Here is a 71,034-nt window from a genome sequence, read left to right as displayed (position 1 = left end):
GACACATTTTGGGAGACTTTCACATGAATGTTGCCTAGGTGGGGGCCTCTCTTCCCTCAGTGTCCCAAAGCTCTCCTTGGGCCTGGAAAAATGTGGCTATTTCTAGGGATGCTGGGTTTCAGCAAGCCCTGTTTCATGCCCACGGACTGAAATTGCCTTGGGATGGACTAGTTCCTGGTTTGGCCTGAAACAATCCCAGACTCTTAGGAAAAAACAAAGTGGGCAGATTCAAAGATCCCAGGGGCAAGCAAGTGAGCGGCAAGAAGTCTGTTCCCCAGGGGAGACAGGCCACGCCCCTCATCCCACCCCCCACTCTTCAGCTGAACTCAGTGCAGGAAGAAGTTTCTGGTCCCAAGGGCAGCAGGAAAGGTTTTCCTGGGGTTTCCCATGGCCTGATTAGCATAAGGGTGACTGACTCTGCTTTGTGTTCTAAAGGCCCTTCCCATGAGACACAGGGCAGAGGCTCTGTAATTACCAAATCTGTAGCAATACTGAATTCTCTGGGTAACCTGGAACCTTGAAAAAGGGCAAAGCCCAGCCTCCTCTCCAGTGTCAACTGCTGTAAAGCTCCCCAGATGCCAGCATGAGGCTCCATTACCTCCTTCGTGTTCCTGTTGCCTGTGTCAGGTAAGCTGGGCCCCGGAAGCCGGAGGGATGAGCAGGTGGAAAGGATAGGATAGTCACTCTCTTCTGTCTCTCCCTCTCTCTGTCCCTCATCCCTGTCTCCACACGATCAGACTAAATAAACTGTATGGATTGCTCACGAGAACCCAGCACCGTGTCCTTTGGTGTGGAAGGAGTCTGAGAACCTTCCTGCACAATTCCCAGATGCTTCTGAGCCATTATGTGTGAGTCACCAGCTCCTAAGTCCACCTCCTCACTGTTTTTCATGTGGAGGAAACAGAGGAAGCCTCTGTTAGGCGACTCTTCTTTTTCAATAAAGGCAAAAAATTTGATTTCGTCCAAGGACAGAAGTGCAGAATGTTGCTTTATAAATCTTTATAATTGGGACTTCCCTGGCAGTCCAGTGGTAAAGACTTCGCCTTCCAATGCTGGGGGTACGGGTTCAATCCCTGGTCAGGGAGCTAAGATCCCACATGACTCGGGGGCAAAAAGCCAAAACATAAAACGGGAGCAACGTTGTAACAAATTCAATAAAGACTTTGAAAATGGTCCACATCAAAAAAAAAAGAAAAAATATTTCTGTTAAAAAAAATAATAAATAAATCTTTATATTTAAAGGGTAGAGTCTCTGGGTAACCAGAGAATCCCAGAGGGTAGTAAGGCTCAGCCTGGACTTGGAGAACTGCCGTTTGGAGCACTCCATGCTTTGTCTTCTCAGCGGGAAGGTCCTCCAGGACATGCCCCTGAAAGCGCTACCCTCGGTTCACGGGTTTTTTGTTTTTGTTTTTGTTTTTTTTTGCGGTACGCGGGCCTCTCACCGTTGTGGCCTCTCCCGTTGCGGAGCACAGGCTCCGGATGCGCATTCGCTCTTGGCGAGATGGCTCCATGCAGCCTCAGAATCTTTCTCAACACAGCACTCCCGAAACATTCAGTCATCACGGCCAAACTAGACTAGACTTCCTGAACTGGAAGGGCTGTAGTGTATCTTCCAGCTCTGACATTCTAGTAAATTGGTATCTCCCAAGCAGAAAGGAATTCACAAACCATGAGGAAAAAGAAACCAATAGTGTTAACAATGACAAATAGAAACACATTCATTTCAGATACTAAGTGTCTACAATGGGCCAGGCACTCAGATAGGCAGCAAGAATGGAAAAGAGATGGCTGTGGACCAGGAAAGGTCTAACCTTGAGCTGAGTACTATATTGCTCTGATGCCTAAGCCTGTGCTGTCTTATATACAGTAGACACTAGCCATGAGTGGTTATTTAACTTTTCATTTTAATTAATTAAAAGTAAATAGAATTTAAAATTCAGCTCCTCAGTCACACCCGCCACATCTTGAGTGCTTGATAACCACATGTGGCCAATGGCTGCCATACTGGTCATCACAGATGTAGAACATGTCCATCATCACAGAAAGTCCTATGGGACAGCATTGCCCATGGGTCTCAGCAGTTCTCTCCCAATGAGACAAAACAGTGAGGCTGAGTTACACAAGGTAAAGAAAATGGAAACTAAGTGCTAGTTTAGTGCCTGCATAGCTGCCTTCAAGGTTTATGCTTACGCAGCATTTTATAAATTATCTTACTTTCGCCAATTGGAGAGGAGCTTCCTAGAATAAACGTGTTTTTGTTTTTTTTTTTGGCGGTACGCGGGCCTCTCACTGCTGTGGCCTCTCCCGTTCTGGAGCACAGGCTCCGGGTGCGGAGGCTCAGCGGCCACGGCTCACGGGCCCAGCCACTCCGCGGCATGTGGGATCTTCCCGGACCGGGGCACGAACCCGTGTCCCCTGCATCGGCAGGCGGACTCTCAACCACTGCGCCACCAGGGAAGCCCCAGAATAAATGTTTTGATTCTTGGTGCTAAATCACTCTGATGTTTCCTCATGGCTTTTTGGTGTTGTTTTGGTTAAGATATTTATTTCTTAAACTCGTCAGCCTTATGTTACTACTTAAAAATTATATGCTGAGAGCATAAAGGGTATAGCACCAAAGATCCCAGATTGGTTCAGTGAGGCCAGACTTTTAATGGGCAATAGCCAGTACTGTTGAATATTGGACACATTTTTATATTTATTTCTTAACACAAAAGCCCAGGGTGTACCTGCCAACTTCCCCTCCCTCAGAGGGTCCCTGGGCTCAGTGTCATGTGAAAGGCTCTCCTTTCAAGGCTGCACTTTGGGATTTATTGGGTGGAGATCAAATCTCAGGCTGAGGGGCAGAGCATGCCGTCTGTGCCCTGTGGTTTCACGGGTTCCACAAAGATTCCTGCCCCAAAATGCAGGAAGGAGTAAAATCATTCCATTGGAATTTTATTCCTATCACCCAAGTCTTCATTGTCTGTAGGGTTACATTAAGTTTTCTTAATCTCTTCCTTAGCCACACACACAAAATTTATGTGATAGCTTGAAAGAGATCCTATAAATCATATTTTCAAACATTAACGTTCTTAAAACCCTTCGACAGTTTTCCTTTGCCCAGGAATTCAACCAAAACTTTATTTTATCTGTTTCCCAACATTCAAGCTTTTCCTTGACTTTCCAAGTTCTTATTCTACTTCTTCTAGTTTGAACGTTTCATTTTTGTTCCCAGTTCTGAGTTCTTGTTCATTTTCCTCCTTTTAATCCCATGGCTGTAGTTGTAACTCAGTTTCATGCCTCCTGTATCTGACATCCCTTTTATTCTTAACATTTATTCTTTAGCTTAATTTATTATCATACAACCTTTATCTGGTTTTAAGAGTGATTTGGTTGTACTGTTTATTAGACTTTTATCATATTCTTTAGTGGAATCTCAATTTTTAATTTTTTCTTAACTTTTAAGTGTTATCCTAAAATGTCTGTCAGTGTTTTATTGCCATAACATTTCTAAGTGTCTTATTATGACTCTTGCAAGGGAGGAACACTCTTCTGATTTCAGTAGCAGGAAGAGGGTGGCTTTTCCATGTGAATCATGAATTAATGGGCTTACGCTCTGGTCCAAGGCAAACCTTTCCACCTGGGTCCTGCATCTCGTTTCCCTTGCTTACTCGTGGGTGAGACCCAAACCAGCTCTACCCCTTGTCCCCTTCTACTGAATCTATAAAATCTAAAAGCAACCGAACAGCGGGTTTCCCTGGTGGCGCAGCGGTTGAGAGTCCGCCTGCCGATGCAGGGGACCCGGGTTCGTGCCCCGGTCCGGGAGGATCCCACATGCCGCGGAGCGGCTGGGCCCGTGAGCCATGGCCGCTGAGCCTGCGCGTCCGGAGGCTGTGCTCCGCAACGGGAGAGGCCGCAACAGTGAGAGGCCCGCGTACCGAAAGAAAAAAAAAAAGCAACCAAACACCTCTTCCTTGACACTACAACATTCAGCCGCTCGATCTTGCTTGTGCTTAGTTTTTCAGCAAACCCTTTGGGAGGCGTGTCTGCAGACCCCACTTCCTCTCAGACCCTCTCAGGGGGTTTCAGAACACTCCACCACTCCACCAAGATGACTCCAGTCAACAGGGGATCATAATACATCCTTTATGACCTCACTCAGCCCTTCCTCTGCCCACTGTTGATCTGACCCCTAATTATGTGGCCACGGACAGGTGCTCACAGGTGTCCCTGCCTGAATGGGCAGGCAGTAGACAGCCTGAAGAGGGTGAAGAAGCCAATTGCAAGGTAGGTTTTCAGGAGAGAAACATCCGTGGTTGAAGAAGGGGTGGGAATACATGCATATTTAGGGAGTCAATAAAAAGGATAGCTTTCGGTATAAAAGTATAGGAGATGGAAATGTGGACACAAGCTTTTAGTCTATACTTTCTTTTCTATTATTTATTTATTATTATTATTATTATTATTATAAAAGTAGTACTGATGCTGGGGCTAAGGAAGTAAAACCCTCACAGCTAGTCTGTAGAATTAAGTGTGACTTACTTAAGCAGATTACTACAAACACTTATTCTATTTTTAAGTCAACATCACGAAATTAAAATAGATCTCCACTTAGTGAAAGATTCAAATGCTGATCAAAAGATAACAAGCGAAAACCTTTTATTGCTAAGTTGCTTCTGGACAGAGAGAAAATGTCAGAACATAGTCAGTTCATTTAAGATAGAAGAGAGGGAGATGAGTGAAGACCAGATACTATGACATTTTATGACGTACTTTGACATATTATATTGGGAATGGGTGAGTGGGTGGGTGTCTGTGCTCAGAAACACTTTTGGATAAAGCAAGTTAATGGGCTCTCACCAGACCCTCAAAACCCAAAGATTATGTCTGAGCCTTTCTTTCTTTTCTCCCTCCCTCCTTCCCTCCCTTATTTCCTCCCTCCATCCATTTATTCATTCACCCATAAATTGATTCTTCCATACTAGGACCTATTCATATAAACAAATATTTGACCACCTGCTCTATGCCAGGCACTGTTCAAGGTGCTGAGAATATGAGATAATAAAACAGGACTTGTTACTTTAGAAATTTACATACAGTGAAAAAGAGAGCTATAAACACTATAAAGCAAAACTGAGATGACGAGAAGGAAGAGATGGAGAGAAATTTCAATGGTTTACCTTGTCTACTTCTGTGCTTTTAACTCAAGAATACATTGACGTAATGCCTCCAGCCCTTAAAGCCTCACCTGGTGGTGGTCTGTACAAGACCTTGGCATGGCAAGCTTGCTCATGATGGATCAATTCTCCCCTTAAAATGGTAGCAGAACATTTTTGAGAGTAAAAATGGAGAGATCATTTCAATTTCCAAAATTCCTTTCCTTTTTAAATTCTAAAACGTGTGAGGGGGAGGTGTTTATTCTGAAAGGAGAAACGGACAGGCGCAGAGACATGCAGTAAAGGTGAATGAATGAATGATTTGCTAAAAGAGTTCAGTTTTTATTGATTTTTCTCAAAAAACCCCACCAAACTTCAGAGCCATAAGCAGAAGTGAGAATCAATGCAGAAACACTGAACGTCCTCAAGTTACGCTCAGGCCCTAACCAAACATCTTTATTAGGAATATAAGCCTTTTCTCTCTAGCTGAATTTTTCAAATTCTTTCCCAGATCACCTGCCCCCATTGATGTGTGCCATCAGACACTGCCAGTTCTACCTGGAATCCTGAAAATTCCTTTCCCATCATGAGGCTACTATACCTTCTCTTTCTCTTACTTGTATGTCTTATCCAGACAACATCAGGTAAGCTGTGGATCCAACTGGTGGGATGATATATGGTGGATGACCTCGGAGCCTGGAGTAGGGAAGGTCAAGTTGATTCATCATCCAGGGATGCGCTGATCTATGTAACAACTGAACAATATCGTATCTGAAAGAAGCATAGCATATACAACATGCTCCACTTTACAAATAAGGAAAGAGAAGCTTAAAGAAATGCAAAATATTCTCCCGTGATTGCCCTTAATTAGTTGGTAGCAAACCTATAAGTAGTCGTGGTGATAGACAACAGTCTCAGGGGACTTTACAGCTTACAAATCATTTCCACGTGAATAACTAATAGCAAATACTATTGACCACTTCCTCTTTACCAACAGAAAACTTTTCATGTGTTGTCCCAAATGTATTCCTCATAACAATATTTATGGGGTAGGTATTTTTAGCCCCATTCTACCGATGAGATTAAATGAAGTAACTTGTTCAAAGTCGTGCAGGTTGTATGTAAGGAAGACTTTAACTCAAGCCCAAGTGGGTTTGATTCCAAAGCCCATGTTTTTATTAAATATTCAACAATCCCAGAAAACAGATTTACTTACTGGATTATATATAAACAACAACTGTTTTTAGCTTGAGTATGATCCATGCAGCACTTGGGTCATACTCAGACTAAAAGATTAATTGTTGTTCATCTGAAATTCAAATTAAACTGAGTGTCCTGCGTTTTACCTGGCAAACCTACGCATGTGTCAGCACGTGCCAGGCTATGCTGTGGTGACAGCAGCCTCTAAATCTTAGCATCTTAAAAGAGCAGAAGTTTAATTCTCGCTCAGGTGATACCAACCCATGACGGCCACGGGGTGCTCTACTCACCGTAGCCGCTCCGAGCCTCCTGACGGAGCAGCTACCATCATGAAGGCTGCTGGTCTCTGTGTCAAAGGAAAGAGCTCTGAGGACTCTCATGATGGCAATTAAGGGCTCCAGCCCTGTAGGGAAACATCAGTTCTGTTCAAAATTCATTAACCAAGCAAGTCCTAGACCCCCTTAATCACATAAAAGGTAAATCCCACTTTGTGCCAAGAAAATAGAGACTCAGACCTATTTGGTGAATAGCGTAACGAAGTTAAACAACAGACAGACAGATATAGATGTGGATGTGCGTGTGCATATGGATATAAATATAGATATAGATGAAGATGGAGATGTCGGTATTGACATACATGATATATTCATATTTATATAATATGAATAATAAGGTTAAATATATGGATATAACATATTCATATACATTCATTCATATTTACCATATGAATATAAATCTATATGAATTACATTTATAATAGCATTTATATCATTATTTTTACCTTGCCTTCTTATGAAAAATTAGGAGAATCTGCAGCTCCTGAAAGAAAGCTCTCGTTATTTGTGGTGAAGCAGGACTCAGAGGCCAGGTCTCCCAGTTCCTGGTTGCGTATGCTTTTCCCATCACAACATAGTTCCCCTAAAAGCTATAACCTCGGACGGAAACTCCTCTTATTCATTGTTTCCTCATGACTCTCTGTCGTTCGCTCTCTTGACTTAAGACATTATTTAGGTTCTCTCTCCTCTCGCCCTGCTTTCTGCTCACTACATGCCACGGCTGCGACATTTACAACATCCATGCAGCCCTCATTGCAGCGACATAGGAGGCACAGTATTTAGGAGTGAGAATTCTCACCACAACACTTATTGTCTAATTTGTGCTGTGCGCTTGTAAGATTTTGCCCTTTGGGGAAAGAGGAAGGCCCTTGAGGAAACTTTTATGAAGGACATGTGAAATGAAGTGTGTCCCTAATTTGTGGCCCAATTAAGTTACTTGCTTTCTCTGACCTAAAGTTTCTTCATCTAAAGAGGAAAGACACTATACCACAGAGGTCAATACGTTTTTTCTGTAAAGGGCAGGGCAGGTAATACATATCTTAGGCTCGGTGGACTATGAGATCTCTGTCATGAGGATTCATCTCTGTTGCAGAGTGAAAGTGACCACAGACACATAAGACCTCAGAACGGTCTTATGGCCCCTTCTGAGTTTTTTCCCACAATTAAAGAAAAAGTAAAAAACATTGTAAGCTTCTAAGTCACACCAAAACAAGGAGAGGGCCAGCTGTGTCCCTGTGGACTGCAGTTTGGAGTTCCTTGCTATATAAGATGAATTTTGGTAGCTTTGGTTAAACATGCCTTGATTTCTTTGTTGTGTTTTGTTTTGTTTTTTCACCTCCACTTCCTTTTCAGGGAATGAAAAAAAGATGAAAAATCCTGAATGTGAAAAAATGGGTGGTGCCTGCAAACATCAGACAACCCATGGGTGCACCATCCTGCCTGCAGGATGCAAAAGTCGGAAGAAACACTGCTGCAGGGCCTAGTTTCAGCACCCAAGCATCCCCAGAGCAGCACGAGACACTCACCGCCACTGATTTCTGCTTAATAAAAGCATCACCACTCACATGGACCCTGCGTGGGTGTTTCTGTGGGCACGGGAGGTCATGAATTGGATGGGAGAGATTTAAGTTCTAAGTCTGGTCACAGCACTCATTAGCTGGTTAACATTAGACAGGCCTTTCCTTTTCTAGGTCTCCGTCTCTGCACCTGTAACTACTGAAATGGATGTTCTCCAAGCCACCTATAACCTGTTAATATATGTCTATAAATGTATGGATTGGGGATAGGAGCTTTGAGTGTGTGTGTGTGTGTGTGTGTGTGTGTATTATAGTATGAAAAGTCACTGAGGCTTTGTTCTCACTTTGTTCTCATTTTCATACCCTTAATGACTCTTGGGTATCAAGCAATGGCTCCCAGTTGATTATTGAAGAGCCAGGACATAAGTTGATCTGAAGGGCTTGAAGGTGCAGAAAGATTTAAGCTGGTACTTAGGCATCAACCCGTAGAACTGCAACTCAGACAACAGAGACCAACCCACTGTTTTTTCAGAAAACCAAGATTTAGTGAGGTAACGGCTATTTTCTTCTCTCCAAAGGTGCCTTTCCAAATAGTGCGATTCCTTTAGAACCATTTTCTTAGAACACAAGGGACTGTCTTCAGAGCGGATAAGACTTGAGTTGTACAGCAGAAGCCCGCTGATCAGGCTGGGAAATTCGATCTTCAGCAATCATTTAGTACCTCCTGTTCCGAAACAGTCAGGATACAACTTCTTGGTCATCTTTTTTCTTATCAACCTTTTTTTTTTTTTGGAGACAAATCCAACTCTCATACACTGCCGCTGGGGATGCAAAATGCTAAGGCTACTTTGGAAAATCGTTTGGCTGTCTCTTGTAAAGTTAAGCGTATGCTTACCATATGACTTGAGAGAAGAAAAATGTATGTTCATGTCAAAAACCTGTATGCACACGTTTATAGCAGCTTAATTTATAATTGCCCAAAATGGTAAACACAGATGTCCTTCAACTAGTGAATTAATTTTGATACATCAGACCATAGAATATTATGTAGCCATAAAGAAATGATTGATTCATTAATATCACAGAGGGATCTTAAAGGCCTTCTGCTGAGCTAAAGAAGCCAGATGGAAAGGCTACAGATTGTTTGATTCCTTTTACATGACCCCCTTGAAGAGCAAATCTGTAGAGTTAGAAGCCAGACCAGTGGCTGCTCAGGGTTAGGGGGTCCCAGGAGGGGTGGTCTGTGAAGAGTAACCTGTATAGAAGTATGGTAGCGCATACACAGCTCTCTGCATTTGCAAATACCTTAGAACTCTACACCACAAAATTTGAATTTGACTATATGTAAATAAAAAAAAAAAAAAAGAATCAACTCGATGTGGACAGAAAAACAGAATGCAGGCCGTGACGAACATAAACTTATAACCCTGGTCTAATCGTGAGAAAAATATCAAACACAAATTGAGGGGTATTCTACAAAGTATCCCAATGGTACTCCTCAAAACTGTCAAAGTCATCCAAAAAATTGTCTGAGAAATTGTCAAAGCCCAGAAACTATGGAAAGATGGTAACTAAATGTGGTATCCTGGATGGGATGTTGGAACAGAAATAAAGATTCAAGTTACACATGACTGTTGAAATAGGCAATTAGGGTCGGAGCTGTAATCAGAATGGTTTTTACCCCAGAGATCGTTGGCAATTTTGAATTGCTCACCGTGATGCCAGATGGGAAACAGAAGGGCCATTTACCGGAATGGCTGCAGTTGAAGCTGCCACAGGTCACATCTCAACCTGCCTGCTCCTTCGGTACCTCCAGCTTCTGCTTCTCAGCTCTATTACTCTCAGTCTCTGCTGGACGCCTGGCCTGTGAGGCTTCATTTATCACCCGTAAGAAACCTCATGTCTCAGAAATCATTATCTCTGTTCTTCTTCTTATTTAGTTAGTTAGTTAGTTAGTTATTGCGGCATGCGGGCTTCTCTCTAGTTGTGGCTCCAGAGTGCATGGGCTCAGTAGTTATGGCGCGCAGGCTTATTAAGTTGCCCTGTGGCGTGTGGGATCTTAGTTCCCCAACCAGGGATTGAACCCGACTCCCCTGGATTGGAAGGCAGATTCTTAACCACTGGACCACCAGGGAAGTCCCCATTATCTCCATTCTTGATCCCTCCTTTAAACGCTAGGCTAGGGACTCAACTCCTGGAAACTCCATCCCCCAGTGAGCCAGACTTAACAGAAATCGTCTTTCTCACTTCCCACCCTCAATGACCAAATCCTCATGCTTCTACTCCCCAGGTATCTTTTAAATAACCAACCTTCAATTCCAGTCTTTGTGGAAATGTCTTAATTCACACCCTTTAACCTCAAACATTTACACTTCAGTCACTGCATCATACCCTAAATGGCCTCTGGGTTTCCATCTCTCCAGCTTCCAATCCCTCCTCACCTCCATGTAAAATTCTTCAGTGTTTCCCTGTAGCTTAAAGGGATGAAGCAAAATTTCTCTAGTGTCTCAAGTCCTCCGTCCTTTGGCCATACTTCCTCTAGTTTCATCTCTTATCACATCCTGATTCTCAAACTAACCCCTAATATAATGGCAGTCATGTTTCTGGCATATTTTGTTCTCCTCATATTGGAACACACTTAGGCCACTTTCCTTCAACTTTCTCTGCCTAATTCTTACTCATTTTTTAAGGACTCAACTCATATATGGCCTTCACTGGGAAGACATCCTTGATTCACCCAACTTGGATAAGAGAAGAAGTATTGAATCCATATCCTTAGCTACCAGTACAGTTCCTAGCACACAGTAGGTGTTCAATAGGTGTTGACAAAATAAATGAGTGAGTGAATAAAGAAAATGATATGAGGTCTCAGCTTTCCAATTTAATTCAGGGCTGACCCCTTAAACGTGAATTCTTCAATTTACTTAATTCAGGGGAGTGCCATCAAACATGAATTCTTCAGTTCACTTCATCCTTACAACAGAAGCTCCTACCAGGGCACATCCCTGGCATGGGAAGAATACGATTTCTTTTCCTCTTCAGGCATACACTTGTACGTGAGTCACATAAATTAAGCATTTTACTGTGTCCCCAACCTGTAGAAAGAACAAAAATATCTGGTTTTGGAAGAAAGTCTTGAGATCGCTCTACAGGGGAAGGAATAATTCAGTCCAACCAGGAACCTCCAAAAGGTACTGCTCGGGAAAGTATTCTGTCTTACGCACCTCCTTTTCCTCACGTCGTCCCTCCTACTTGCTTGTTAACAGGACAAGGCCAGTCTTCAAGAGCTTGTCATGAACAGAAATTTTATGCTGTAATTTGGAAGCTGGGATCAGAGACTTTAAACACTTCTCTTGGGTTGACACACACAGCCTGCAGTTGTGCCCTCCAAGATGTGCCATTGTGGAGTTGTCAGATAATGTCTTTTGGAAAAACACATTAAAATTTTGTAATTTTGTGTTTTTATCTTCCTGGGACAGGATCCCACTGAAAATAAGATGTTACTGCAGCCCTTACGTATTTACTAAAATATGTAAACATACTCACACAGTATGTCCCAAACACTTGAGAGTGTCAGCAATATTCTGAAGTTCACTCACCATTCCCAGGCTTAGAACCTAAACCTGCCTTCAGGGTTTATCAGATAGGTCTTAAAATTAAGATTAAAGACCTAAAATTCAAGTCCCTAAAGCCAAGGACCTAGAAAAATCAGGGCACCAGCTGAGGGGAGAGAGGTTTCTAAAAGAGAAAAAGAAATGTCCCACCTGGCTCCAAACCAGGCCTGAAGAAGGTTGCTTTTCCTGACTCTTAGGAGGTGGGAGGGGGAAGGAAGGGCCTCCACGGACCCCCTCGTCCTGCCTGTCCACTCCAGGTCATTAGTAGAGGTCACCAACTTTGGAACCCAGACCGCAGTGGTCAGGGGCCTGGCTCTCATCGGCCTCAGCATGGCCATGGGGCCATGGCCACCCCTTGTGGTGTCAACGCCAGGGCTGGGGGTGGGCTCACACTCCCCCCGTCCCTCCCACTCGTGGACCTCAACCTTGTTTCCACTTTCTTGAACCTGCCCATTTTACCCACAGGCTGGGAGGGAAGGGGCTTGAACTTGGCTTCTAGCAGAGAGCTTGCTTATCATGGGTCCCTGTATCCCCAGCTTCATGCCACATTGTTGAGGCTGTCATGACGGCCACCCATGTCACCCTGTGCTTCATCACAGCAGCTGTGACCTCGGAGCGCTGACCCCTAGGCCGCCCATCCCTGGGAACCACAAACATCTCTATCCTAGGGCTGCACCAAGAATCTCATGTGAGGAGCCCTGCAGTTCTCCCTTCATTCTTCCCCAAGACATTCGCTCATAGCCCAGTGAGGGAAGGGAGTCTACTCTTCCCTTGTCTTTGATCAAAAATTATCCCAGAGAGGAAATTGATTTGGGGTCACTCATCTGAGTGATGCAGCAAAATCACTCATTATGCCCAGTGGGTCCACAGCAAACAGGCTCTTATTAACCCGAAGCAGAAAGAAGGGCAGCGTCTGGGGGGTAGGTACCACGCTCCATCCACCCGCTGTTGTCTTAGCTCATTATCTGTCGGTTTCGCGAGCTGACACCCTGGAAGGCACAAGGAGCTCTGAGCCGTGAGACACAGGAACGGAATATTTGATTAGATGAGTGTATTTATATTAAGATAGAACACTGGAGGAAGGAAAGAGTGAGGGAGAGACAGAGGACTAAGGTGGGTGAGTACAAAGCACAACACGGCAGCAAAAGAGAAGCGCCCTTTAAGCTGTCCCGTGACATTCAGCACATCTGTGAGCAAGGAGTGATCAGGCCGGGGGTCAGACCCCAGCCTCCCCCTCTTTTCTCATCCAGGCCCCACCTTGCTCAAGATTGTGGCAGAATATACCTCTATATTTTTTCTAAAATGTCACGATTCTACATATATGAAGCACAGGCTCCGGACGCGCAGGCCCAGCGGCCATGGCTCACGGGCCCAGCTGCTCCGCGGCATGTGGGATCTTCCCAGACCGGGGCACGAACCCGTGTCCCCTGCATCGGCAGGCAGACTCTCAACCACTGCGCCACCAGGGAAGCCCAGCTGCCTCTTTTCTTGATCTATGGCCAGTAACACGATGCCTCTAGAATAGATACACATCAGTAGCTGGAAGGTTTAAGAAAGGAGAACACACGTATAGGGGTGTCATCATATTAGACAAGAAAGCGGGTCATAGTTTGTTCCCATTCTTCCCCATTGATTTTGGGGTTTCTTCTCGGTGCCTCAAGTGCAGACAGCCTTCTGCAAAGCCAGTGAAGCAATTGAGAAATTTCCCTTTTGTCACTGTTTCCAGATTAGTATCCCTAAGCTGGTTTGGGGTCATCAGGGGTATCCTTCTGCAAGTGGAGCAGGTTGGAGAAAGGAAATAAGACTCAGATATGACAGGGAGATGTCAAAGAGCGTTTACCTGGTATTACTTGAGAGCTGAAGCAGACAGCAAAGCTGAGAAGGTGAAACGACTTCATGGCTGATTTGGAAGAGACCTCGCCTCCTCTGCACTTCCTAGAAAGGAGAAAACAAATAGCACTAGAGTGGGCTGAATAAAAAAATAGCTCAAAGCTGCTTCCTTTATAGGTCTGAACAGGGTGACTACACGTGGAAGAGAGTATCCAAGAGTCCTCTATGGAAACCTGTGAATAGTTTAGATAACTTTTTTTCCCGTTTACTCTCATAGAATTAGTATAATAGCTACTTCAACTCCGGGTACAAGTACAGTCACAGGACAATTCTTTTTATTTTTCCAATAATCAGTCTAGCACTCAGTAGAATGGAACTTAGTAGAAGGAAAAGCATCACCTACACTTTAGGAATCACCTCCCAAGGCTCTGTCGTCCCTTCAGATCTCGAGAGACATCTGAGATCTATTCTGGTCGCAGCCACTGCTGTGTCTGTCCCTAGGCCGGGTTTGTAGTGGGCATGGGTCCCGCTGAGTCTGACCAGTGAACTTTATCTATGTTCTAGGGAGGACCCTGCTGATTCAGGTCCTTGCCCAGGCCACAGTGATATCTCATGACTGATAAAACCGCATGTTCTTGACGCTTGTACTATCGAACATAGCATCGTTCCAAGGTAAGTGAAAACCGAGAGGCTTTTCTCCTTAGCCAAAGCCTGAATAAAAAACAAGTTCTCGGGGATGCCCTGGTGGCGCAGTGGTTGAGAGTCCGCCTGCCGATATAGGGGACACGGGTTCGTGCCCTGGTCCGGGAGGTTCCGACATGCCGCGGAGCAGCTGGGCCCGTGAGCCATGGCCGCTGAGCCTGCGCGTCCGGAGCCTGTGCTCCGCAACGGGAGAGGCCACGGCAGTGAGAGGCCCGCGTACCGGAAAAAACAAAAAAACAAAAAAAAAACCAGAATGGCGGTGGGTTAGTTATAACCTTCCTAGGGAATCCACGTTAAAGGCAGAAAGAGTTCATATTGGCTAAAAATTAGTGGAAAAATACACCAAATTGTCCCTAGGATTTGAATGTTAACATTTACCTTCATTTAAATCTATTATAATTTTTCTGATATAAAAATAATACACATCAGAAAATTTCAAGTAATAAAGAAGTGTAAATGATGGAAGATTTAAAAAAACCCTATAGCCCCTTCTGTTATAAACTCCACTTACAGTTCAGAGTATTTCAGTTCTTTTCCTTGGCAAATAAAATTGTGTAAATATTTATTTTTAATTTAAAATATAGAATCATACTTCACCACCAGTGCCACTGTATGTTTTTTCCACTTAAATATGATCTTGCAAATTCTTTAATATCCGTTCAAATGAATGTCCCTCATATATTTGTATGACTATACATATATCTTTAGAAATTTACGTAATGCTTACTTTTGTATAAATTCCTACAAGTGGAATCTTAGCTTATGTGCACATTTCAAGTTTTAATGGGTTTTGCCCAATTGCCCACTCTAGAAACTGTTGAACCACTTTATCCCCTTACTTACAATGCATAAAAATATATTTGATGGTCGATATTCTCATTAGTATTGGTTATTATCGATTGCTTCAATTTTTCTAAATTGTATGAGTGAATAATAATATTTCCTGTTTGTTTTAATACATCCTTTTAAAATTGTTTCTGAGGTTGAACATCTTTTTAATGTTCATTGGTCATTTTTGTCTCTTGCACTTTATCCATTTTTCTAATTTTTCTATTCATGTTTTCTTGCTGACTTCTAAAAATCCTGTGCATATTTAAAGTCCTTAATCCTTTATCGTATGTGTTGCAAAAATTGTTTCTGGCTTGCTTCTTGCTTTGTGCTTGCTTATCTAATAGCCAAAATTTATGGCTACTCTCAATGATTACTTTTTACTTGGTCGTGTTTGCTTTTCCTTAAAGATATTTGCTTTGTTAGTGTGTTTACCTAATTCTGTCTGTAACCCTGGTCAGTTTTGCACTTAATTCTTTCAGTCCTGGAATGGAGGCTGTTCTGAAAAGCTGTGACAGACTTGAATCCCCAGCAGTGACATGAAAACTGTTTCTTGCCCCACCCAGAAATATGAACTTCCTGAGCCTACAGACATGCTCTCACTCCTATGCTGTCTCATATAGAAGGCACATGTCTGAGTTCACGTCTCATCCTCTTAGGAAACTGAGTCTTGCACAGAAGAGAAACAAAATCATACGTGACTGGAAGGAACTGAAGATGATCAGGGCCAGCCCGATGTTCCGAGTACAGCAGGCCATCCTGGGGAGGCCGGATGGGACATTTTGCACATTCATCAGAGCACCTAAATCCCAGCCCGTCTGGTATCAAGTGCCTACTTAGTCCTGGTCAGAGACAGTTCTATTCCCATCCACTCTTCTCTTTGTCCCCTCCTGTGGCAGCACTATGTGATCTAAACTAACACAGCTCCTAGAGTTCAAGTTAACTAAATCTCCCTCATCAGTCTTTTTCAGAACACATGGCTACTCTCAATGATTCTCTCTTACAAAATAACTTTTAAGTTAAACATAATGTTATTGTTTTGTTGACTGATGCTGCATTGAAATTACTGGTCTTATTAAAGAAAAAATAATGACGTGGGTGATCGAGTCTTTCTAAGAACAAGATTTTTCCTTTACACGTTTTTGTCTTCTCTCAATACAGCCTTTCTGTGTCCTTCAATAAGTTTCTTTGTATAGATGCAGAATGTTTTTTGTAACTTGATTCCTAGATATTTTATGGCTTTTCTTTCTATCTGAGCCAATTCTTCTTTCGTTATATTTAACAATTGACTACTGTTTGCATAGGGAAAGCTGTGGATTTTGTGTAATAATTTTGTCACTAGCCCACAAGTTGAACTCTTACCCATTTTGATTTTTTTGTGGTTACTTCTCAATGGTTTCTCAATCTTAAAATCATAAATCTGTACCAATGATCGTTACCCTCCTCGATTCTGATGTACAGACTTGCTATTTTCTTCTCTCAATGAATGGCATTGACTCACAACCACTAGAACCTTCAGACATCATCTAAGCCAACTTCCTCACTTCACAGAGGAAGAAGCTGTGGCCAGACAAGGTCACAATAATGTCATGGGGGGCCTCCCTGGTGGCGCAGTGGTTGAGAGTCCGTCTGCCGATGCAGGGGACGCGGGTTCGTGCCCCGGTCCGGGAAGATCCCCCATGCCGCGGAGCGGCTGGGCCCGTGAGCCATGGCCGCTGAGCCCGCGCGTCCGGAGCCTGTGCTCCGCAACGGGAGAGGCCACAGCAGTGAGAGGCCCGCGTACCGCAAAAAACAAAACAAAACAAAATAATGTCATGGGGTAATCCTGTGGTGGATGACTTTTATTTTGCAAACTCTTTCTCAGTTACCACAATGCAAAAATTAGCTTATTTCTACTCATTTCCCCTGTTTTCTCCATTCTCATTTCTCTTATTCCTCCTTTCTCATGTCACAGATCAACTTCCTCAATATCCAAAAATGAAACAAGGTTTTTCAAAAATAGTTTTTATAGAAAGTTTTTTCTGTTTTGTTTGTTTTTTTAAATAGATGCTTCCATCTTTTTTCTTTCCATGTGATTTCTTCCGTAAAAACCTTTGCTTTTTCTCCCAGGACTTGATTAGGAATTTCATCTCATGCATCAGGCACAAGTTGTAGTTTCAGCCCAGATGTCCTTGGGGGTCAGAAACGAGTCTGTGTTCAGTGAAGGAACTGAGGGAATTTTAATGACAACACCAACACCCAGTGCTTCTGTGATGCTGGGATTGAGTCCTCCACTCTTGTGGGATGCAAAACTGAGATGATTTAGTTCATGTCAAGATTTCTCTTTGACAAGTTAGAGCAAGAGAAAACCCACTTCGGGTCTAGGAATGTGGGCTACCACCACTGTTTATGAGTCCTGAGAGAAATCTCTGGAGGATGTAGGGGAAGTGAGGAAAATCGTCCAAGGCAAGGATAGTTAATATTTTTAAGGAGAGAAAATAGAAATGAAAGGAGGGAGGGAAGCAGGGGAAGAAAAGGAGACAAAGAGGCAGATGGAGAGGTCCCAAGAATCTCTTGTAAAATCCTCCTCCAGCTTTGGAGCCATAAAAGCCCCCAGTCTGCTCCCCTGCAGGGCACCCTAACGTAGGGCAGGCCACGAAGCCGATGGCCCTTGGATGGCACATCTATTCTCTTTGATGAGAAAACCAGATGCTGGCAGCTCCGTTCTCACTGGCTCTGATCTGATGAGTTTACTAACTCCATTCTGACAGGACAGGTCTGCCCAACTGAACTCTCGTTCTCTCAGTAGAAAAACAGAATTATGTCCTTGCCGTTCCGGACCAGCTGGATGTCTGCTTACCTGTTGACCCAGATTTCACCCACGAGGTCTTGAAAACCCAAGACTGGGTCTGTTTACTCTCTGTCTCCTCAGGCCCTTAGAAGCCCTGAGATACAAACCAGATAGAGAATAACTCAAGCCTAGAAACAGGAAGCGCTTTGACAGAACCAGAGGAAGGTGGAATTCCTCTCCCTTGTCTCTGCTGCCCCTTCTCGCCTCTGAAGACCTCGATGGTGCTCCCCGGGCCTTCCCCGCTCTGCTCCGAGCAGCCTCAGGACATTGATCCTGACGCGGGGCCTCGGCATCCCCTCCGGCCTGGTTGCCGGCCTGGCGGGGAAGAGAAGGTGGTACCCTGTCTCCACCCGACGGGCAGACGTAGCCAGAGGTGATGACAGCCCGGATGGAGCAGGAAGCAGGTGCAGGAGCCCCAGCAGGAAGGTTTCCCAGTCTTCTCCTGAGCCAGACGCACCTGATAAACAGAGCCCTGCACTCTCCCCAGGGTGCCTTCTCGCCAGAGACTCAGCCTCTTGTCGGCCGATGCTTTCGTGTGACCGGACCGGGCAGTGAGCAAAAGAGGAGACCATCTCCAAGAAAGGGTGAGGTGATTGCAATATTATAGGTCGCAATCTAAAATATGGCCACTGTGCTTCACCATTTAAAAGCGCTCACCTACGTACTCCCTCATTTCCTTCTCTACACAAACCCGCGAGAGGAACATAACGATTCCTGTTCCACAGATGAGGCTCGTGAAACTGAAATGCTTTCCTGATGTGACAAAGCCTCCGAGTATGAAATAGGTGTCCAGACTCAAGACCAGAGCCTCCAGGACTGCCCCAGGGTATGGCCAACATTTCTAAGGGGCCTCAAATGCCGTCCAACTCAAAGCTTCTGACGGCTGGAAACCCACACTGTAAGGAAGAGGGAGACCGATGACAGAGAACGGCACACCTGAGAAACTCCCTGCAAAGGTTCGTTTTATGTGTTGACTTGGCTGGGCCTTGCTGGCCCAGGCGTTTGGCCAAACGTTATTCTGGATGTACCTATGAGGGTATTTGGGGATGAGATTTACATTTAAATGGGTGGACTTTGATAAAGCAGGTTATTATTACCCCTTCATGACGTGGGTGGGCCTCATCCAATCAGTTGAAGTCCCGGACAGAACAGAGACGGACCTCCCCCCAGAAAGAAGGAATTCTGCCAGCGGCCGGCCTTTAGCCTTGAACTCCAGCGTCAGCTCTTCCCTGGGTCCTGCTGGTCTACCCCACTGGATGTCTTTTGTGATGGCGAGGGACTTGCCAAGCCTCCATGATGGCGCGAGCCAATTCTTTAAACTAAAGAAATGGGCTGTTTCTCTGGAGAACCTGACTGAGGCACATCCAAGTCCAAACGAGTGATGGGGAAGAAGCTGGGAGGCACCCCCAGAGAGCCCCACAGGGAGGGGCTGTGGTTGTCAAGGCCCTGGAGTAACTTTACCTGGGTTCCAGAACCTTCTGGAACCTTCCCGCCCCCCACACACATGAGACCGTCCTGGAAAATTTCTAAGCCTCCTCCCCGAAATGTGGCCCCAGGCTGCAGCTGAGGTTGGGTGAGCGTGAAGTGGACCACAGGGGCCTGCAACCCCACACGAAACTGACTAAACCACAGAGACAAGCCGCTCAGAGAAACGTACAGAAGCTAGGAAAGCACACAGCGAGAAGGGTGACCCAAAAGTCGAGGCCGGGAAAGCTGGGGTGCCTAGGGAGTGAGCAGAGGAGCTGGGGAAGCTCGGGGAGCAGCCACTCCTGGGAACGGCTGGGACTCGGGAAGAGCTTCTGCGGAGCCCGTGGGTGATGGGTGTCAGGGTCCCTCTGAAGCCACACCACGGGACGCGTGGTCTCCATTACTTCCCTCCCTCTCAGGGTCCATGGGAAGAAACCCCACCTCCTGAGCCCACCTGAGCAGAGTGGACACACCGCCCATCGCTAAGTTCTTACCGCAGACCCGAGGCTGTACGGGTGAAATAAACGACTTAACACAGCTAACTCGCCGGGAAGCAGCGTCCACGCATACTGCGGGCCGGGTTTCCACTCCTATTAGCGGTTTTCCCTCCGCAAGACAAGACAGGCTAAGGATATAGGAAGAGAGGTGAGAAGGGGGAGGGAGGGAAGCCAAAGGAGCCAGAGCGATGGAAACCTGTTTCACAGAACCTCCATCGCTGTCCCTAAAACATGCAATTTAAAATAATAGGAAAACTTGAAGGAATGGGGACCTTCAGCACGACCTGAAGCATGGCTCGTCATCCAGGAATGTGTGGCCCTGTAAGAGATGAGAATCTTGCCAAGGTGAGGCTGTTTACGTAAGTATATTCAAGGTTACAGTATTACCTTTAATTGATATATGGGGGGGAACCTTTAGTTTTTTTTACAAGCTTCAAGAAAGATGGGATCAAATCTTAGCTGATGAAAACATGCAGCAAGTTGAGTAAATTCCAGGCAGGCATCCCTAAGAATCTCTGGGACAAGAAGGGAGGATGTAAGTGTAGGGTTTTCATGTTAATCAAAAGAGACGGGAGTTTATCCTCTTTGATTTCTTCAGTGATCTCTTGGTTATTCAGTAGTGTGTTGTTTAGCTTCCATGTGTTTGGTTTTTTTTACCGATTTTTTTTCCTGTAATTGATATCTAGTCTCATAGCGTTGTGGTCAGAAAAGATACTTGATACGATTTCAATTTTCTTAAATTTACCAAGGCTTGATTTGTGACTCAAGATATGATCTATCCTGGAGAATGTTCCATGAGCACTTGAGAAGAATGTGTATTCTGTTGTTTTTGGATGGAATGTCCTATAAATATCAATTAAGTCCATCTTGTTTAATGTATCATTTAAAGCTTGTGTTTCCTTATTTATTTTCATTTTGGATGATCTGTCCATACAATGGAATATTACTCAGCCATAAAAAGAAATGAAATTGAGTTATTTGTAGTGAGGTGGATGGACCTAGAGTGTGTCATACAGAGTGAAGTAAGTCAGAAAGAGAAAAACAAATACCATATGCTAACACATATATATGGAATCTAAAAAAAAAAAAGAAAAGAAGAATTGGTTCTGAAGAACCTAGGGGCAGGACAGGAATAAAGACGCAGACATAGAGAATGGACTTGAGGACACGGGGAGGGGAAAGGGTAAGCTGGGACGAAGTGAGAGAGTGGCATGGACATACATACACTACCAAATGTAAAATAGATAGCTAGTGGGAAGCAGCCGCATAGCACAGGGAGATCAGCTCGGTGCTTTGTGACCACCTAGAGGGGTGGGAGGGAGACGCAAAAGGGAGGGGATATGGGGATATATGTATATGTATAGGTGATTCACTTTGTTATACAGCAGAAACTAATACACCATTGTAAAGCAATTATACTCCAATAAAGATGTTAAAAAAAAAAAAAAAAAAGGGACGGGAGTTTTTTTAAGGCTCCAGAGTAACAAGAGAGAGGAAGGCGATCCCCAGGAGGTGGAGTGTGTGCAGGTCTCCGTCCGACCACTAGAGGGCGACAGCATGCCCCATCCTGCGCCAGGACCGTCAGCCAGCGCAGCTTGTTTGCTCCTGGAAATGGTCCTTCTAGGCACCCCGCCAGGGATTCCAGGTTTCTACCACCACAACCTTTTTAAAGAGAAGGCAATATCAGAGAAAACAAAGAAATCCAAATCCCAGAAAGAAAGCTAAGTTGGCCAAAATGTGCCCACGGAGCTGGCAGCCCCGCTCCATCTGCCTAGCCATCAGAACCCGGGTTCTGCCCATCACCTCCCCTCCGGATGAGCACATCCTTGAGAGCAGTGCTTCCCAAACGCTCCCTGGAGAAAACTTTTATTGTTTGTGTATGCCGACTGTCATTTTTTAAAAGACGTACAAATAATTAGTCTTATTTTTATTGTTCGATTCAACAAACATAAAATTGCGTTCCAATAAGTATAAACAGAACAAACATCACCCAGAAAAAAAAGAAAAGGATCTCCGCACGCATCGTCCATTGGAAGTGTGCCTACAGGCACTGAACACAGACAGTCACTGTTCTGTTTGTGTGTTCTGTCCTTCCTTAATTGAGATTCAACAAAAATTATGTGTGAAATGCTGATTACCCATAGTGAAGGCCTATGAACATTCTGAAAGAACACCGTCTCGCTCCAGGGTTAAAGTCTGCTTTGTGCTTGTTAGTATATCCAAGTCAGGGTGAGGACTGTGCTACCTGCAGGGAATACTAGGTATTTAAACTATGTCTGTGCTTTGCTTCGAGAACACTTATAAGGCAAAACAGTCTCACCAGGATATCCACAGAAATGAAAGAAGAAAGGTTACAAACAAACTCGTCAACAAACTCAGAATCTTCTTCTTTAGCTTTTATACAAAATGAAGAAAGTAACTCTATATTTTTAGATTTTGTCTTCACCACTTCCTTAGTTCCATCAAGCAGTGGTTTCATGGGAATTATCCTTCCATGAAAGAAACAGACTCTGGATCTGCATTTCCTATGCACGGATTGTATTTGAAGGAATTTAAAATTCGAACACTCTACCCACGACAGAAGCTGTTCAGTGATCACTTTTTGCTGCTGTGCAGTTAATTTAGGAAACTTGCTGTCAGGGTCTGCAGAACTCTGTCTTCCAAGTGTTTAACTTCCCTTTTTGCCCTTTGTTCTCATGACTGTATCGCCTGAAAGTATGAAGATCATTAAGAACATGGCCTGTAGCAGGAATGAGCAGTTCTGGCTGGTCAGTGGCAGTTTTAGAATACTGTGACTAAACTTGTTTTTTAACTTACAGAAAAGTGAAGCGTTTTGTTGGTTCAACATTTTTGACAGAACTTTTCCTGTGGTTCACATGCAGTGACAGTTGTTTATGATCTTTGAGATTCTCACATTGTAAAAATAACCATCTCAAATTTACCTCATTAGTCTTGACATAGCTGCATCTCTAGTGAAATAATGTAAATTTTCCTGAAGGGAGAGGGGATTCCACTTCCCTTCAGAGAGGCAGAACGAACAGGTCCTTCTGCCGCTTCAGATGGGACAGCGTCACGTCCCAGGGAATGGAAAGGGAGACTGTGACTCAGGTCCATTGAGAAAAAAAAGAACCGTTAATTTTTTTTTTTTTTTTTGCGGTACGGGGGCCTCTCACTGTTGTGGCCTCTCCCGTTGCGGAGCACAGGCTCCGGACGCGCAGGCTCAGCGGCCATGGCTCACGGGCCCAGCCGCTCCGCGGCATGTGGGATCTTCCCGGACCGGGGCACGAACACGTGTCCCCTGCATCGGCAGGCAGACTCTCAACCACCGCGTCACCAGGGAAGCCCAAGAACCGTTAATTTAATGCAAGAAAAATGACATTATTAACTTTGGAAAGTGACGTCAGGTTGACTTGCTTCTCTGATTGGACTGATATGAGAACGATACACAAAAACAAACACACACGATTCCAGAGCACGAGGCAGATTTCTTCACTAAATAACCTTTCTTGGAAGTTTCTAGGCTCTGTCTTTTTTCGTTCTTTAACAAGAAAATTTTAAACTATATCATCATTTTGCTTTTGCACCAGCCTGCATAAGATCCATAAGACGAGTTTTTTGTTTGTTTGCTAAGCAAAGTTTTCTCAATCACTGAGTTTATTTGACCTTGATGTGGCCTTTAAGCCATCGGCGAGTCTGAAGTCTGCTGGAAAGTCCTTCACACGTTGAAGGTGAAGAAGGTGGCAGAGCTGCTTCTGAAACCGTGTCCCTGCCCCCTGAGACACCTACGCTCTGTGACCAACTCTCAGGCGTGTCATGGGAGTTTAGAAAACACCATTCAACGTCTACCACAGGGCTTCCCTGGTGGCTCAGTGGTTAAGAATCCGCCTGCCGATGCCGGGGACACGGGTTCGAGCCCCGGTCCGGGAAGATCCCACATGCCGCAGAGCAACTAAGCCTGTGCGCCACAACTACTGAGCCTACGCTCTAGAGCCCGCAAGCCACAACTACTGAGCCCATGTGCCACAACTACTGAGCCCTCGTGCCATACCTACTGAAGCCTGTGCACCTAGAGCCCGTGCTCTGCTACAAGAGAAGCCATTGCAATGAGAAGCCCGTGCACCACAACGAAGAGTAGCCCCGCTCGTCGCAACTAGAGAAAGCCTGCACGCAGCAACGAAGACCCAACACAGCCAAAAATAAATTAATTAATTAATTAAAAAACAAAAAAACAAAGTCTACCAGAAATATTCACATAGTAACAGTCTTGACTATTTTATTTCTACCTGTCATGAAATCGTATGTATGTGTGGTATATGTCTGTGTGGCGTGTACACGTATGCACATGCAGGCATGCATGTAGCTGTGTGCACACAGGAGCAGGTTTGGGAAGCAGCAATGAGACGACTCTCGCTCCGAAGCCTGCACAGAGCTTGCGCCCTCGTCCTGTCCACAACTCGGCTCACAGGCTCCCTCCTCAGAGATGCTTGACCTGACCCGCCCTCTAAACTACCTCCGTCATGCTTTCTGCTGCCTCGATTTTCTCACACACTGATTCTTTCCTACACACACACACACACACACACACGTGTGCACCATTTGTGTCTGCTGTCCATCTCTCCCTCTAGGTTAATCTCATCCACTACAGTAAATGTTCCAGTATCAAGGGGCCCTGGTTGTCCTCGAATTGTCTGAGTCGGATCAGAGACAGAGCCACCACTTGTCCAAACAGGGGGGCCCTGCAGGAGTATCGCCGGCTGGGCTGCAGCCCTTGACCACAGCCTCGTGCCCCCTGCAGCCTGGAACCTGGGGGAGCAGTGAGAGGCCTCGCTCGTGGGCGTCTGAGAAACCTCTCCAGTCTCGCCAGAGTCACGGCCTCCAGACCGAGGACCCCAAATCTCACAGCAGTTCCCCATGTTGGCAAATGGACCCAGGCCCACACGTGAAGCGGACGGCGTGATGGTGCCAGGGGGCAGCCCCGCACCCCTGCTCGTGACCGACCCTGGGGTGAACAGGGTCCCAGACACACAGCAGATGGTCAACGGACGTCGTGGGTTGAATGGACCAACCAGTGATACTTCGATTCAAATACACTAGGAAATGGTTGACGTCCAAGAACGAAAAACTGTGTTGGCTGTTTAAGAGTAATTCACGCACATTTATTCAATCAGAAAGGCTCCTTGTTAACGCTGTTTGTGCCCCCCGCCCTGTTTCCATAGCTGTGACCCACCCCCAGGATTGTTTGTAAAGCCCGGTGATGGCTCAGAACCTCAGAGCAGGGCGGGGACATCTCCCACCTCACCTCCCCGGCCCTTATGTCACACGCTCCTGCCCAGCCCCTGTTTCCTGTGCCCGCTGCCCGCGGGTCCCGGCTGGTGAGAGGGCAGGCCTGGGCCGCAGCACGGCCGCCGTGGGCTAGGAGCTCCGCAACTGTTTGCCAGTGAGTAAAGGGAAACAGATCCGTGCGTGGCTGGCTCTCCTGCTAATTATCTTGGATAAGATCAAGCCCACAACATCCAGGTTGTTTCCACTGACCTCACAATGAATCCTCGCTCCTGGAACCCAGGCACGCCGTGGCACCGTGGCAGGCGACATGGTCACAGCGTGAATCGGAACAGGATAATAAGCGGCAGAGCTGAAAGACGTGGCCTGTCTCTCACCTGGGGCTTCTCAGCCTCAGCATTGCTGTCACTCTGGGCAGACGGTCCTGGTCCCGAGGGCTGTTTCTGGGCAGACGGTCCTGGTCCCGAGGGCTGTTCCCTGTGCCGTTCGACGCTTAGACGCTTAACAGTATCCTTGGCCTCGTGTGCCAGATACCACTAACACCTCCCCCTGCGTTATGACAAAAACGTCTCCAGAGCTTTCCAAACGTCCCCTGGGAGGCAAAGTCAACCCGCGTTGAAAACTCCTCTTCTAACTCAGTCTTAGAAGTAAGGGTTAATGTATTCAAAATGGGAAATTTGCATTATTTCACTAGAGGTGCAGCTCTACAAAGACTAATGCGGTACATTTGAGATGATTATTTTTACCATCCGAGAACCTCGGAGATCGTAAACAACTGTCACTGCGCGTGAATCACAGTGTCATCAAGAGGAAAAGTTCCGTCAAAAACAAACTAGTGTGCCGCCATTCGGCCCGTCTTTCGACTGCTCCACTGGCCACAGGGGAGGGTGCGCACATCCAGAAAAACCGAGGTCCGTGTTCTGACTAGGTATCCAACAGGTGTGGACACCTTGACCCGAAACAGGACCCGTTGCTTCTTCTGCCAACACGTGCTGCACCCACTTCACGATGCACAACGGTGGTTGTGAGCGCTAGGGGCCTCTTGCCTCGGTTACCCGGACAGCCTGTGTCTTGAAGCTCCTTCTAGCCCAGGGCCCTTGAGGAACGCTTTCTTTTCCAGAGCCTGAGTGCCACACAGATGGCCCAGAACCAATGTATACTGTCATCTCTGAGACGTCACTTCTCAGAAAACACCCTCCCTCCCTAACTGCTAGTAAACTCTTGGGTTTCTTAGAGGCTGACAAAGTCCTTTCCTTCAGAACAAAGGAGCAAGAAAGATCTGGACCAAGGGGAAACAAGTGAACAAAACGAAGCCCATTTTAGATAAGGGGACAGATAGCCTTCAAGGTTTGGCTTGAATGCCTCCTCGAAAGGAGGTCTCACTACCCTCTGAATGGCCACCCAAGTGTTCAAACATTTTACTTACTAGAGCTTATGTCTCACTAAAATCTGCCCCTTGCTTCAAGTCTGGCCACCCACAATAGCAAAGAACAGGTTCCATTTACCTTCGGATAATAATGATGACTTACATGCGTGAAGCAGTACCATAGCATCTCATTTATCCTCCATTATCCTGTGAGCTGGACTTTATCACTCTCCACAGCCTTGGACGGTGGGAAACTGAGGCTCAGAACGTTTGAATGACCGCCTTGTCCAGGGTCTCACAGCTGGTGGGCGGTCAGGCAATGACTTAAATCCAGTCCTAGACTTTACTGAGGACACCATGCAGCCTCCTTCGCTCAGCAAACCCTCCCAGCACTGGACAGATGTCTGTGTGCACCTCCTGAGCAGCTGCTCCCCTGGGACAAGCACCCCCCCAACCCAGGAACTTCAGATCCTCCTTCGAGCTGCGGTCTCAACCAGGAGAGATTCTGTCTTTCATGCCCCCTGCCTCTGAAAACATCGAACAACGTCTGGAGACATTTTCGACTCTCACGATGGAGGGTGCGACCGGCATCCAGGGGGTCGGGGCCAGACATGCCCTGAACACCTCCTGCTACAAGGCACAGGGCATCTCCCACAGCAAAGAACTACGCAGTCCATCTAGCTTTTTCTGGAAGCAGAACCCCTGAGGGCAAAGAAGAAACACGAGGGCTGCCTGGAGAAAAGCCACAGCACACTCAGCCTGCCTTAATCTGGGGGAAAACGCCGAGGCTTCTCCCAGGGGAAGGCTGAATAGTGGCTCTCCACGTGCATGGCTGTCCCTCCAGCCCTCCACACTCTCGTTCAGAAAGTGGATTTTGTACGGGACTGCGTCCTTTCTGCGGCACAGGTACGGCAGTCGATCTAGAAGGCCCTTGGAACATTGCGACGAGCTCTGTAAGCCAATGAGCACACCTGCCTTTCCAGCCCCTCCCAAACCCTGCCCGAGCCAATTCCCTCCAGACACTGGGGTCCTTTCTGTGCCACCGTGGGCTGGGTCAGGGGCCATAGAGACTCTTATTACCACCATTTTACAAATGGGGAAACTGAGGCATGGAAAGTTACTTGCCCGAGGCCACCTGGTTCCTCTGGGAGGATAACCAGGACAGCAGGTCCACCATGCTATACCGGACTGCCTGGTCCCATAACCCAGCCTGGATGCAACGAAGGCTTCCTCGGTGCATAAACTCCCCGCGAAGGAGAGGCTTCATCCCACGTTACAGACGAAGACGCAAAAAGATAAAGGACCTTAGAGATTGTATGGGCCAAGCTCATTCTTTAAAAAAAAATTTTTTTTATTGAAGTATAGTTGATTTAACATGTTGTGTTAGTTTCAGGAGTACAGCAAAGTGATTCAGTTATATATGTATGTATATGTATTCTTTTTCAGATTCTTTTCCATTATAGGTTATTACAAGATATTGAATAGTTCCCTGTGCTATACAGTAGGTCCTCGTTGGTTATCTGTTTTATATATAGTAGTTTGTATACATTACTCCCAAAATCCTACTTTATTCCTCCCCCACTCCCCTTTGGTAACCATAAGTTTGTTTTCTGTTTTGTAAACTCATTCCTTATTTTTTAATAAATTTATTTATTTATTCATTCATTTTTGGCTGCATTGGGTCTTCGTTGCTGCGCATGGGCTTTCTCTAGTTACGGCGAGCGGGGGCTACTCTTCGTTGCGGTGCGCGGGCTTCTCACTGAGGTGGCTTCTCCTGTTGCGGAGCACGGGCTCTAGGCACGCAGCCTTCAGAAGTTGTGGCACGCGGGCTCAGTAGTTGTGTCTCACGGGCTCTAGAGCGCAGGCTCAGTAGTTGTGGCGCACGGGCTTAGTTGCTCCGCGGCATGTGGGATCTTCCCGGAACAGGGCTCGAACCCGTGTCCCCTGCATCGGCAGGCGGATTGTTAACCACTGCGCCACCAGGGAAGCCCTATAAACTCATCCTTAATAAGCAGGAAACCAGGGCCCAGGGAGGGACTTGCTGAGGATTCTGGTTGCGCCCTTGTTGGAGAATCTGCCTTGGTTTTCTAGAAGGTGGGTAAGCGCCCAGCAGCACCTGTCTGGAGACAGTACAAGCAGTTTCCCACGATGAGAAAGCCTGGCTCATGGATAACAAGCAGGTGGTGTGCAAGGGGTTTGGAAAAATAGATCCAAATGGCGAGAATTCTGTAGTTTTTCCAGCTCTGCCTTCAAATGACCAACATGTAATATAATCGCTGTTAGGAGTGTTCCCAGAAAGGTGTTCCTTATTCTCAGACATAATGTCTGGCACAAATATTTGTCTGCGATAAATATTTGTTAAATAACAAGAAAAAACAAAACAACGTAAAGTCTGGCTCAGAGCCAGTGTGCTTACTGCAAGCATGTAATAATTTACTGGGGACCCAGCACCCAGCATTCAGCACTGACCCCGGCCTTCCATGGGCTTCGCCAAGGGGACGCAGCTCTGGGGGGAGGAGGGGAAGGCAGGGGTGCTGGGTAGGCAGCGCATCCCCTTTTGTCCTGCTAAGACAGCTGCTCCAGTACTGTTCGGACACACTCCGCTCTCAACACTGTTAAAAAATAAAACCTGCTTTAGTGCTGGACACTTTGCAAGGAAGTTGGATTTTCAAGTCCACAGGTGGCGGCGGGGTGAGACCTGACCCGGGGCCAGGACGACCTGTCTCCTGCCTGGTCCTGATGCCCAGCACAGGGGGGCTCGCCTGCCCAGTAGCCAACCTGCGGCGCTCTGAGCTCCACGGCTTGAGAGCAAACGCCGCCTTCACCTTGCCAGCCTGGAGGGAACTCCAGAAGCCACGTGGCCTGCGGGGAGATCTTGGATTCTTTCTTCTCTCCCCTGGTGTTCCCGGACACCTCTTTCAGACTGCCATGTCCTGGCCCTGCCCTACTTAGGCCTTCACCTTGTCCTCCTATCCTTCCTGCCCTCGTGGGACTATACCTGGAGCAAACACCAGAAGACGTCAGCACCCATCCGACCGAGGAACCGTGAGGTCTGACAGCTCATCGGAAGCATTACACACCATGCAAACGTGCCAGCCGTTAAGCGGCGCCCAGAAGAAACAAGTGGCTACTTAATGGGACATTTCTTCCAAGCCAGAGTCAGTGAAATATCTTATTCATTGTTGTAACATTACCCCTAGCACGAGGCCTTGCACAGACCCTAACAATCGGGTACTGGATGGATGAGTGCATGCACGAGCCCGAGACCAGTTAAGGATGGATGCGTTTCAAGCACCACTGAGCGTTCATCACGTGCCAGCTATTGTCATGGGCTCAGCGTGTAGGACATTCAAAGACTCACTGTTATAATATGAAGGTGACAAACAGACAGATGACGCTCGTCCAAAGCAGGCGACAGAAAAACCCTGAGAGTAGTACGAAATACAATAAAGACCCCGAAGGAGGAAAATGTCACAGCTGTTAGGAGGTCAAGAAAGGGTCATGGGCCTTGACGGATGGACAGAATCTCAACTGTGTGTGTCTCGAGGAAAGGGTCTCCCAGGCCCAAGTAAGTAGCCCAAAGGTCTAAAAAGCAGGAAAAGCAGGATCCAGAGGGGGTCAGTGAGACTAGAGCAGAGAAATAATGGGATTCGGGGGAGAAATGGAATATAAACCAGGAAATTTGATTACATCAAGGAATGGGTGTCTCTGAATATCAGGTGAGTGTTAGATTTACTTCCAAGACAGGAGAGAATATTGGGGGTTCCTGCAGGCATCGGCCTACTCCACTGATTCCTTTTGCAGGAGAAGCAAGTGGTCCATTATGGCTTAAAGTCATGATTCCTGCCCAAACATACCTTACTGCCGCCTGGAACAAACGTTGTCTCTCCTGCTTGGGCAAGTCATTGGCCACTGAGACTTAGGTATCATCCTCTCTTCAATGGGACTAACGGTACCCAGATCACAGAGTTGTTTTGGAAGTTAACTGTGACTATAGCTAGGCACGTACTTGGCTTTTTGCAGAAGCATCTTTTTGTCCAAGGGAGCACAACAACCTTCTCTGGTAGGGACTTCTTTGGAATACAAACACACCAGCAGTGAGGAATGCATTCCAGAATTTTCTAGCTGGTGAAGCCTCCATCTCACAGGTAAGAACTCTGCAGGTGGAGAGCAGTGGCATGCCAAGGTCTCATGGCCAGTAACCCCCAGAGCTCAGACCAAAGCCTGGTCTCCTTTCTCCTCCACTGGCTTCCCAGAAACCAAACACCAGAGATATTTCTCTGCAGCAGAAGAGGCTGGCCCTCTATGTTCACTCCCAATCCCCCATCCCTTTAAAGACCCGAGTACGGGTGTTGAGAACGACACTCGCCAACTCCTCAAGATGCCTCTTTTGTTGTCTTGCTATGGATCGGGGAAAGGGGGGAGTCAGCCACCAGGTCAAGGTCACCTGCTGCTCCTGGGACCCTGCCTCAGCTTGGGAGGTAGCGACATCCCCTCAACCAACCTCCGGTAGGTAGGGTCCCTACCACCCCGGAGTGCACGGCTGTATGAGTTGTTGAGAGTCCTTTGAGCATCCACTACTCACCATTTTGCAGATTCAGAAATAAAGGCTCAGAGAGGTTGAACAACTAGACCAAGGACACACAGCTGGTAACCTCCCTTGTATCAGTGTCCTTGGTTTCTCCATCCACCCCTGTCTGGTGTGTGTTGCACACACGTATGTTGCCTTCACCCACGTAACCAATTACTTCTGTGCTGCTGAAATCAATGGACATTTTTGGTCCTCCCTTAACTAAAGTCCTTCTTCCTGGAAGCCCTTCTTCTTCCCCGGCTTTCATGACAGCACACTTCTCTGGTTCTGTGCCCTCTGAATGTTCTAGCTCACCATTCTTGGTCAGATGGTCCAACTCAACTAGACCTTAAACATCACAGTCGCCCAGGGATATCCCCCTGGGCCTCTCTGCTTTCATTCTGTACCCTCGCCCTGGGGAATGACATGCACCCCTCGGCTTCGATGGCTACTTCGATTGCGACCTCGATTGCTGATGACTTTCCCATCTGAGCCTCCAGCTTAGACTGAACTCCAGACTTATAAATCCGCGCTTGGATGGCCCCGTGCTTCTGAAACGCCACGTACCCAAAGCTCAACCCCTCACCTGCACCTCCTCCTTGAAAATGGCAGCCCCATCCCCTAGGGATAATACTTGCTTGACTCTCCCTCGCTCCCCACACCCAAATAAACCTTTTGATGAATCTTTTGATTCCCCCTCCTAGCTGGGAGACCTAAATGGGACTGTTACTTTCTGCCTTAAAACCTTGTAATAGGTGTCCACCAACAAATGACTGGATAAGCAAAGTGTGGTCTATACGTGTGATGGAATACTATGGAGGCTTAAAGAGGAAGGAAACTCTGATGACGCTACGATACGGATGAACCTGACAACGCTGTGCTATGTGAAATAAGCCAGACACGATAGGGCGAATGCTGTGTGATTCCTCTTACAGGAAGGACCTGAGGCAGTCAAATTCATGGAGGCAGGTCACAGGGTCGGGAAGGGGGAGAATGGGGCGTCATTGTTTAATTTCACTTCGGGAAGATGACGTTCTGGAGATGGATGGCGGTGATGGTGGCACAACGGTATGGATGTACTTAAAGCCACCGAACTGTGCACTTAAACATGGTTAAAATGCTGACATTTATGCGATGTATATTTTACCACAGTAAGTACTTTTAAAAGACACAAACCTTTCGCTGGTTTCCCATTGTCCTGGAGGGAGGTCCCAAACTCTCAGCAGGCCTCTAAGCCCTTCCCCCTGCCGCCCTCATCCCTTCCCGTCACCCTGTCACCTCCCAGCTCTTGCTGTAAGGCACCTCTGTCGCCTCCTAAATGCAATAATGCTGGTCTGTCCCGTTCCCTATTCCCGCTCTTCCCCTCTCCCTCCCTGTACCACTCCTTCTGCCTGGACAACCTCTGCTCATCTTTTCAATCTCAGCCTCAAAATCCCAAGCTCTAAAGGGACTAACCTCACACCCAAATGAGGCCCGAGACCCTGGTCTCCCATGGATGCTACAATATGTTCCTCTTGCAGAGAATTTAATACGTGCAAAATTATTTAATATTTGTGTGTCAGGCTAAGAATGAAGGCTCGTGTCTGTCTTGTCCATCTTTTTTTCTTTTTTGGTGCTGGGCTCCGCATTCATAAAAAAGCCTTCCAAGCATTTGTTGGATGAATAAAGTGGTGACACGCAGATTGTAACCAGAGTCCAAGCTCTTTCCTCCACATGGCGTTGACTCTGATAAGTCCCTTGGATGCGTGAGGGCCACAGAGCGAAAGTGGGAAAGAGGGGAAGTGGGTCCACTGCTAACCCCCAGGTCAGAGCTAATCACTCTTTCCCCACGGCTCCCATGGGCCCTTCTGCCGCCACTATTTGAACCAGCCATGGGTACAGCTATGTCCCCACGAGCCTCTGAGCTCCTTGAGATGGAAACCAGTTCCTTGTTCATCTCTGCACCCCCAAACCTAACCCAGCACCTCTCATGGGGAAGATGCTTATTATTAATACTGACTGAATAAATAAATCAATATCCTGCCCAACCTACTTGAGTCTGCTTCTACTGGGAAGAGGGGATAAATACTTCCCCAACACCTATTTTGTAAGGTTGCTGTAAACATAGAAATGAGATGAGGTGGTGTTGCCTTAATTTAGAAATACCACTGAATGCAAGATTCACAATTCTTTAACCACTTTTTTTTGGTGGGGGGAGGGAAGAGTCATTACATTCATTACTACCATTATTATGTTATAATTTATTATATTTATGTTGTTATTATCAATTGTAAGATTCACCCCAACTTCAAAATGTTAAATGGAAAACTGCATTGGTGAGTCTAAGAACTATGTCAGGTGTGTGAGAGCACAGAGCACATGGTATTGCCTGAGCCTTGGTTATCTGGGGAGCGTGTTAAAAAGATAGATTCTAGAGTTTCACTGTTGGCAATTCTCATTCAGGAGCTATTTTGTGAAGGTGTCCCAGGTGATTCTGATGGGCTGCCTAGTTTGGAAACTGGTCCCAAAAAAAATCTCCATATAATTCACCCTCTTCTTTTACCAGATGGGAAACCGAGGATGGCGGATGGCCTGTAACATATGAGATCCTACACGCCCAGATGTACCTGAGCCCTGATTTAGGAGGGTCCCTGCCTCTTCATCCAGGGGGGCCTCCCCCCAGAACATCCTGCCTCCTTACGGCTCCAGCACAGGCTTTCCCAGATCCTGATGACTTTGGCAGCTCCAGATTTCTGACGTCATTAAGCATTCTTATGTCTGGAAGGTCAGCGCACCAATTACCCATGGGAAGAGCTGGTTACAGCAGGAAATGGTTTGGGGGGAACTTCTGATGGGAATGGATAGTTGCACACACAAAACTGGTTCTACTCCCTTTACGGTCTGGCAGCTCTTCTGCTCCACACCCAGAATAAACTGGATGAACCAATCATCCCCGGCAGTTTCTGGGATGCTTCCAACAGCCTTTGTTCTCAACAATGGTAACACTAAAAATCAACCTGGCAGGTATTTGGCAACCGGCAGGTATTGTTCGCTGTCGTGTGAAACAAAAGCAGGTCCCCATAAATCAAGGACCTTGGCGAGCCCTGTGGGCTCACCTTCAAGGGTGTAAAGACTGTATGGCCTCCCTGGGCGGCACGGCCCTCCCTAGCTAGACCGGAGAGCCAGACCCGAGTGCCAGGCGGACACAAACATGGTCAGCAAAACCCTCCTACTCCAAAAAAAAAACCCATTTCCACGGGATGCAGAAATTCTCCAGAGTCAGCGCTGGAGTCCCTTCCAGCTCAGATATCGGGAGGCTACAGTTGTAACTGGTAGCAAGCGGCCGTTCTGGGCTTCCTCGTGAAAAGGTGATACCTGTGACTGACCAGCAGGCTCTGCCCTCAGTCCCACGTGTCAGAGCACGTCTGCCCCTGCCTGAGGGGAGCACCAGGGTTATGACCTTAAATGGTACCTTTATCGTGTTTATATCCAGTGAGGGACACTGTCCGACACTCAATTCTGGAAAAGAAGCCAGAGGCATTGTAGCACATCCCAGGAGGATAACTAGGCAGGTGGGGTGGGAGTTAAGAGCATCCATTCACGACACCGCCATCTCTGAGGTTTGCCCTACTAAGTAGAGGAAGAGGGTGTGAGTGGAGAAGAGACAGGAGGTCGTTTACTAGAGATTTTTCTGGATTGCAGAATCACTCCCAGGGAACTATACTCAATATCCTATGATAAACCATAAAGGAAAAGACTGTTTAAAAAAAGAACGTATATATGTACAACTGAGTCACCTTGCTGCACAGCGGTAATCAACGCAACACTGTAAGTCAACTCTACTGCAATTTCTAAAAATGCCTTAAACAAAAAAGAATTACTACCCATCTTGTGTTTCTTCAAAGTGCTCCGAAATATTATTCAGCCTTCAAAAGGAGGGAAATTATGACACAAGCTGCAACGTGAGTGAACCTTGAAGAATTACGTTAAGTGAAATAAGCCAGTTGCAAAAGGACAACTGCTGTACGAATCCACCTATATGAAGTCACTCCTATGAAGCACTTAGAGTACTCACAGAGTAACCAGATTCACAGAGACAGAAAGTAGAAGGGTGGTGACCTGAGGCGAAGGGCAAGGAGAAGGCGGAGTTCCTGTTTCCTGGGCACAGAGTTTCCCTTTGGAGGGCTGAGCCATTCTGGAGATGGATTGTGGGGACGTTTGCACCACAGTGTGGATGTACTTAAGGGCCCTGAGCTGGACATTTAAAACCGGCTACATCGGTCAACTTTATGCTATGTATGTCTTACCAGAACTTTCAAAAATAAGTCAATTTTCCAGAAGTATTCCCCTGTCCGTGGAATTCACACATATTGTACATGTGTTACAAAACTGAAGTTGATCCAATGATATAGAAGGAGGTCCAAATGAAAAGTGGGAATCAAGCAAGCTGCAGACCTGTATTACAGTATGTTCCCTTTAAGATATATACGTATGCATAGAGGCCTGGTGGAGAGATACCTCCGTGTGTACACAGGACAATGGCACAGACTGAGAGAAACCAAATTGTTAGCCATCCTTCCTTCTGAGGGAGGTAGAATTCCAGGCCACTTTCATTTTCTGTTGATACACGTCAGTGTTGTTTTAGCTTTTTGCCACGTGTGTATTGTTTTTGTAAATAAAACCAACACCGGGGATGATCTCCAGCACAGTCAGCTTCTGCCTGGGGTCTGAGTTCAGCCAGGACGGCTGTGCTACACCGATGCTCTGCGTTCGATCCAGGACCTACTGCCCATGAGCTGTTTCTTATTCTCTGCCCGTCCAGGTGTGTCATCCAGGCAAGTGGGGATAACAATGCTTCATAATGTTAGAAAGAATAGAAACAGGAGCTGTAAGAACAGCACTTACTGAACCCTCCCGCCTGTCAATTACTTTCTAGGCACAAACGTATTAAAGCCACACAACCCTCTGGTCTATCTTTCCTGCGGAGCAGAAGGGCAGCTAAATGCCATGTCCGGTTGGCCCGGCCTCTAGGTGGAGGCACAGAACTGAAATCCAGTCCGTCTGACTCGGGGTCTGATCCAGCTCCCCTCGAGACCCCTCGTGGTTCACTGCAGGCACAAGGGTGGGAGGCCCCGCGGCGAACCTGGCCTGGGGGGGTGTGCTCCGTCCGGCTCTGCCCGTCAGGCTAGCCAGCTCTAGCAACCACAGCTGAGACCGACTCCAGAAGGGTCCCCAAGGTGGGCCTGAAACGAGCTCAGCCCCACGGAGTCGGGTTCGATCTTCAGCAGGTAGGGCCCAAGGCAGGTGCTGCCATCATGCCCCTGTCCCACCGCCGCCCCACCAGGTCTCATGCTCCGAAGGTGTGATCAACACCTGACACAGGCAGCTCCTGCCTCTGGGAAGCGGCGGGCCACGCAGCCTGCGAGGAGACGTGTCCTAGAGACCAGCCAGCCAAGGACGGCCCCGCCAGCTGTAATCAAGGTCAGGTGCCAGCTAGAGAACAGGGGGAAGTGCTGGAAATTCTGGGCCACATGCAGCCTCAAAGCAAAACGTGACGTCCATCAGTGGAGTAATCAGAATGAAAACGTACAGCGGGAATACAGGTAGGGGCCCCCTTTCCTTTCCCAGAAGCAAATACTGGTAACGTTTGGTGATTTTTCTTCTTAGGCTCTGGACTTTTCTCCCTGCATTTACAAATGTGAATGTGCGCACACACACACACATAGATTTTCTTTTTCTTTAACCCCACACAAATGTGCTTAAATCTCAAGTTTCTCCCTGAAAAGAACCTGACACGTGCCTTTTATGGTAAAGTGTGTTGATGATCGCCTTGCCCCAGAAGCAGTAAGGAATGCAGGCCCTTCAGAGGTGGCCTCAAACTGGAAACAGAGAACTTGAGTCTGTTTTCAGATGCAGTAGAACAGTATGAAAATAGCTATCATGGACCCACACAAAGAGGCAAACCAAGGCAAGCTCAAAATTGTCAAAAAGATGAGTTTATTCGGGAATAGCAGGGGAATTGCAATTCAGGACATGTGAACTGTAGCGAGTCATAAGCGAGTCCATTAAAGCTGTGGAGCAGGCTGTATTTACGGGCAGGAAACGTAGACAGGGGAGAGTCCAGTTAGCGTCTATTAAAATAAAAACAATTTAAAAAAAAGGGACCAGTCCTGGGCTTCCCTGGTGGCGCAGTGGTTGGGAGTCCGCCTGCCGATGCAGGGGACACAGGTTCGTGCCCCAGTCCGGGAAGATCCCACATGCCGCGGAGCGGCTGGGCCCGTGAGCCATGGCCGCTGAGCCTGCGCGTCCGGAGCCTGTGCTCCGCAACGGGAGAGGCCACAGCAGTGAGAGGCCCGTGTACCGCAAAAAAAAAAAAAAAAAGAGACCAGTCCTGAAAGTCCCCTGAGCAGAGAAAACCAGTCCAGGCAGGCAAAGCTCAATTCAGCCCAACCCAGGTCATTTCTTTTTCAGACCTCCAGAAATCATAAGCAAACTTTCCAAGGCTGATATGAGGCAGCCCTTGACCAAGTCCCTGCTCCAATATTGTCACTTTTCTGTAAACGGGGCATTTACGGGAGCTCTGTTTCTCAGTCCTTCAGTTTTCTTTTTCTGAGGGCACATGCGTGAGCGTTTCCGTTTTATATCCTCTGGTTCCATCTTAGATTGAAATCCTGGCACGCTATTAGGATGCAAACAAATGCGGGCTGTGACGTTTAGAGAGGGAACATCATCTGGGTGCCGGGACGCTGGGGTGCTGCCAGGAGTGAGGTCCTAGGAAACGAAGGGTTAACCAAAGTGTGGACACTTGTATCAGTCAGCTATGGCCGTGTAACAAAACACACAGGCTGGGTGCTCGAACAACAGAAGCTTATGCCTCACAGTTCTGGAGGCTGCCTTCTCCCAGTGTTCTCATGTGGCAGAGAGACGTGGTGCTCTTCCCTTCTTGCAAGACCACCTGTCCGACGGGATCAGGCCTTGTGACTTCATTTAACCGTAATTTCCCCCTTAAAGGCCCCGTCTCCAAATACAGGGCCTCAGCACAGGAATTCTGGGGGGCACCTTTCAGTCCACAGCAGCACTCGTTTCATTCATTTCCTCTGGCGACTGGTTATCTATGCTGGACACCAGAGCCTGGGGGGCGGAGATGATGGGGATCCCCACTCAGCCCCTCCCTCAAACCTCACAGCAAGCATGCAGAGGACATGACAGTCACTGTGACAGGGAAGGAAGGTGCGATGGGGCAGCTTGGAAGTACCAGGCGCTTTTAGGACAAGGGGCGGAGGTCAGGGAGGGCTTCTCAGAGGAGGTGGCAGGGGACAAAGGCATGGCTCACCCACAGGAGCGACCAGCCCCCCAAGAGCAAAGCACGTTCTTCACTCCTGCTGTGCTCAGGAGTTGTTGCTGTGATGTCATAAATATTGTTGAAATGCAATTGGGTGTGACTCTGATAAGGAGTGATCCAGGTTGAATATTCACGCAGGGCATGTGGGCTGGCCTGGCTCCCGTGAGCCGTCAGAATGTACCTGTTTTTATTCTCATGAGCTCAACGCCACGCAAGGTCGCTGCCAATCCCTCCACCGATCTGTGCAAACACCACAAACGCCAGCTGCTCTGACCTGAGGGGCGCTGTCTGCATCTCCCTACTTCACAAATGGGGCAGCTCGAGCCAAGAGGTTGTCCCGGCCTGTGGGGGCCAGGCCCAGCCGGCTCTGAACGGAGAACAGCAGGGAGGGAGACGAGGAGGGCCGGGCCTCCCCAGGAACCGTGACCTCGAACGTGGAAGCCTGGAGCTTCCTGATGCTGATGAGAAAGGGAGGCCGAAGGTTAGAGGCTCGCGTGCAAACACAGACTCTGTGCCGTAATCCCTTTAATCCAGCCTCCTACACCCCCATTCGACCACACGCCCCGCCCCCAGCACACCCCCAAATACACAGCCAAGGGCCCAGGTTTCCGCCTTATTCTGCGGCTGAGACGTCTCATCCCCTTCAAATACACGGAACGTTCACTTTTCTTGTGGCTCCTTTGCAGCCTAGGCGGAGGGCCGGCGCCGGGCGGCCCCTCCCCTGACCTCAGGCTCCCTGGAGCGGCGTCCCCTCATCACATCCACTTTGGACCCGGCCGCCGGAGCTTCCGGCCGCTGCTGGACGCGGGGACGCGGCCACGCAGACCTGCCACTCAGACACGCCGTCCTAACCGCATAGAAGGACTGCGGAAAATACCGAAAGCAAATGTTACGACAGGACCAAGAGTGAAAGGGTGGAGATGAAGTCCTCCGGTGTCAGCAGTAAAGGACAAACCCAGAGCCGGAGTGGAAACAGAGAAGCAGGCGCTTTTTTGCATGAGAAGTTTTCTGCATCTGACAGAGGTTGCCCCTCCCTCCTCTAAAGATGTTCCCTCCCCTGACTGCTACCCCCCGGTCCATGGTTTTCTCCCCTCCTTCCTCGAAAGTCAGTGTTCTCTGGGATTTTTAAAAAACTTTATTTTCCTAAGGATTTCATTCACTACCAGGGCTTCAAGTGACCCACAGAAGCTGATAAGTTCGGAAGCCAGGTGTACCTTCCGACTCTGTCCGCAGAGAGCCAAGCCCATAGGTGTGATGCCAGCAAGACCCCCATGCGGATCCCGCGCATCTCACAGCAGCAGACCCTTCTGGGGCTCCCGTTCCCCCAGACTCCACGCAAATCACTGCCTTCCAAAAGCCAGCCCCTGCCTCTCGGCCCCAGGCAGCTCGCCCCTTATGCTTCTGAATGTCGGGGTCACGACGCCTAGGAATTAGCATCCCGCTAAAAGCAGTTTTAACCAATGAGTAAGAGGCATTGGGGGTACAAATACTCCAGCTCTCTCGCCCCCTGGCCTGGATGATTCTGGGGATTGTCTTTTGCCCTGTTTGCAAAAGTCCCCGTGGAATTCAGCTCCTGTAGTCAACAGTGGCCTTAATAACACACTTCTATCTGCTTCCTCTTCTTCACACCAACTCTCCCCTCACCTTATTCTTTACGTCTCCCAAGTCCCCATGTTCACTCAAATTCTCGGTTCACACTCTTCTAGGGGAGCCCAATGTAAGGCACTCTTTCCGTGCAAACGTATATGCAACTCACCATCATTTCCCTGAATCACTTCCTCTTCCTGTTTATCCTGCCTCGGTCCGTGACATCACCTTTTACCTACACCGAGCCAGAAGTCTCGCTCATTCTGTCTCCTTCCGTGTCTGCTGGACTTTTGCTTCTTAACGTCCCCTGAATCCACGTGTCCTTTCATCTCCCCTTCACGACCTTAGCTAAGACCCTGCACCAGCTCCTCCCTTGTCTTGCCGAGTCCAATCCTGCCCCTCTCCATCCACTTCCACACTTCCCTGAGACGCTTTCTAAAGCAGCAACTGGTTCATGTGTTTCCTCTGATTCAGGTCGTCCGCGGCCTCCCTACTGCTTAAGGAGAAAACCAAAACTGTTCAGATGACACTAAAAGCCTCAACTCACATACACTGCCTCAGATACTGGCCTTGGCCCGTGGTCCCCACATGCCACCCATCAGAGCACCTAGCAAGCGTCATGGCAACCGTCTGTTCCCTCATCTGTCTCCCCAACTAGACTTTTGCAGGAAACCACTAGAAAGCTTGTTCCTCACTGCACCCCAAGCCCCTAAAGATCGCCTGGTACGTAATGGGAACCGAATACATACACTTGAATCAGTGAATGAAAGAATGAATGAGTTTGAGCGTGATGAACGCTTGCATTTCTTTTGTCCACGTGGCTGCTTCACCCCTTTGAGTGTCTGGGGAATTCTTCACTGCCGGAGCTTACGGGAGGCTGAAAAGACCCTCCAAACATGCTGAATATGCCACATTCTTGCTTTCCCAGGCTCTCCTGCGGCTGGTCCTATGCCCAAGGTTCTGCCAAGCAGACCCGGCAAGTGGGACTCAGACCCAGGCAGGTGGTACAGTGGCGTCAAAGGTGGGGCTCAAGGTGAAAAGGGTGGGGAAGAGGAGACCTGATCCTGCGCTTCCTTCTCTCTGTCTCTGTACGTGTGCTTCTCTATTTCTTTGTTTCTCTCATTTTATTTCTCTGCCTCTGTCTTTGTTATCTCTTGTTATTTCTCTCTCTTTTTAGTTCCCTCTAACTTTCTCCATTTCTCTCTGCCTTGATCTCTCTTTTTCTCTTTCCTTTTCTTTCTGTCTCTGTCTCTCTCTGTTTCTCTCCCCCCAGCCTCCCTCCCTCCCTCCGTCTCTGTCTCTCACTGGTAGGGGTGCAGTGGAAGTGTCCGCAAGGCGCGTGGCATCGCGGTACAGGCGCTCTGCTCGCGGCAGCAGTAGCTGCAAAGTCAAGCTCCTCTGTCTCACGCGCAGTGGCTGCATTACAGTGTCCTCCTCGGACCAGTCCCTTGCAGGAGGTTGGACACTGTTTCTGGAAGCAGAGCTTATAAGCCAGGCTCTTCAGGCACCCAGTGATTCTGTGAGCTACCCCATATCCTGTTTTTTTTGTGTGTGTGTGGTACGCGGGTCTCTCACTGCTGTGGCCTCTCCCGTTGCGGAGCACAGGCTCCGGACGCGCAGGCTCAGCGGCCATGGCTCACGGGCCCAGCCGCTCCGCGGCATGTGGGATCTTCCCGGACGGGGGCACGAACATGCGTCCCCTGCATCAGCAGGCGGACTCTCAACCACTGCCACCAGGGAAGCCCTACCCCACATCCTCTTAACAAACTCCTCTCTTGCTCAGTCAGCCAGAGCTGCTTCTCGTGCCTGCAAATAAGAACCCTGACAGAGACATCAGGAAAGTTGCCGACAGAATTACAAGGAAAATTAACGATAAAGAAAATGTTTTTTAAATCTTTAGAATTGATGAGAACTTGAGAGCTGCTTAGAGATTAGCTAACACAACATCCCAGTTTGACAGTTGAAAGAATAAGTTTCAATCCAGGCAGCTCAGGAAGACTCAGCCCAGTCTGGACCCCGGGCCTCCTGACTCCAAGGGGCCACATTAGGGATTCGCCTTCTGGGAGAAGCCACAGTTGGAAGCTTCCTGGAAACACATTTCTTGGGAGAAAGAAAGGCTGGATACGAAAAGATGCTCCATTTCATACGTCATCAGGGAAATGCAGGTTAGAACAATGAGATACCACTACACATGTTTTTGAATGGCCAAGGTACAGACCACAGCCAACACCAAATGCCAGTGAGGGGCTCCCCCGGTGGCGCAGCGGTTGAGAGTCCGCATGCCGATGCAGGGGACGCGGGTTCGTGCCCCGGTCCGGGAAGATCCCACATGCCGCGGAGCGGCTGGGCCCGTGAGCCATGGCCGCTGAGCCTGCGCGTCCGGAGCCTGTGCTCCGCAACGGGAGAGGCCACAACAGTGAGAGGCCGGCGTACCGCAAAAAAAAAAAAAAAAAAAAAAAAAAATGCCAGTGAGGATGTCGAACAACAGGAACTCTCGTCACTGCTGCTGAGAATGCAAAATGGTGCAGCCACTTCGAAAGACAGACAGTTTCTTACAAAACTAAACATACCCTTACCATATGATCTAGCCATCGCACTCCTTGGTATTTATCCAAAGGAACCGAAAACTTATGCCCAGACAAAAACTTGCACACAAATGTTTATAGCAGCTGGATTCATAACTGCCCAAACTTGGAAGCCACCAAGATGTCCCTAAGTAGGTGACTTGATAAATAAACTATATTACATCTACAATGGAATAGTAAAAGAAATGAGTTATCGAGCCATGAAAAGACCTCGAGGAAATGTAAATGCATATGTTTATGTGAAGGAAGCCAATCTGAAAAGGCTACATACTGTGTGATTCCAACTATATGACGCTCTGGAAAAGGCAAAACAGTAGAGACAGTAAAAGGATCAGTGGTTGTCAGCAGTTGAGCACACACGGGAGGAATGAAGAGACAGCACGGAGGATTTTTAGGCCAGCGAAGCTATTCTGTAGGACGCTATAATGATGGCTACATGTCACTATCCATTTGTCCAAACCCATAGGATGTATAACACCAAGAGTGAACCCGAATGTCAACTCCAGACTTTGGGTGACAATGACGTGTCAGCAGAGGTTCATTACTGTAACACACATACCATCTGGTGAGGGCTGTAGATAGCGGGGGAGTCTGTGCATGGGCAGGGCTGGGGGTATATGGGACCTCTCTGTACCTTCCCCTCAATTTTGCTGTGCACTTAAAACTGCTCTAAAAAAATTGTCTTGATAAAAAAAAATAAATTTCAGTGATAAAAGAGGCCCATAGATTAAAAAGGATTTCAGAGATATCTTAATTTAAAAAAAACCAGAAGCTCAAAAGGCTAGTATTAGTCAACCTTGGGCCTGATGAAAATTCCATCCATAAAGGTTAAAAGAACGGGCTCGGCTTTTATAAGGGAAGAGGGTGAAGTCTGGGGTCTCATCAGCTAAAGGGCCTGACACCGGATGGCAGCCGGGCAGCCACCAGGCTCAGTGCCTCCCCGGGGCCGCCTGTCGGGGCTCCCTGAGCCATCCCAGCGACAGGGGTTCTAGCAGGAGCTCCTGTGCTGGGAACGGCAGCTGAACTGCCCAGCTGAGACTCAAAGCAGAACCGGAGGACTGCCTCCACGCCTGCAGGCCGAGAGCTGGGTCCAGCTGCAGCCAGACAGAGAAAAGTGTGTCCACGTGACTCCCGGCTGACTCAGGGCTTGCCGCGAAGGGTTATTTCTTAGCATTTCACTCTAAGGATTGCGACACCACCCTTCACATCAGTCTGTGCGATTGTGCAATCCTCTAGCCCTATAAATACAGTGACACTGCAGCCGCTGGAAGCCTCTGAGAGCTCAGCCTCCAAGAAGCCTCTGCCCTCCCCGGGGATCCGGGCCACCTGCCACCACCATGAGGGTCCTCTACCTGCTGCTGCTGGCTCTCGGCCTCTTTTCGCAGCTGGCCACAGGTGAGCTGGGGACCTGCTGCAGCGCCCGCCCCGGGGCTGGGACTTGGGGCTGAGTCTAAGAGCAACGGCCTCTGTGTCCCCAGGACAGATCAGCAGGAAGGCACCCTCGAGGCTGAGCGGCCTGCTGCGGGCAGAAGGCCGTGGGCAGAAGCCTACCGAGCCTGCAGGGTCTGGGCCATCCCGGCCGCTAGGGGCAAGCGCGCCTGCCTGGAGCATCCCCAGGCCGATTCTCCCAGGTGCCTGAGGGCAGCTGAGCTGCAGGAGGGCCAGACTCCCATCTCTCTGTCTGTCCCTTAGGGCTCCCTTCCCTCTGCACTTGGCAGGGATGGGAGGCCCGCGCCAGGCAGCTCCCAGCACCTCCCAGCCCTGTCTTTGTCTCGGGCATCCTGCAAGTATCCTATGGGGAAGGGGATCACCTATTCCATCTGCAGAACGTCTCCTCACCCTGAGAGGTCAGGGTCCGAGGCAGCCGAGAGGTGCAGGCTGCCACGCCATCTCTCTCCAGGTCCCGGGGTGGGCTCTCCCAGGTGCCCTGCTGCGAGCAGATGCTTCCCGCCCCGCCCACAAGACCAGCTCAGCTGGAATCCTTGACTCACCCGTGTGCAGGCAGTCAGAGATCCACCTTCCTTGAGAAATCGGTTCACATCCTCCAGGGTGGGCCATTCCCCAGTGCAGAGCAGGGGAGCTCTGTGTCAGGCCCAGCTCCCCTGGGTCAAGGCAGCAGTGCCCCTGACGTAAGAGAAGGTGAGACTCTTCTGGCAGAATCGGGATGCATTTTACCCCAGACCCGTCGCTCACTCACTAAGTGATCTTGAGCGAGTCTCACATTCTGGGTTTTAGTTTCCGCATCTGCGAGTTGAGCGTGCTGTGGCAGGTGGCTCTAAAAGTGTTAGAGCTCTGGAATTCTCTGAAAGACCCACTTGTGCTTTTCTCCAGGCCATCATTTTAGTGTGCAGATGTGCCTAATTTGCTCCAGGGGTGCCTCAGTGTTCCCCTCGGACAACTGGGTTCAGAGGTATTCCAATGCAGAGTTTTAAGGTTTCCAGGTGGAATGCATAAGAGAGGTGGAGAAATTAATTTACTGAGTTGCAACCTTGTTTTCTCAAAAGAATAGAAAATACCAGTGCATGCCACGCAGTCAGCGTCTCCTCTGTTTTATCACACTCATCTCATTGCATGTGTGTTCGTACTGAGTAGCCGTGCAAAATCTCTTACTGCAGCTCAGGTACACTCAAAATGTTTGAAAGTCACTCTGTTAACGTGAAGAGCTCTTTTCAGTCTATGACATGTAAATATGATTACGAACATCTCATGCAGAGTTCAGAAAATGAACGTGTCTCCAAGGGTATGTGCAGGAGCAGATAAACTTACTAATCACTCGTGAATTATCAGCTAACATCGTGCAGCCCTTAGTGCACGCGGGATCAGCTAAGACGCTGTCCTCCGACGACAGGCAGGCCCTGTCTGGACAGAACTATCAGTGAATGGATTCCCAGGATAGGGACCGGGGCCCTCAGGACCAGTTGCTGACCCCAGCTCACCTTCTAGAAAGGCAAGATTAGCACCCACCCTCCACCTCCCAGCTCGAGCTGGGAGGCTGCGAGCGGCCGAGGTCCTTGCACGGCAAGCACCACCTCTGCAGTGCCTCTACTGTCCCAAGACGTTTGCATCTTAAAAGAGGGCCACAGGCAAGGGCAAACTCGACACGAGTGTTTTCTGGGGGATGTCGTGCTGTCTGGATGCTGTTATCTGGGTGGAAAGAGCCCCAAGTGTCTTCCGCGTTGGAACACACAGGTGCCCCCAGCCTGAGTGCCCCGGGGCCACAGCGCAGGCAGCTCTCACCTAGTCTCTGCTTTACCCTCAGGCACCGGTTGTGCTTCTGGTCATTGCATCCTCACTGCTGTGCAGGGGTTGTCACAGCTGCTGCAGCTGCCCCTGCCATACCCACCCTGCCCGTGGGCCGCACAGTTGCGGGGTCATTGCAGGGAGGGAGCGGGGGCTGCTCAGCAACGCTGAGACCCCGCGTGGGTCAGTTCACTCCTTTTCTGGAAGAGCCCTTAGACCTGGTCATTTCACAGGTGAGGAAATCGAGGCCCACGTGACCCGGGGGAACCAGTGTTCTGTGGTCACTACAGGAGATCCTAAGACTTGACGTTCTCTTTAGCAGTTTTCATCTCGGTCAGAAAAAAAAAAAAAATACGGGTTGCCCACTTGTATCTTATTCAAATGGTCTTTCTGTGAATGCAGAATGATGTCACAATGACAAGGCGACCCAGGTCCCTGCATCAGCTGGATGGGACCCCAGCCGAGGTGTTGAGAAATCAAGACAGGTTGACGTTGTTCCCTCACTGATTCAAGGAGTGTTTGGTTAAGAGCTGCTGTGGGCAGGTGTTGCCCAGGAACAGGGGATGCGCCAGGAAACACAGCCCTGGGTCTCATCTCTACACATTCCAGAAACAGAGCGGGACGAGAAAACCGATTACATAATTACTTAACTAATGGCAACCGTGTTGTGAAATGCTGTTAAGTGCAGGACGCTAGGAGAAGACATGACAGTGAGAGCTGACCTGTTCTTGAGGAAGCTCAGGGACGGAAAATTGTAAGTCATTTTGGTGTTCATGATACTTTCAAAAAAATATTTCTTTTAATTTCCTCCCAACATTTAAAAGTCAGGATATGCCACCAAAAAAAAAAAAAAAAGAAAAGAAAAGAAAATCTGATTTTTATCTTCTCTTTTTTAAAATTTAAAAAAGTTTTAAAACTTTTAATTTTATATTGGAATATAGTTGATTAACAATGTTGTGTTAGTTTCAGGTGTACAGCAAGGTGATTCAGTTATACATATTCATGTATCTATTCTTTTTCAAATTCTTTTCCCATTTAGGTTGTTACCTAATATTGAGCAGAGTTCCCTGTACTACAGAGTAGGTCCTTGTTGGTTATCCAGTTTAAATACAGCAGTGTGTAAGTGTTATCTTGTCTTAAAAACACAAAAGATGTGGCAACATTCCTACATGGCAACAGTGAGCTGCAACTAAACAGCGGCTGTGCCTCCAGATGGGCCTCCCTCCCCCATGTCACTGCAGACCCCACCGGTCCCTAATGCCTCACCTCAGCCCACTTCACAGATTTGTGTTACCCGCCTGGCTGCAGTGGGCAGCTGGATTTGCAGCCCTGAATTAACTAAACCAGTGAAAGGGGAGAAGTCAAGGACAAAGCAGACGGAAAGGATAGCTGGTGTGAAAGCCTAGAGATGAAGAGAAATAGAAAACCATAGCTCTCGCTTTTAGTTAGTCCTCCCAGTGGCCCCGTGGGGGAGGAAGAATCATTATTCCCATTTTCTGGGTAAATAACAATAATGAAGTCACATGACTGGTAGCAGAGCAGGGACTCCCAGGCCCTCAGCTGCAACACTGCAGGCCGCTCAAGGCACAAAGCGTGCCAGGGAGCAGAGAGGAGCCAGGATGGTGATGCGGGGGCAGATCCAGTGAGGGCTGAGGCAGCAGGAAACGCATCTGGGTATGAGTGAGCCCCAGGGGGTTTTAAACCCAAGAGTGACAGAATCAGAAACGGCTTCTTTAAGAGACCGGTTTGTTGGGCTTCCCTGGTGGTTAAGAATCCGCCTGCCCATGCAGGGGATATGGGTTTGAGCTCTGGTCCGGGAAGATCCCACATGTCACAGAGCAACTAAGCCTGTGCGCCACAACTACTGAGCCTGTGCTCCAGAGCCTGTGAGCCACAACTACTGAGCCTGAACTCTAGAGCCCACAAGCCACAGCTTCTGAGCCTGCATGCCACAGCTACTGAGCCTGTGCACCTACAGCCCGTGCTCCGCAAGAAGAGAAGCCACCACAGTAAGAAGCCCACGCACCGCAATGAAGAGTAGCCCCGCTCGCCGCAACTACAGAAAGCCCGCGCACAGCAACGAAGACCCAACGCAGCCGAAAGTAAATAAATAAATTAATTTTTTTAAAAAAGAGACTGGTTTGCTGCCGCGTGGAGGTTGATCAGAGGAGAGGACAGTAGATACAGGGGGACAGTGAGGACGGTCTTCCTGTAAACAGGGCCCACAGCTGTGCTTTTGCCAGGTGATCAGCAAGTTAACCAAAATTAATGCCGCTGATAGAGTCATGGCCCAATCCTCAGTCCTCTTCTTTCCTTTCCCTCCGGACACGGATACCACGTGCATTCCCGGGAGTCTGGGCCTCTGTTTCCTCACCTTTAAAGTGACGGATGAGGCAAAACAAGTCCCAGCCCGACGTCCTGTGACCCTGGATCTCCACCTGGCCCTGCTCACACCCGAGTGTCGCAAAGTGTGTCACTCAGACCTGCTGGCCCGAATTCCTTCCACCTCGCAGAACTCTGGCAACAGCACCAGGAATGTGCCTGCTACGGCCTCGGATCCCGTCCGGAAAAACACGCTCCCCGGTGCCTCAGACACAAGCCCCTGATTCCTACGAAGCAGACCCGACAGGAGCACCCGATTAGCAATGCGGGGGAAACAGAGTCATCCTCAGAAACGCCGGTCACACGGCACCGGCTGTGGTACTTCGTAGTGCCACGAGCAACTCCGAAAACATCTCACTAAGTGTCCCCAGCACCTGCATCCGTCATGCAGGGACGACTCTTATCCCCACGTTAGAGGTGGGTTTTGCAGGGAATCTCAGAGAGGCTGACTTTTCAAATACTCAGCCCGCGAATACCAAGGACTCGAATTCAGCTCTGACTCGAACTCCTATATTCTTTTCCCACACCTCCCAAAGACCTCTGGATATGTCACCAGCAAATCAATTTATCCTAAGGATAATCTAGATGGAAGTGACTTAAAGCTTTCATGACCTTCATAGGAGGCACTGCTGGTTATCAGTGGCCGGCAAGCGTTTCTAGGAACAGGGACGTCATGGGTGACCCGTCTGTGGAAGAGGGGCCCTGAGTTTTCACTTGGTTTGCAGTTCTGTTATTTGTTTTGCAGGAGTGGCTTGTATATATTTGATTTCTTCCCCAGATATCTTGAAAAGATCCACAGAGGTGAAGTCCGACCCTCTCTGGCCTCCACTGACCGCCTGAGCCACCAGCACGTCTCCTAAGTGGACAAGCGACCTCTATTGTAATGTCCGCAATGGGAGGGAACCCACTCACTCGTGGGCAACCCTTCCCCTGGCACACTGCCAACCAGCCACCTTGTTCTGACTGGGGAAAGAGCCCAGCTGACTGGCCCAGGCCCACATTCCGAGACGACCAGTCTCACGTCGCTTCCCACGGACAAGTCCCTGTATGCATCACCACAGGTGTGGGACTCCACGGCCAGCGCTGGCAAATCTGGATTGCACCCTATGGATCCTCAGACCTGTGTCTGTGTCTGCTCCTGTCACATCTCAGATCCATGGGTGCCGTCAACCCTGTTCTGGCTCCTGACTTTCTCCACGCCTGTGCTTTTCTGCTGCTTATGTGGTGCAGTCCTCCAGGGCAGGGGGTAGGGGTCCCGGCAGGGGTAGAGCTCAGGCCTCTTCTTCTCCAAAACCCTTGTCATTTCGGCACTTCACTCCACTTTAGCCTGGTGGTCTTTTAGGACAAGAAATTTATATTTCAGTCAAAAGCTCCCCAATTTTCCCTTCTGACATTGTTCCAAAACTTCACTTGCACCTCCAACTGTATACTGTCAACCCAATTTCAGAGGAGAGGGCCGGGGAACAGGGTCCACTGCCCGTGGCCTGAGGACCACACTCCCAATCTCAGAGCTCCCCGCTCCTGTCTCTCTGAAAGGCTCTTTAAGAAATTTTATTTTCGTGGCTCTTTTATATAAAGTCCAAAGATCCTCCCCATGTTTCCAATGTATCTTCTTCTCTGTAGACTTTTTCACCTGCCCTTTTCCTTGAACCTCCACCATCTGACCTGCACAGGCTGTGTCCCGTCTCGGCAGCACTGACAGCTGTCCATGCCCCTCAGGCAGATTTATTTCCTGATGACTCTGTAACAGTCAAGCCTCTCCTGTGTTCACTGCCATGAACGTTCTTCCTCTCATTTTCTTCTGGGACTGACCCATTGGCACTTATTTTCTAGTTAATTTCCTGCTACTTAATCACAACAGCCCTTCATTCAGCCAACACCTATTATTACAGTTGACTTAAAAAACAGCTGGTGTTGTAGTTGCACTTGGGTGGGATTATTGAGAGTCCAGCTATAATTGGCCTAGTAACTGTGTAGTATTTGAGAGTCTCTCTTTTCGCTGCAAGCATAGAAGCTGGTACAAGCCTGCTTTCCTAACAGGCCTGCTCCCTTCACCCCTCCTCATCCTTCATTCTTACCTATAAGCGCGCTCCCTCTTTTCCATGTTCCTCTGGTTCATGGCGCTCCAGAGGCCGCCACATGATGTGTTGGACTGTATTTCTCAGACCAGCTGAATAAGGACCAAGATAAGAATGAGCACAAGTCTAGAGACGTACTATCATTCTTGGGAAAGGGGGGGAGAAGAGCGGGGCTGTGAGTTATCCAAGGAGCTTGCATGCCCGGGAGTGGACGGAAACGGACCAAGGCATGATGGGAGAGGGTGTACACAGCACGTAGCACAGGAGGCCCACAGTGCCAGGAATACACGGAAGACCTTTTCAAAAGCAACTCTTATTGTTTTAATTTTTAATTGTAAAATATAACATGTATCCAGAAAAGCACATAAAACTCGAATGTATAATTTAATGAATTATTATAAAACAAGCACTCCTGTAACCACAGTGTGAGCCAAGAACTAGAACTTGGCCAGCACCTAAGAGGCTCTCCTCCAGGCTTCTCAGTCACAAATCCCTCCTTCCCCCAAAAGCAATCATCCCTTGACTTTTATGGTCATAACCTCCCATATTTCTTATAGTTTTACCATGTTAACATTCATGCTGAATAATATAGCTTGGTTTGTGCATACGTTTCAACTGACTACGTGTCAAGAGGTGGTGGCACTGCTGGGTCGTAGCATGTGCTTATACTACTGAATTTTAATGAATAATGCCAAACTGTTCTCCAAAAGCGTATATATCAACTTACGCTCCTACGACCAATGAATGAAAATGCCTGTTCTTCCATATCTATGTCAACACTTGATAATGTCAATCATTTTAAAATTTTAGCCATCTGGTGAGGGGAGTGGCATGGCATTGGCGATTTAATTTGCATTTCCCTGATAAATAATAAGTTGAGTACTTCTGTGTATAATTACTGACCACCTGGATATCTTTTGTGAAGTACCTGTGTGTCTTCTGCCCATATGTTCTATCAGATTATCTGTCTTTTCTTAATGATTTGTCGTAGCTCTTTATATATTCTGCATAGAAGCTCTTTGTTGGTTGTAAGTATTAGAAATATCTTCTCCTACCTTGTGCCTTAATTTTTCACTCTCTGAATGGAAACTTTCCTTAAGCAGAGGTTTTCCACATTATTTTAATGTGGTTAAACGTGTCATATCTTTTCCTTTAGGGTTAGCGCTTTTGTACCTTAAGAAATCTTTTTTTACCCCAAAGGCACGAAGAAAGTGTTCAGTGCTGTTTGCTGGGGGCTTTTACTGTTTTTCCTTTTACATTTAGGCTTATAACCATCTGGCAGTGGCTTTTAGTGTGCACGTATGGTCCGAGCTAAGAGTAAAGGGTTTTTTTTTCCACTATGAATATCCAATTGTCCCAGAACCAACCACTGAGAAGACCATTTTTCTCCACTGTTCTGCGGGGCCACAGTTGTTCTACTTCAACTCTCCATATACGCATGTATCTCTTTCTGCTGTCCTGCTTCTGTATTTGTCTGCCCTTGTATCCTCACCACGCTAATTACAGTGGCTCTGTAATTAGTCTCAAAATCCAGTAAAGCAAATTCTCCCGCCTTCTTTTCTATGAGTGTCTTGGCTATTCTTGGTCCTTGGAATTTCCATATATGTTTTAGAATCAGCTCATCAAGTTTCACTGAAAGAAATCTCTTGGGATTTTATGGTATTGGGTTAAATCTGCAGCTTACTTTGGGGAAAATTAACATTTTAAAAATAATTAATCCTCCAATGCTTAAACATAGTATTTCTACTTATTTAGGGCCTCTTTAAATTCAAAAAAATACTGTATTCTTTATAGATTGAGGTATTGCACATAATTTCTTAGATTTATAACTAGGCATATTTTATGCTCTTCTATATGGTGTTTTTATTTTATCTCCTTTTTTCTGTTGGTTGCTAATATACAGAAGTAAAATTCATTTTTTCTTTTTTGTATGTTGATCTCAGCAAATTTGCTAAATTTGCCTGTTCATTCCTTTTGGATTGCCTACATATAATCATAATGTCTGCAAATAGAGACAATTTTATTTCTTCCTTTCCAACCCTTGTACCTTTTTTTTTTTTTTTTTGTTCTCTTATCCCCCTGGCCAGTACTTCAAGTATAATGAGGAATGGTAATGACAATAGCAGTTATGCTGGTCTGATTGCCAATCTCATGGAATGTTTTCAATACTTGACCATTAAGTGTACTGTATGTTGTAGGCTTCTGTAGGTACTCTTTATCAGATTAGGGAAGTTTCCTCCAGTTTCTTATTTGCTAGGAGCTTTTTTTTTTTTTTATCACGAATCAATGTTGATTTTTTTCCAATATCTTTCTGCATCTATTAAGATAATATAATCATTGGCTGATTAGATTATGGGAACATTGAATCTCCCTGGGCCTCAGTTTCCCTGTCTGTAAGTTAGGAAAAAGTGATACATTCCTTGGAGGATTAAATGCAACCATAAACGTGTTAGTTCCCCACCAAAGGAAAGATGACCAGCTTCAGAATCTTAGAAATGGATGAGATCACATAATCTAGTCTCTCCAATTTTAAATTTGAGAAGCTGGGGCTCAGAAAGTTTGAGTGCTTTGCTAAAAATCACACAAATTCATTCTAGAACAAGGAATGTAACCAAAGTACCCTGACGTTAAATATGTTGCTATTTCTTTGGGGTCCTATAATGTACTAGATCCTCAAAGATAACGCCAGAAATGAGTTCCCGCTGAGTGTGGTGACACCATAATTCACTAGCAGAGAGGTGGAGTGAGAACTGGTGAGGGTCATGGGATCTACCTCTGGTCCTGGCTCTGCCTGTGGCCAACTGCATGCCCTGGGGGGCATCGCCAGACCTCAGCGTCTTCATCTAGGGAGAGAATCACAGAGAGGTGGAAGTAGTTGAGCTCTGAGGTCCATCTGGGCTCTAAAAAGCCACAGTTGGCTGTATTTGGGTCTCCTCTGTTTACCCAACAAAAGGAAGGGTAAATATAACATTAAATATACATATATTTAAATGTTGGTATAAATACACACACACACACACACACACACACACATACCAACAACAAGAAAAAGAAAGTGTAGACCTTCTGATTTCAAAGGGCTTTCACATTCATTAGCTTGATCCATCTTCCTAATAACGATCACTTGGAGGACGTACTGAAGGAAGGATTCAATCTTGCAGCAGGGGTTGGACTGAGTATCTTTCCAGCTCTGACATCTTCCAATGAAGAGCAACAAAAGCTGGAACTGGAGATTTAGAGAGTCTAGTTGACTATGATCTTACTGGAGGTCGATATTGTGGTGAGGCTTTTAAAACCTGGAACAATCTTGAACAGCCTTGGCAGGAACCAGTACAATGTATAGAAAGAATACAGGCTGGAGATCAGGAGACTGTGTTTTGTGTGAGCAACTGTGTGGCCTTGGCCTAAGATGCTTCCCTCAGACGGTGGGACCAGCGTGTCTCTCAATGCCCTTCCATCTCCATGGCAACACAGTCCAATGAGATGTTCTGTGATGATGGAAATATTCTACCGCTGCATGGTCCAGTGCAGTAACCACTAGCCACACGTGGCCATCAAGCACTTGCAATGTGGGTGATGTAGTTTCGATTAATTAAAATATGTCACCACACGTAGCTGGTGGCCACCACATTGCACAGCACAGCTCTGTAGTGAACAAAATGAGATGAAGCCTCTTTTTGCTCTTGGTAGACGGGACACGTCTAAAGTATTTTGTGTTTATTCCAGGCCTCAAACTTAAGGAAGTCTATCCATGAACTGAACACATCCAGAGGAGAATGAACAGGGTTGTGAAGTGTCTGGAAACTAGACACTGAGAAAAATGAGAAAAAGAAGACTTTTAAGGCAGCAGAATGACTGAAAATGGGACAGCCTTCTGAAAGAGTGATTAGACTTTTCTGTATAAAGCAGGAAAAGCACCACTAGCTGGAAGTTACTGAGAGGACAGTTTCCATCAGTATGAAAACCAAGTGTCCAGCAGGCAGAGATTAGAAGCCTGTCTCCCAGGGTGTCTGCTCCAGGGTGGGCGGCGTAAACAACAGACGCTCGTTTCTCATAGTTCTGGGCGGTAAAAGTTCAAGATCAAGGTGTTGGTTTGGTTTCTCCTGACGCCTCCCTCCTCGGCTGACAGAGGGCCGCCTTCTGTCCTCACATGGCCTTTCCTCTTTGTGCTGACACATCACTCGTGTCCCTTTGTGTGTCCAAATTTCCTCTTCTTATAAGGACACTATTGATTAGTGATCACCCATATACCTCCTTTAACCACAATCAGCTCTTTGAAGGCCCCATCTCCAAATACAGTCACATTCTGAGGTCCTCGGGGGCTTAGGGCTTCAACTATGAGTGAGGGGGGTGGGGACATTGTGGGGGGGGGTTTCAGGCCATAACACCTGGCGACAGAGAGACACAAAACAATGGCTAGATAGCTGCTTGCCAGGGGTATCAGAGGTCAGCTTTTTCTGCTGGATATGGTGGAAGACGAGTCTAGAGGTCTTCAAATTATGAGATTCTGTGACGGGGAGGAAGACAAAATAAATTCCAACTGGGAAAATGATGAAAGCTTTATAGAGTAGCTATAATTTTAGCCTGACATTAAAGGATCATAGATTGCAGCAGACACGGTGATGGGGGTGGGGGTGGGGGTGGGGGCTGGGCAGGGATTCAAGCTGGAGGGAATGATGTAACTAAACAATACAGGAGTAAAAGGAAAGTTCAGGAATGCTCCTGGAATTCGAAAGGTGCTTCTGCATTTCTGAAACAGGGGATGGCAACAGTACAAAGTGGTCGAATACCTATCTGGGGACTAATGTGAATTCCCTGTACACCAAAGCTCCCTGGGCAGGAGAAAGCCCACTCGGCACCCTGCTGTTCATCTCTGGCTGCCCACTGTTTGGCCACAGCGGGCACAGACCTCGGACGGAGGGGTCTCTTTAGATGCCTTATTTCATGAGCAGCCTCACAGATCAACTGAGTGCAAAGCTCTTGGAAGGGAAACCCCTGTGACGTGCTCTGCAAAGGGTTGTCTGTTCTGCTTTCACCGAGTGTTCTGAAGTCCCTGTGGCTGCAAGCCCGGAGTCTGAAGTGCTCTCTTTCCCTTCTCATAGGTGTTAACCTGCTTACGGGTTTCGGCCAGAGGTCCGACCACTACATATGTGTCAAGAAAGGGGGGACCTGCAACTTCTCCTCCTGCCCGCTCTTCCAAAGGATTGAAGGCACCTGTTACGGCAGAAAAGCCAAGTGCTGCATCCGTTGACTTTGGGCTGGAGCATGGGCAGAGGGGACCCAGAAGCCAAGTGAAGTACTTGTAACTGTTGTTTGAATAAAAGAAGGTTTTTTCGAGGCATACGTCCTTCAGACCAAAATGAGTCTTGTGTCTCCTTTTCGAAGAGGTTCAGAAAGTATGAAGGTCAGAAGGGCAGACAGGCTGGGCCACAAAGCCTGTCCAGGATGGGACTGGGGGATGCTGACTAGGGTGTGACCTGTTTCACTGCCACTTTGTTTCATCACCAGATCTACACAGGAGGGATGCAGGGGGTCCACGTGAGACTAAGGACACCTGATGACGAGATGACACAGCTTCAGGCCTCCCTCTGTCCCAGCAGAAGTTCACCCCTGATTCAGCGGTCTCAGCTGCCTGCCCATCTGCATAGGCCAGAACCACTGCCCTTTCTCCTCCCTGGGCCGGGGGCAGTGGGTTGTGGGTTGGTTAACCTCAGCGTTTGAGAACCTTCGCTGGGACCATAAAGCTATTCCTATTTCACTCTGTAGGCCTAATAGTAGGGCTCCCGGGTGTCCATTCTTCACTCCAGCACAATCACGTGGTCTATTTACATGTCACTTAGAAAAGCATCCTCTACGACCACTGCCCCGCCTTTCATCATTTCTGCACCTTTAGGCCTGTAGACACCCACTGATGGGGAAGAGGGAGCTGCCTTCCCTTTTTTCCAATAAATTTCTTACAACTCCTGATGATACGTGTGCTTCTGTCCTCTCCTTCATCAGGCAACAGCAATTCCACATTCCACTTCGATAAATTGCAAGCACAAATAAAAATCAAACATTATAAAAACTTTGGGGGAATTCCCTGGCGGTCCAGTGGTTAGGACTCCTCGTTTTCACTACCCCGGGCCCAGGTTCAATCCCTGGTTAAGGAACTAAGATCCTGCAAGCCACGTGGCACAGCGCCCCCACCAAAAAAATTTGCCCCCATCCCCCAGTGATGGATTTAGACACCACACCCCTCTTTTGTGAGGGAAAGGCAGAGGAGATGCCATTATGCTGTGCACACCAACCGCTACTCGGGCGTTCTCTGTAACAGGAACACGGCAAGTGTTCATTACACTGCGTCCAGGCCTCCCCCTACTCCTGAAAGGCTAAGAAATAATCTGTTGACTTAAAAAAATATTCACAACCTAAAAGTTGAGAGTTATATTTTATTTGGCGGGAAAGTTTAGGACTTCAAGCCCGGGAGGCAGCATCTCAAGTAACCCTGAGAGAACTTTTCCCAGGAAGCGAGGGGGGAGCCAGGTTATACAGAAGTTTTGCAACAAAGGGCAGGTAGTCAGGAATGTCAAAAGATTATTGTTAATTAAAGAAAACCAGATATCCCAAGTGAAGGAATTTAACTTAGCTCTTTTCTGTGTATGGGAAGATGCAAGAGTCTGGGCTCCCGGAAATCATTCCTTTGATATGCACCTCAGCCATCTGGGGTCAGTATCCTGTGTGTTCCCACCCTGAGTTTCCTTAGGGCTCATGGTAGGGAGTGGCAGCAGTCTGATGGCGGCTAGATGGCAGGCATTCTTTCCTTCCTGAGTTCCCTCAGGGCTCACCAGCTCCCCAATCGCTGATGACTGTGACATCCTTTGTTTACTGACATGGTAGGCAATATTCCACTTATCCCCAGACACAAAGAGGTCACTGACCATCTCGGGAAGGTGGTAGCATCACATCAATTGCCCTGTCACCAGAGACTACAGGCTCAGACCAGAATGACTAGCAGGGTTCTTACAGCCCTTCCCAGCCCAACAGCATTTGGCCCCAGGACTTACATTCCTCGGGGGTAGCAAGTTTTAAAGGAGATGTCCCATCTCCTCTCCCCTTCTCTCCTCCACCCAAATCTCCTGGGAGCTTTTGCATTCACCTACACCTGTGTGCCCAGTGTCACCCTCCTTTGGTGAAACTGGAACGCAAAAGATATTGCCTGAACCAGCCTAGAGGGAAGATGGCTTTGAAGTTAAGGGGGGCCGGTACATGGGGCTGTCTACAAGGCACTTCACTCCCGAATGACTGAAAGGCCCAATTTCATGGTTCCTATTATAGCATCTGTCTAGATGAAGAGAAAGTATGGATTTGAGTAAGCTGTACATACAGACCCAGATCCAACCCTTTATTACCGTGGCTGTCATTAAGGAATTGCTGAATCACATACCTTCATAGTCATTAAACACGCTGACAACTCTGAGTGGGAAAAGTGTCCACTGGAGGAGATCGGTGTTGCCTGAACGCTGTTTGAAGGACGCCCTCCCCTCTTAATTACTGTTGCCTTTTAGGGTGCTATGGTGGATGGAAGCCTAGTTCACATTAGTGAGTGTGTCTGCACTTTTCCTATCATGAGCGATACGCTGGCTACTCCGGTCAAGAATTACGTGAATGCCAACATAAATTGATTAGTGAGGACCTCTACCATCACTGCAGTTGTGTCAGCAAAGCTGGACATGGCCGCCCAGATCTCTGGGAAAGGATGCAACGCATAATCACCACTAAGGCACACTATCTACCTGCACAGACAGGCATGGGAGCTGCAGAGTCATCCTGCCAATCCCCACCTCAGTCACCGAGGTACTTCCCAGGAAGGCGGCGTCATGCACAAGGCAAAACGCACCCTCGCTTTGCTTCAAACCAGCGTTTGATAGTGAATTCGTATGGCTCCACATCGGGAACAATGTGGCATCCTGGCTTCCATGGCCCGTGGGCCTATGAGGCACGTCACCCAATCAAGTAGAGAGACCTGCCATGGCATTCCACGCGTTCTTGTTTTCATGGGCACTAGCAAGTCTCAGCCATTCAAGGTTTCGTCACAAGTTTCCCCAAAAGGGGGAACTTTCTCCAATAAAGAAGAATGAACAAGGGGAGAACTGGAGCTACTCATATACATGTTAGTCTTCAGAGTAAAGGCATCTGTGTTAGTCAGGGTCCTCTGCAGAAGCAGAACCAACAGGATGTGTGTGTATATACGGAGGGAGATTCATTTTAAGGAATTGACTCACAGGATTGTGGAGACATAGCGAGCCCAGAATCTAATGGGGAGGCCTACAGGCTAGAGATACAGAAAACAGTTGCAGTTTGAGTCCAAAGGCAGTCTGCTGAAGAATTCCTTTCTTCTTGGGGGAGGTCCGTCTTTCTTCTGTCAAGGGCTTCAGCTAATCAGATGAGGCCCACCCACATTGTGGAGGGCAGTCTGCTGCACCCAGAGTCCCCTGATTTCAGTGTTGTGTTGTCTGTATTTTATTTTCTGTATATTATGATGGTTTGGTATCTTTTTAAAAAAGCAACAAACAAACAAAAAACCCAAAACAAAAAACACCTTTTCTGGCTGGGAAGAAACTGGATTTCCTGGTGCTAATCGATGCTTAGAGCAAAGGGCCCAGCTGGGAGCATGCGTTTGCTATGCCAGCTACGCAGTCCAGAGCCAGGCCCCCTCTATGTGGCTCCCACTTTACAGGAGATGATATTCTTCTGCCTGCATCATGCCAGGGCAACTAGAGAAAGCTAGCTGCCTGTGACTTAAAGCTCACCAAAATTATTCACACTAGCCGATCCTCAACTAATTCCCTCTCCTGCCTTGTTTTCCCATGGAAACCCTAATAAAGGTTCTGGGCTCTGTCTCCTGCCCACACTACTGTTTCCCCATGTGGCCCTGTGGAGTGTGCTCTCCTAAAATCAACCGTCAAGGCATCTTTTTTTTTTAAACTTTTTTTTAAATTTTTTTTTGCGATATGCGGGCCTCTCCTGTTGCGGAGCACAGGCTCCGGACGCGCAGGCTCAGCGGCCATGGCTCACGGGCCCAGCCTCTCCGCGGCACGTGGGATCTTCCTGGACCGCGGCACGAACCCGTGTCCCCTGCATCGGCAGGCGGACTCTCAACCACTACGCCACCAGGGAAGCCCAAGGCATCTTTAATGGCACCTTAGAGGAGTTCTCATTCTGCTGGGCAGACATCCCATATCTGTGCCTGAAAACAAAGATCTCTTATCAGCATGACCTACCCATGTCAAGGTTCCCACTTGGTTTTGTCTGTCAAAGAAAAAGTTTATGAGGAAACAGGTCTTCCAACAGAATACCTTAGGAAACACACTCTTCCTACCTAGAACACAACTCAGATCTTTATCCTTAACTGGGAACACACAACCAAGAAAAAAGAAGACATGTGAGGCCAACCACAGGCACGATGGAGAAAGCCACCTTAAACAAATGCAAATTGCCTCTGAGAAAGTACTGTTAGTCCTGGAACAAAAGAGAACTTGTAAAAATTGTTATTAGTATCATCAAATGGATGAAAGGGGATATTGTAGTCATACAGTGCTAATAAAATGCCCTGGGGAAACCTCAGAGAATGCAAAGAAGACAGCCACTTATGGATTGTTGACAAAATAAAATTGTTTAGTTCAGTGCAATATTTAATAAAGCGGAAAAATGCCGTGATGCCTTTAAGAAACATTTCCATCCCAAATGGTTAACAACAAAAAAGAAAAATTGACATGTAGATGAAGGTCCCCTAAGTTCCCCAAGTTCCCAGAGACCACAGGAGCTGGTGGAGCCACCAGAGGGACAAAAAGTCCTAAATGGTGACGTGGAGAAAGTCCCCTCCGAAGCAGGAACAGCCACGGTATGTTCTCACATGTGCTAGAAAAGCACTTCTAGGGTGTTAAGTCACTAAAATTTGAAAGTTTATGTGTTATTGGAGCCAAAGTGGCCCTGACTATTAGACATGGGTCCATACACAGCCTCTAACCCAAGACTGATGAAAAGTGAAATCCCCAGGTGATAACTCCACGGACCTAAGGGCCAAGCAGGACAACCTGAAAAAGGAGATTTGAGTTCTAGGATGGGTTTCTGTGGGTGGAAGGGACGCCATGTATTGGATTGTAGGCTAAACAGCTGAGTAAATTTCACAAGATAATAATGTAATACACACACACACGCGCGCACACACACACAATAGCTTCTGGAAAACATCTCCGTGACATAACTGTGGTCCAAATATACAATTATTTCTTCCTTTTCAACCCTTAGAATCAACTACGGACGATGCACTGAAGATTTCTTTTAAGGTTACAGATTAGAATACAGTTGCTAACGACGTGGCTGCACCAATGGATAACTGAGAGCAGTTGGAAGGTAGATGGGGAAGGAGAGACAGGGAGAGGCGTCTTGTTGTACATGGTGGGTAATCAGGGACGTTGTCTAAAGTTGTTGCATGAGAAATAGATATAGAAGTGCTATGTCCTCCCAAAATTTACACGTGGAAGCCTAATCCCCAGTGTAGTAGAACTTGGAGGTGAGGGCTTTAAGAAGTGATTAGATCACGAGGTGGAGCCTCATGAATGGAATCCTCATAAGAAGGGACAGGAGAGATGGTCTCTTTCTCTCTGCCCTCGAAGGGAACAAGGAGAAGGCAGCTGCCCACAAGCCAGGAAGCAGCTCTCGCCAGAACCTAACCATGCTGGCACCCTGATCTCCAACTTCCAGCTTCCGGAACTGTGAGAAATAAATGTTTCTTGTCTAAGTCACCCAGCCTATGGTATCTTGCTATAGCAACCCAGACTATGACAATGAGTATATTATATAAAGGCATAAACTAAACCAATAAAATAACTAGAAATAATAACATGCCCTCTTATTTGGACATAAGAGGGGGAGGGGGTTGGGTAGTATCAACTAAATCCTCATGGTTTATGGGATAACAGACGGTGTTTAAAGTTAATAAGTGAAAACAAGAGGTGCAAGCATGTCATTCAGAAAAGGAGCAGAGCTGAACGTGAAAAACGGTGAAAGGTAGTTACTTCCTGTTATACTTTTTAAGAATTTAGTTTTCATAAAATACATGTACAATTTTTGTAAAATGTATGCAGAGTGTCAAATGCCTATTTTGAAGATGTTAAGACATTATTGCTGTCCAATGGAAAAACCAAAGCCGTGTGAACCCGCGCCCCGCCTCAGAGCAACTTCTACAAGAACTGCATCAGTGTTGGTTTCCCACATTGCCATTCTGTGGAAGAATGGCCTGCTCCTAGGAGGTGTGTGCTGAAGTATTTAGGGCTGAAATGTCACAATGCTGGTAACTTCCTCTGTAATAGCTCAAAGCCCATACAAGTTGCAAAGCGATTACAACTGGCGGATCCAGAGGGAGGGTGTACCGGTACGCTCTGCACTGCGCTTGCCTGTGTGTGTCCGTCTGAAGCTTTTCAAAACGAAAGCTGGGGGGGGGGGACGAAAAAAATCAGAACCAAGATTTTTGATGTAAGAGAAGATTCATATAAAGTTAAAAGGTTATATTAAAATCCCGTAGTCTTAAATTTGAATTGGGATTATGACTCTAAAACCCTGGCTTTTTTCCCTCTTAAAAGAAGTGTGTATTTCTCAGCCCCTGCACCTAAAAGTGCAGTAACAATGAGTACCCTTAGCACACAGGCCATGGGTCACTACTCTTTCCCACGAGAAAGAACCAGGATGTCTTACAGAAACAGAAGAGTCCAGGTCTGGAGCATAAGATGTACAAGATGAGCCAGGGGTGTGTTGTTGTGCTCGAAAGTAGGGAAGCTACAAAGGCTGATGGGTCACGGCCGTAGAACACTGGCTGCAAATTGACGGGGACTCACTGGGCAAAAGGATGGAACATTTTTCATCACAGCAGAGAATCATGACTACAATTGATTAAGTATTTAAAATATATAAACACATTAAATATATAAAAGTATAATATTAAATTATATTTTAAACACATCAAATACATAAGGTCAGGATGATACTTAAGAAACAATATTATTTATAATTGGAGTTTGTTAAGGTGCCAACTTATCACTCTGGAAATTGGTACATAGGAGAAAAGATCAAGCATTTATTCTGCCCTTCCAGTACAAACTGCATTTTAGGATAAGCAAGAATTATATGAAGGAAATATCTTATTTATAGAAAATTTCCAGCTAATAAATGAAGAAGGGATTGAGCAATGGAATATTTCCTGCCGTATCAGTAAACAAAGGACATCACAGTCATGAGCTATTGCAGGCCTCCAACGTGAGCCCGGAGGAAACTCAGGAAGGAAAGAATGCCTGCCATCTAGCAGCCATCAGACTGCAGCCACTCCCTACCATGAGCCCTGAGGAAACTCAGGATGTAAAAACACAGGATACTGGCCCCAGATAGCTGAGGTGCATATCAAAGGAATGATTTCAGGGGGCCCAGATTCCTGTATTTTCCCATACATAGAAAAGCGCTAAATTCCTTAACTTGAGATATCTGGTTTTCCTTAATTAACAATAATTCTTTGACATTCAGACTACATGCCTTTCGTTGCAAAACTCCTATATAACCTGGCTCCCCGCCCTGGCCTCCTCTGAGCAGTTCTCTCAGGGTTACTTGAGATGCTCCCTCCCGGGCTTGAAGTCCTAAAAATTTCTGCCAAATAAAACACAGCTCTCAATTTTTAGGTTGTGCGTATTTTTTTTGAGTCGACAGGATGGTAGAATTGGAAAATCACTGTTTTGCACCCCTGAATGAAATCATAGATCTAAAACAATTGTCAATGTATGGCTTTAAAACCATTTGTTGGAAAGCTTGGTGGGGAATTTGATAACAGAGGGCTAAGGCTAACACCAACTAAACTCAATGACTCACCTGGTCCCCTCACTAAAAGTGGCAGGACCAGAGGTTCATGGATCTCCTGTTGTGATGTAAAGGAAGCACACACCATCACCTATGAAATATTCTGGCCAAAAGCAACAAGGCACAACCTAAAAGTTGAGTGTTATGTTTTATTCAGGACTTCAAGCCCGGGAGGCAGCCTCTCAGATAAACGCTGAGAAAACTGTTCCAAAGAGGAAATGGGGAACCCAGGATATATGCCAGGATATATAGGAGTTTTTAATACCAGGTAATCAGAACAAAAAGCTACTGATAATAAAAAGAAACTAGACATCTGAAGTTAAGGAATTTAGTGCTTTTCTATGTATGGGAAGACGCAAGAGCCTGGGCTCCCTTCTGAAATCGTTCCTTTGCTTTGCACCTCAGCTGTCTGGGGCCAGTACCCTATGTTTTCTCATCCTGAGTTTTCTCAGGGCTCACCGTCAGGGGTGGCTGCAGTCACTGATGACTGCAGGCAATATTTTATTTCTCAAGCAGCTGAACCTGCAACTAATCGACTTGCCACATATAACCAATAATTCACAGGAAATACAAAGGTTAGAGAAACAAGTAAAACGACAGCTCGAGGGAACAATCAGTCAAACCCAGAGCATGAGACGTTATACGGGAAAAGCGACCTGGTTTCTCCAACAAACTCAAAGGCATGAGGAAAAATAAGAATTACCATTACAGAAAAAGAGAGGAAAGAAGCAACCAATGGGTGGGCCTTGTTTGGATTCTGTATTGAACAGACCAATCGCAAGAAAGCATTTCTGAGCTGGTCAGGTAAATTTGAATATGGCCTGGGTAATATCAAAGGCTTCTTATTGATTTAATTAGGGGTGACAGTTATGTCGGAAGAGAAAGGGCATCATCAGTTAAAGATGCTGACTGAAGTACTGATAGGCGAAATGACATGATATCTTGGATTTGCTTTAAAACACTCCAGCAAAAAGAAATGAAATAAAGAAATGAAGACATGAAAAGTATGGACCTGAAAAAGGATCTGGAAAATGTTGAGAAATACTGAAGCTAGGAAATAAGAATATTGGGATTCATTATATATTTGATATGTCATAAGTGAGAATTTAAAAAAGAAAGAAAGGAAGAAGAAAGAGAAAGAAAGAAAGGAAGGAAGGGAGGGAGGGAGGGAGGGAGGGAGGGAGAGAGAGAGAGAGAGAGAAAGAAAGAAAGAAAGAAAGAAAGAAAGAAAGAAAGAAAGAAAGAAAGAAAGAAAAAAGAAAAAGAAAGGGAGGGAGGGAGGGAGAGAGAGAGGGAGAAAGAAAGAAAGAAAGAAAGAAAGAAAGGGAGGGAGGGAGGGAGAGAGAGAGAGAAAGAAAGAGAAAGAAAGAAAGAAAGAAAAAGAAAGAAAGAAAGAAAAAGAAAGAAAGAAAGGGAGGGAGAGAGGGAGAAAGAAAGAAAGAAAGAAAGAAAGAAAGAAAGAAAGAAAGAAAGAAAGAAAGAAAGAAAGAAAGGAAGGAAGGGAGGGAGGGAGGGAGGGAAGGAGGGAGAGAGAGAGGGAGAAAGAAAGAAAGAAAAGGAAGGAAGGAAGGAAGGAAGGAAGGAAGGAAGGAAGGAAGGAAGGGGAAGGGAGGGAGGGAGGCAGGGAAGAAAGAGCAGGGAGAAAGGAAATGTCAGGGCTTATCATTATAACTGCCCCTCTCCCATTTTGGCCAGCACCGTTTTTCTCTCTTGAAGCCTTGGTTTGAAAGTCATCAAAATGGTTATTGTTGGTTTTTAAATTTAGTTTGTTAAGTGAAAAGAAAGGATGAGAGTGGAGGTATAATGTAATATGATGGGGGGAAAGTACGCTTTGTCTTAGTAAGAATTTCTTTTGCTGGAACTTGCAGGGAATTAGAACTCTGGTGAACTGGACTGTCCGTGGGCACAGCCCTCCCACTGCAGCTCTGTTAAAGAATGTTTCCACAAACATAAGTCCCAGACCTTCTGCATCAGTGGACCCTGGTGACATTTCTATTCAATGACTCGCCGGTTGTCACCATGTAGGATTAGATCATGATGTCAGTGGTTTAGCACATGGGTCTGCAAACATTTTCTCTAAAGGGACAGATAATAAATATCTTCAATTTTGCCAGTCATGTGGTAACTGTCACCACAGAACTCTGCCACTGTAAAGAGAAAGCCATGGATAATACATAAACAAATGGGAGTGGCTGTGTTTCAATAAAACTTTATTTACAAAAACAGACAGCATGGCAGATTCGGTCCAAGGGCCATAGTTTTCCAACCTCTGGTGTAGGAGACTATACTGATTCTGTCCAATGTTTAGACTGAGAACTACTATGGAAATGGGTGTTTCTAACAAATATATATATATTATTACATATGTATATAAATTTACATATATATATATGCTTTTTCAATGAATACTTTAGAAGTACTTCCCAAAATACAGAAGTATCCAAAAATATTGAAAAATAATAATTTGTAAAATCATAGTATTATGAAGGCTTAGGAGAAATACCTAACTCCCCAGCTTTTATTTCCTCTGATAGATCACAAGCTAAACACAACTTACAGACAAAAGCCACCTAAGGTCTTTATTATTGTAAGTCCCAAAGCTTGGACAACAACAGGTCTTGATGGGAATTAGGTCCCCTTTCAGTGGGGTGCACGACCGTCCTGCTTGGGCAGGTCTGAGAAAGCGCGCTCTCCACTGACGAAGTTCTTGTACCATTACTATTTTGATCAAGGCTGTCTTACCCCAACCAAACCCTGAAGATTCACAAACACAAGTAGAAAAATATTTTCCTGTCACAATCAAACAAATTACAAAATAGTAATGAGACAAAAACTTGCTTAAAATACCACTCTTCCAATCAAATCTGCTGTTGGCCTACCTTTCCCTCATACTTCTCCAGTCCTGGATGGCCCGTGTACTTCATTTCAGAATCGCACTCACGGCAGATGTGCCATTCTGACTCCTGAGTGCAGTTCAGGTCCACAGCCCACCTGCCCTACCCCTGTGGCCTCATCAGAACCACCATCCTGCCCCTCCTCAGCGAGTACAGAACACTGTGTGCCCCCCAGTCATCCTGGGGGCAGATTTACATCCTCTCCCTCTCCTTAGATTAAGGAGCAACATATCCCCCCTCCTAAGGGAGAGAAGGGAGGGGTCCTTTAAGATCCAGAGAGGGGGTTTCTTGGAGTGACTTTAGGAGATGCTGGGCTCAGAGGTGACCTAAGGAAAGGCTGCTGAGTTCTGCAGCTGCTTGAGGGATGTAAAGGGAAGTGTTTTCATCTAGAGCAGCCCTTGCCTGGAGCACACCCAGCCTGAAGGCTGATTGCAATCCAGCTATTTCTAACCAACCAGAACTGGTCAATGACTAAGAACCGGGAGTGACCCAGTGTGACAGCACCTCACACACCTAAATTCAGACTCTTCTGACCGATGAACACTGTGGCTTGTTTCAACCAACCGAGTGCAGACTGACAGCCTCATGGCGCCGGTCCAGAGTGCAGACCTCAATCACTCATTAGCAGAGTCTCTGCGAGCTCACACCTGCCTCTGGACATATTAGACCTCCGAATCTTCCCTCTTTCAACATCCCAGGGACCTGATTCATTGGTGTGAATTCCCTTATCGACAAGCAAACAGACTTGGGGGCCCCTGCAGTGGTCACTGTGTACAGGAACTCAAAGAAGAGAAGGAGATTCCAGGACAGGACAGGAGACAGGCTCTCCTCGAGAGGCAGAGCACTGTGGTTCCGTCCAGAGCTCACCAGCTGCGGATGGGACCAGATGGGACCACAGACCCACCACAGGGCTGGCAAGTTGCCCCCTCACTGTCAGCCTCCCTCCCGGGTTCGCCCATCACTCCCTGGTCCTGCGGGCAGCCGAACAGACCACGACAGGATGGCTGTGGGGGCGGCAGGAGCTACCCGTGCAGTCCACTCGAGATGTCGTGTTTTTGTCCCTTGTCAGAGAAAGAGCCGTCGGGTCAGACATGTGAGCCCTGGAAGCAGAGCGAGCGCCTCCCCTCCAGCCCTGCGGGCTCGCCTGGTGGCCCCGCGGGTGGTGAGAGGGGCAGGCTGCCCGGTCCCACGCCTGCATCACCAAAGTTGGTGCAGAGCAGAATGTGGACTTTGGGGCTTGAGTACCGGCCCAGTGACTCTGCCTATGCAAACCGGGGTACAGTGTGGTTAGAGGCTCCCTGTCACCCAGGACATTGGTGATCCATCCCGGGACAGCAATCATGCAGTGGCCGCCGCACCACCACATCCACCATTCACCCCCGAACTATTCCTGCCTCTGCCTTACCCGGAGTTTGGGTTCCATTTGTCCTCTGTGCCCAGGTCGGTTTCTTTCACCATCTCCTTACACTTTGCGGTTGGTGAATCCATCTCCCTTAGATGCACTGGGGAACGCCTGGCCCCAGCATCCAGGACCCACCACCAAAGTAGTTCACACAGAAATCCAGGTGGTGTTAGAACCACACGCTGATTTCCAAGTCGCAGAGACCTGGGTCTCTGGACAAGCAACATCCCTGATGCTTGGCTTTCTTGAGAATATAAAAAGGGCCAGGATAGATTTACCCACAGGGTTGATGTGAGGACTCGGTGGGCTAACTCACGTGTAGGCTGGTGTAGCCCAATCCCTGAGACACAGGGACTACAGGGACTCCCTGGTGCAGCTCTTTGCCCTGTGCGAGGCCTTATTCTTGGAGGTGTAGCCGTTGGAGCGAGATGTGTCATCCTCTTGTCCAGCAGGTCAGTGCTAAGGAGCCCGGCCAGCCCAGCTTCACACGGCTCCTCCTGTCACTAACAAGCCGGTTCTTCCGCTTCTGTGGGTTGAAGAGCTTCCCTCCGTGGCACAGTCTGACTCAGGGCTGAATCAGAATGCGTGTGCAATCAGAGACTCAGAAGATCTCAGAGCTACAGAAAGCCATTGTACAGTTCACGCTGAGAAAAACCTCAGAAACCATTCACGGTGCAGGACGGGGAGGGCACCTGGGCTAAACCCCTTGTCCACCACCTCCCAGCCGTGCCTCCTTGGAAAGAAAGAAGGAAGGAGGGGAGGGAGGAAGGAAAGAAAGAAAGGAGAGAGGGAGGGAGGGAGGGAAGGAAGGAACAGAAAGAAAGAAAGGAAGGAAGCAAGAAAGAGAAAGGGAGAAAGAGAAAGAGAGAAATAAAGGAAAAGCGGGGGGAGAGAGAGAAAAGGCATGAGCTTTAGTCTTGTTGCAATGATTATTCTTTTCTCTTTTTTTTATAAGCAACGTCCTGGCTGGCCATTTGCCGTAACAAAGGACACAGTCACAGAGGACTTTCCAAGTCCTTTAATCTACAGGGTCACTTACACTCCTACAAGCCCTCTCCCTCAGGAGCCGTCCTGCTTCACCCTCCCAGGTCCAGATCCGGGTCCAGGTCCAGGTCCGGGCGCGCTGGCATTTCACGCGAGCGAGTGCACGTCTGCACGAGGCGGCACTGGCCTCTCCTGCTGTCATCGGAATGGCCGCTTTGACTTGGGCTCTTACAATATTTGCACTTGATCCTGCCCCACAGGATCAAACTGTCCTCCTGTGTTTTGGTATGAACCTCTCAGGGTCCTCTCCCGCTCTCTACACTTGCCAGTGAACAGCCCTGGTAGCTACCACTGGACCAAGGAAAGAAGCAGAAGCTGAACACTCTGCAAGGAGCCGGGGGTTTCTGAACTGCCCTCGGTGGCTGTCCCTCTCCATGGCTCTGCGCCCACAACGCCCACCAGGCCCTTCCTATGTCAGTGTTGACAGTAACGGCCCGCTCGCAATTCTTTTTAAGGCACGTGTTTAAAGGAGGAGCCACAGGTCTGAAATTCTGCCTGTTACTAACTCTGCAGTTTCGAGCGAGTACCTGCGTTTCACTGGCTCACGGGTCCGTCTGTCCAGTCTCTTTGCAGAGGCTCAGAATCCATTTCCACCTGGTCCCAAGGGCAAGTGGTTCAGGCTTTCCCTTCTCTGGCGCCATCTAGAGACAAATAAGTGTAACCTGAGTGCCACCTGCCAACAGCATCCTTTGGCTTTCTCAGTAAGCTGAAAGGCAAAGCTCTGAACGATCAAGTCTCCAGCTTCTAATTTTCTAAAACCAACTCCCTGCTGCTTCCAGTTCAGGACCTTGAGGAAGACATATTTCAGACCACTGAGGGACCTGATGGATTCCCAGCAGTCAAGTCGGTATAGCTTTGTCTGAAGAACACACAGTAGTTCTGCAGCCAGGAAGGTCTTGCCGGCTCCCTCCAGCTCCAGTGCCTCGATGGGGCTGGCCGTGCGGCTCGTTTGCCGATGAATGGACGGAGTTCCGTGGGCTCCCCTCGTGGTCTCCCCCCAGGGGCCGCTGCCTTGGAACAAGAGCTCAGGGCTGGAGCTGCTTTGGGCGCAGGTGCCCTGCCTCTCTGGCTATCTGGGTCGAGTCCAGAGATTAGATAAACCATGAGAAACGCAGTGGCACTGCATGGGGACAGTCAGAAACACGTCCTTCTCCGGCCCTTGGCAGCTGGCCGCAGGGAGAAGCAGAGAGATGCTGTAGGAGAAACAACGAGGGCCCTGAGGTTCAAAGCCTCACGAAACGCCCATGATTTTACGAGAGCTGCATCCCAGCATCGATGCGGGCCGGAAGCCTAGTCCTGACCCAGCTGGAGGTGCGTCACTTTCCCTGGAGGCAACCCAGTGCCGCCCAAATATTCCTGGGCTCTGGGAAGAGCCCACACAGAGGGTCATATGACAAGTGACTAACAGTTAACGTTTATAAATCAGACTGCTGAATAAGCTCCTACCCCCCACCCCTCCCACGGAACAGATACACATCCAGAGCAACCTGGACGGCCAGGTGAAACCGGGATTCTTGGACTCCTGAAAGCCCTCAGGATGAGCCGGGGGCCTTGGCCGGCAGCCCCTCCCTTTCTTCCTACACTCCAGACCACCCCTCACCCCGGGGGTCTCCTGCGCTCCCACAAGGAGGCAGCGTGCTCTCCTGCTGGCAGTCAGTAAGTCTGAGGTCACCAGAACCCAGAGGATGATTTACAGGGGAGAAGGGACATGAGAGGAGAGGAGAGGAGAGGAGACCCCCTTAAAGCCGAGCCCTGGGGAGGAACCCCCTTGCCTGGGTCTTCTGCTGGTACTGAGACGGGCAAGCCCGAAGGAGAGAGTTTCCAGTTGGCCCTAAAGGTTGTGTCCTGAAAGCTCCCCAGGTGGAGAGGTGGGCAAGGAACTGGACCGACTCTAATCCAGCTGGGTTGAAACAGACGCCCGTGAGCGACGCCTCGGCCCTGCTACTGTAAACAGAAAAATCTAAGCTCGGGGCGTGTGCACGTGTATGTGAGTGTGCGTGCACGCGCGCGCGTGTGATTTTCCCCTCCCAATACCAGGCTTGTGTCAGCAGCTAGACTCTGAGCTCTGCGGCCCAGGGGACGCTCAGCGCTGACCTCTGCGTGGGCCTGCAGGCTGGCTCTGCGTGTGGCCTTGGTCAAGGCCACCTGCAGACTCTCAGAGCGGGAGGTTGACAGACACTTCTGCCCATTTTCTGGATGCTGCTGCCTGCGGCGGTCTCTAAAGCAGGTTGAAAAGCCTGCTAAACTGGACCCGAGGGCCTCCCGCCGCAGAATCCCATTTTCCTGAGTCCCTTTCTTCTTATAGAAGCACTTTATAAGGATTTTTCACCCCTCGCATTTGCTGGTTTAATTTCCAAACCACGCTCTGATATAAACCTCGTGTCCAGCTGCTTTGGCCAGACGTGGGAGCGGAGGCCTCGGAGCTCGGAGCTTTGGGACAGGCCT

The 71,034-nt window shown here is 47.7% G+C and overlaps 2 protein-coding genes and 1 long non-coding RNA gene across 6 annotated transcripts in view; all 3 read left to right on the top strand.

Moving 5' to 3' along the window:
• The first annotated feature begins 5,654 nt into the window (after positions 1-5,654).
• LOC149744418 (beta-defensin 33-like) lies at positions 5,655-11,647 on the top strand. Its single transcript, XM_089903577.1, has 2 exons — positions 5,655-5,782; positions 8,027-11,647. Exons 1-2 carry the CDS (start codon positions 5,725-5,727, stop codon positions 8,155-8,157), a joined length of 189 nt encoding a protein of 62 aa, XP_089759703.1. The 5' UTR covers positions 5,655-5,724; the 3' UTR covers positions 8,158-11,647.
• Positions 11,648-43,926: 32,279 nt separating this feature from the next.
• Positions 43,927-55,727, top strand: DEFB1 (defensin beta 1). 2 transcript variants are annotated; one of them, XM_022570827.3, is made up of 3 exons: positions 43,948-44,062; positions 49,068-49,350; positions 55,470-55,727. In XM_022570827.3, exons 2-3 carry the CDS (start codon positions 49,173-49,175, stop codon positions 55,616-55,618), a joined length of 327 nt encoding a protein of 108 aa, XP_022426535.1. In that variant the 5' UTR covers positions 43,948-44,062; positions 49,068-49,172; the 3' UTR covers positions 55,619-55,727. The 2 variants fall into 2 exon arrangements, with proteins under 2 accessions (XP_022426536.1, XP_022426535.1); XM_022570828.2 differs by lacking the exon at positions 49,068-49,350 and having other exon boundaries at positions 43,927-44,062.
• Positions 55,728-65,680: 9,953 nt separating this feature from the next.
• Positions 65,681-71,034, top strand: part of LOC149744417 (uncharacterized) — an 11,397-nt gene continuing 6,043 nt past the window's right edge. For 2 of the 3 annotated variants that reach the window (XR_016391069.1, XR_016391068.1), the window contains exon 1: positions 68,271-71,034. This exon is cut by the window's right edge. This is a non-coding gene — a long non-coding RNA (uncharacterized LOC149744417). Of the gene's footprint in view, positions 67,584-68,270 lie in introns of those variants that run through there. The other variant, XR_016391070.1, reaches the window with a different exon arrangement.

The sequence above is a fragment of the Delphinapterus leucas genome, chromosome 21 (assembly GCF_059928025.1).
Source record: "Delphinapterus leucas isolate spDelLeu-1000000601 "Yukka" chromosome 21, BTC_Dleu_Yukka2, whole genome shotgun sequence".
NCBI classification, from domain to species: domain Eukaryota; kingdom Metazoa; phylum Chordata; class Mammalia; order Artiodactyla; family Monodontidae; genus Delphinapterus; species Delphinapterus leucas.
This window is presented reverse-complemented; position numbering and strand designations above follow the sequence as displayed.

Excerpts from the sequence above, each read along its gene's own strand:
- LOC149744418 (XM_089903577.1), top strand. The coding sequence starts at position 5,725 with ATGAGGCTACTATACCTTCTCTTTCTCTTACTTGTATGTCTTATCCAG. Across the intron at positions 5,783-8,026 it reads TCTTATCCAGACAACATCAG|GGAATGAAAAAAAGATGAAA; the intron begins GTAAGCTGTGGA and ends CTTCCTTTTCAG.
- DEFB1 (XM_022570827.3), top strand. The coding sequence starts at position 49,173 with ATGTCCGCAATGGGAGGGAACCCACTCACTCGTGGGCAACCCTTCCCC. Across the intron at positions 49,351-55,469 it reads CCCTGTATGCATCACCACAG|GTGTTAACCTGCTTACGGGT; the intron begins GTGTGGGACTCC and ends CCCTTCTCATAG.